Source organism: Lagenorhynchus albirostris, chromosome 13 (assembly GCF_949774975.1).
Source record: "Lagenorhynchus albirostris chromosome 13, mLagAlb1.1, whole genome shotgun sequence".
Classification (NCBI taxonomy): domain Eukaryota; kingdom Metazoa; phylum Chordata; class Mammalia; order Artiodactyla; family Delphinidae; genus Lagenorhynchus; species Lagenorhynchus albirostris.
Window position 1 is genome coordinate 31294271 of NC_083107.1, and position 60948 is coordinate 31355218.

Below are 60948 nucleotides of genomic sequence, written 5' to 3' on the forward strand. Positions count from 1 at the left end.
ACAGGACAAATGACCCTCAGCAACAATATTACCACCCATCTCATTGGGTTATGTGGGTTAAATAAAATCATGCTTGTAAAGTGTTTAATAGAGTCACAGAGACATTGATTGGCTAGAACTAATAGTATAGTATATTATTATTACTACTACTACTACTATATTCCATATCATAGTAGCCAAAAAGAACATTTAAGCAATTCTTACTCTTAAAAAGAAAAGCTTGCCTATGGTAAAGAGGATGCACCTTGAGGTCAGGTGAAAATTTTTCCTTGTATGTGTGGTTCAGATTACATTAGAATTGTTCAGATTCTGTTTTTATTAAAGTACTAATACGCTGGAGAATGTTGAAATCCAGTTCATGTAGTTTGACAATGTAACCTCCATTGAGAAGATGGGCATTGGAAGACAAAATGTAATCAGAGCTAGCTGATACTGAGCCCGTCTGGAGGCAAAGTTAAGTAGGAATAGACCTCCTTAAGGACTTAAATCAGTGACTTAAATCAGAGGGCAGTTTACGTTTACCTCACTTAGGAGAAGTGTAGAGATAGTCCAGTGTTGGAATGGACACCACAGAGTTACTATGGGCCCATTACCTTTTCAGCTCCTGGTCCACCATGCCTATAGTGCAAGCCTTATTTTCATTGCCCAAGATGGCTGCTGGAGCCATCACATCTCATTCTAAACAATAGAATTTTGAAAGGGAAAGAGGAAGACATTTTCCCCCTTTGTAGGGAAATAAGTTCTATACTTTCATATCTTTCCTTCTAGGTTTTACTGGTCACCCACTCATCCTTAACAGTGAGGGAGTCTGGGAAATAGAGTCTTTACTCTGAAATAAAAATTTGGTTCCCTTACTAAGGAAAAAGAAGATATTGGTGAGTTGAAGGAAGCTAAAATTTCCAGTCACACTAAATTCATTCTTCTTCTCTGAATATTCTCTATCTCTCTCCCTTTTCATTCCTGGTTTTTTCCTTTTTTTATTTCTCAACATTCATTCTACTTTTCTCTCTATATTCTGCACTTTCAACTTCATCCATTTCAAAGACTTCAACTGCAAGTTTGTGTGAGGCTAGGAAGGTGTTAAGCCAGCTGGTCTGTGGTCCATTTCTCTCCCTATTATCAGAAGGATGCTCCCAAGGTGCAAAGGCAGGTGGCCCAGTCTAACCTCCTTGTAAACCTGTTGATCACTGGATCTTCTGGAATCAATTAGTGATTTTATGTGAAAAGAGTCCTTATCAGTAAAATTCTCTTAGCAGGATATCACTGTTTCAGGATTACTTATGTTAAATAAAACTAGAGTCTGTGCATTTATGAGTCATGACCTCTAAAAAAGTCAGAAAATCTCTGTGATGATCTGTGTTTAAAAAAAAAAGAGTTATTTCAGAATTTAAATATCCCCCACCCAGTGAGGTGACCCACAAATCTCATTTAGAGACCTCATATTTTATTTGGGGGCAAAGACTAGGTCTGATATGGGAAGAAAGGACTTAGGTAGCCACCAAATTGTCCTAGAAAATCCCTCCTTTACCTAAGCCTCTGGATTTCTTGAGACTTGAGATTGTTAGTAAACCTTGATACTGAAAAAGAGCTCTAATTTGTGAGTCTAATTTGACAAACCGATCCTTTGTGATAGTTCAGTGTGAATGGTAGCCACATCTATCTAACTTCCGATTATCTCCTAAATTCCTCCCCAATATTCCTAACAGCTTGCTGGATATAGCTAAATATTTTATCAGTACCTCAAAATCAATATATCTAATTCTTGCTGGATATAGCTAAATATTTTATCAGTACCTCAAAATCAATATATCTAACTTCTTATCTGCCCCCTTAAATCAGTTCCTGCTCCTGAATTTCCAGGCACCCAACCTCAAAACATCAGTATCATCCCTTCCGGCTCCTCCTTCCTTGTCTCCAGTAACACTTTAAGACCTTCACTCCATCCATCTCTTCTTTTGTATTTTTACTCCCTTCTAATGATCTATCTTGTTCTAGTTCTTCTGAAAAAAATCCTTCCAACATATTAATCTTTCTATAGTACTCTTTGACACATACAAAGGACTTTTAGGGAAATATGGTAAAGGAGACATAGGATCATAAACCTAATGATATATATCACAACCTCATACATATATATGTATGTATATATATGTGTGTGTGTGTATATATATATATATATATATATATATATATATATATAGTGTATCCTTTAAAAGTGGTACCATGAACAAGGCGAGTAGATGAAATTTTGAAGAATCATACAAATATGCCCCACTGTGAAGGAAGCACATACTGGGTGTGGGAGGCAGACATCTTAGAGAAACAAACTAAAAATTCCTTTATGGGTTAAAAGCCTTTTCCCACTACTATGTATGATGACATAGCAGAAATGAGGAAAACTGCCAGGATTCACCATTTTGTTTTTCACCAACTGGGAAGAAGTCAGGAGAGGATTGCAGAATGATCACCCCAGGTTAATATATCCAAGAACAAAAAGTGACTTAGCAAAATGGAAAGAGAAAATTAAAAGTCAGACAAGAACTTGTTTTTGCCTCTTACGGGGTGGGTGATCCGTAGGAGATATGCACGATCCCCTTCTTCTACTAGAATTCATAGTGCTGTGGTTGATGCTCTATCAGCTAGGGAATTATCAGGAAGAAGGGGGTTGGGGAGGGGAGCTTGTCCTTAATAAAGCACAGGCTTGTAATGGTACAGACAGGGCTAAGAAGAACCAACCAGGGGTAGTGAGCTCCCTAAGGCCAGCAGCAAAGGCAGCCAGGGTCTCCCCTAGGCCTAAAGGAAAAGGGGAGGAGCAGTACCCAAGGGGACCAACAGCTATCAAGGTGGTCCCTGACATCTGGAAAGTTGGGAGTCAACTGAATAAATCCCCGTCTCCACTCTGTTTTATCCTCTGACCGTCTGTTTGTGCCTGCCATTGACAATCCAACAAGAAGCTAGGGAAAACACAGTATATGGTTTATCGATGGTCTAATCCAAAAGTCAGTCTCTTGGGTTCTAGAACAGGCTAGAGAGAGGAGTCAGAGAAGCAAAGAAGAAATATCCAGCAAGAAAGCCTTCAAGTTCTCTTGATTTTCCCACCGAATGACTGGGAGAGGAAGAAGAGAAGTAGATGGGGAAAAAAATCAGATGAAATTGGGAATAATTAATTTAGGGCAGATTATCATTGAAGAAAGTGAAGTTCAATAGCTCTCCCTGAGTTGAGGGAACAATCCAAAATCCAAGGGAAGGATGGGCACCTGTCTAGCAAGAGTGGATCCCAGGATAAGACTTTAAATAAAACAATAGAGGACCTCTCTTATGGCACAGTGGTTAAGAATCCACCTGCCAACGCAGGGGACATGGGTTCAATCTCTGGTCCAGGAAGATCCTACATGCCGTGGAGCAACTAAGCCCGTGCACCACAACCACTGAGCCTGCGCTCTAGAGCCTGCAAGCCACAACTACTGAGCCCAAGTGCCACAACTACTGAAGCCCATGTGCCTGGAGCCTGTGCTCCACAACAAGAGAAGCCACTGCAATGAGAAGCCCATGCACTGCAACGAAGAGTAGCCCCCACTCGCCACAACTAGAGAAAGCCCACACACAGCAATGAAGACCCAACACAGCCAAAAATAAATAAATAAATTTATTTTTAAAATAAATAAATTAATAAAATAAAATAATAGAAAAAAGAACCAGCCCACCAATCATGGCTACAAATAGTCCTTACTTTCCATCCTCAGCAAAGCAGAACATGGAGCACAAATGATCTAGTTGAAGCTCAGATGGAAGAAACTAACAGAGAGGGCATAGAATCAAGGGAAATTCACCCATATGGTATTCGGGCAGTAGGGCTGGTTCTGCCCAAGGTGAGTAAAATGAAAAGAAAAAACAGGACAACAGTGCACATTTATGCAAAAAACAAAGGACAAAAGAAAGGAAGAAAGAGGAAAAGAGAAGAAAAAGGAAGAGATCCTGCAAAAGAGAGATGAATAGTCTACTCTGGAAGAAATAAATATCACAGTAAACAAAAGGAAATAAAATACAACAAATGCTGGAAATCTTAAGTACATAAAGAGAATATGGAAACCCTGAACCAAGAAATACATTTGTCAAACATAATGAAATAAATAAAACAAAATATTTCAGAGCTAAAGATATTTTACACTTTCAACCAAGAGTAAAGCTCTACTCAGAAAAACTCACTCCCTTAATCACTTACAAGACACAAAAAAGAAAAAATAAAAGAAATGTATACTCAACTCAAGAAGATATGAAAGGGCCAACAATATTAAAATGAGGAGAGCAGAACCAAAATAATTAATATAAGAACAGAAAGTAACAAACAAGAAAAGAAGCAAAGCATTTGACTTGGTAAGTAAATTTGCCTTGTGATTTCCAGCAACCAAATGCCCAGTCTCCTTGAGACCAATCATTAAGGGACAAGAGTTGGAATTGTATCTTTTTTTTTTTTTTAATTTTTGACTGCATTGTATGTTCTTTGCTGTGTGCAGGCTTTCTCTAGTTGTGGTGAGTGGGGGTTACTCTTCGTTGCGGTGTGCAGACTTCTCATTGCAGTGGCTTCTCTTGTTGCAGAGCATGGGCTCCAGGTGCGCAGGCTTCAGTAGTCGTGGCGTGCGGGCTCAGTAGTTGTGGTGCACGGGCTTAGTTGCCCCGCGGCATGTGGGATCTTCCTGGACCAGGGCTCGAACCCGTGTCCCCTGCATTGGCAGGGGGATTCTTAACCACTGTGCCACCAGAGAAGCCCTGGAATTGTGTCTTATTCATTTTGTAACATCACAGTCTAAGACAATATATGATTATTAAATAATTGTGTGAAAGAGTCCTGAGTGTCCAGGTTATAAGGAGAGAGACAATCTCTGGCTTCTTGGATGAATTTTTGCCACATGGATGAGGGCTGGGGCCACTGAGAAGGCACAGGATAGAGAGTGTGTGAACCACAAGGCCTCCAGAGGTGTCTTTATAAGAAAAGTGCCCAACAAAGGCCTGTTGCTTTAATTCCATTCACATGTGTGCGACTCTTCCTTCCTGCCATCTCCATTTCTACCAGTGCCCACTCCAGGCTGTGCTTCTCTTCACCTCCCTCCAGGCAGGTGTTCTTAACCAGTTCAGGGGCCATAAACACGGATGGAAAAAAATGCATTGTTATTCTCACTAACCTGTAACTAAACTTTAGCATTTCCTGCTATTATGACATAGGTGACAAACCAGTCTAGTATTAGCAGTCCCTGAAACTGTCCCCAGGAGAAATGACAGATATTTTATACTACATTGTAGTTTGGGAAGAGATCTCAAAATGTCACTCACATTCATTACTACTTCAAAATTATGGTAGTTATTAGCCTTGATCTTAATCTTATAATTTAAGGCCTGAAATAAAGGTTTTACATAAAGAAATTTTTTTTTTTTTTTTTTTGAGGAACAAGAGCCTAGTTTTTTTATTTGATCATTTCTTGCATTTGAAGTACTCCTCGATGACATCCTTGGCCTGAGACTCTTTGCCATAGTCCTAAAAAAAAATATGTGATTTTACTAAAATTTAGAAACTCAACTAAATTGTTAGCACTAGTTATAATGAAGCTTTAAAAAAAATCAGCACGTCTCGTGAAAACGCTTCCCACCATTAAAATGTCTTGTAGCCATTTTCAGGGACCTTAAAGACTTCAATGTCTTTAAGGCTCGTAACACGGCTTTCCTATTGCCAGCATTTTCTAAATTTCTGCAGAAACACATTCAGATAAGCAGATTCATTGGCTGGCTTTACATAAAGAAATTTAATATAAATATTCATACAATCGTACTATAAACTTTTAAAATATTTTGATAAGCGTGTGTCCCTGTAATTGATTTCTTTGGCATCCCTATGTATTTTATTTAATACATTTGAAAACATTGTTTTTCATGAACATGAATTTCACTAGATGCCCATGACACTCAAAGGTTAAGGACTCTGCATCAGGGTCAACTGCTGAGGGTGAATAAAACTTCTCAGAGAAGGAAAAATAAAAGTGGGACTTGCGCCATTCTCAGGTTTTGAGAAAAATCTAATTAACTCAAGAGACGATTTATCACTTAATGACTGGACTGAAGGAGGCAGGCATTTATTTGATTTACTAGCAAGCACGTGGAAGACCTAGGAAAATCATTGAAAGGCTGCAGCGCAGAATGATCCCAAGCTTGAGCCCTAGAGTGGAACTTCTTCAGTTCAAATCTCAGCACACTGTTCATTCCTTGCATGACTTTGAGCAGCACTCTGAGCTGAGACTCGGTTTCCTCATCTGTAAAATGAGTCGTACGAGCCCCCACCCCTCCCCCTGCCTTGGAGGGCTTTTGTAAGGACTGTGCAAGACAATCTCTGTAACCTGATCAGCTCAGCCCACTACATATTGTGGAGGCCCCTCGCTGTTGGTATTAAAGTCAGCCAAATGTGTTTTCAACAACTTCCTCCTCCGCATCTTTTTTTAAATATTTTCCCCTAATGATGAGATGCGTTCCTCACCCCATCATACAGACCAGCTTCCCAAGACTACTTTCTGTCTCTCCTTCTCTCCTCCCCCTCCTTCCATCAGAACTCACTCTCAGATAAGGCTGCAATATTACTTACATCTCTGAGTGTTATTCAGTGTTTGGTTACCTCTTCCAGGGATGACAATCGTATCATTGGGTGAGAAGCCTTTTCCCCCCGGCAAAAATCCATTTTGGTTTCCCGAAGCAGGTAAAGGTAATATTTCTCTTCCCATGTGGAGCGCTTGCCCTCTGCTTCTCTAACCCCACTTGTCCTGTTCAAGTCCGACCTTGTTCGCAAAGCTCCTCACCTCTCACCTTCACTTCTGATGTCACTGAACTCTGAACACATACGCCTGCCCTCCATCTGGACACCCAGCCAAGTCTATTTTCTTTATCTCTCTCCTCTGCTTTTCTAGGGCAGGGCAGCTGTCCTCAGGGACAGGGGCCTGCTATCTTTTCTTTTATATTCCTAGGGACCCCCAACTAAGCATTTAAAGAAAGAGCAGCTGTAAACATTTTTTAGGAGTTCTTCCCTAAAACCTCCAGATCTCCATGTCTGTGCTACGAGTTCCCAGTGGTAGGATGAGTGAAACTTATCTTGCAAAGGAACCAGGACTGTTTCCGAAACTCTTTAAGGGTCTCCAGAGAAGGGTCAGACTGGAGATGAACAGTCATCTCAAGGATTCTTGGAAAGGGTCCTTCTCTTTCCAAGATTAATGCTCCTGCACCCACGTATGCTGTGGTAGAAAAACTCTGGACTGAGCCTTGGGGTATAACCCTGGCTCTTACAGTGACCAGATATGTGACCTTGAACTTCTCTTCCCCTCTCTGGGCTTCAGTTTCATTACCTGTAATATGAATGATTGGAATTTGATATTCTCACACTCTAGGAAGGAGAGCTGGACTCATTCTCTCGTGGACACATTCCAACATTTATCACAGTTTTCAAGAAACAGGACGCGTGTTCATAATTTTCTGTCAGTCTCACAAATCCTTCAGCATTCTTTTCCACAATGAGCGTGGAACTTGTTTCACACTTGAGGGCTTGCTGTGGTGATTGCCATTCCCATAATGTCTTTGATTTAAGAAATTATTTTTTAAACGTATACTCACTCATTAGGCAAAACCTCCCAAAGCTTTGTTCAAAACCTGCCCTTCTCTTTTACTTTAGTTCAGGAGATGGTTTGATTTTATAAAATAATGTTTTTATTCTTCTGTACTGGACAATGTGCATATCCCTTTGCATGCATTAGAGAACAGAAAAGAAATACATAAGCACAAGTGCCACCTTGTTGGGTTTTCCACCACTTTGGGGGGAAGCCATTGGCTGGCCAGTCCACCGCTCAAGTCAATGAATCAGCCACTAATCTGAAAGAGGCGTGGTACCCTAGGTTCATCTCCTGGCTCACTTTCCACGTGCAGACATTGAGCTTGCTCAAAGGTTTAGCTTTAGTTAATGTAACAGGCATAAAGCGGTCCTCAGATTTCCAGTCTTGGCACTCAAATGCTACGGTTTTACCAAAGCAGACTTATAGGAAGAAAATATAAATCACTTAAATCTCTTTAGGATGGAGAGAAGTTTGTAGGCAAGAAGAACGTGAAATATTATTCTCAGAATTCGTATGATCATGGAATCAGCATCTATTCAGTGCTCACTCAGAAAACCATCACACTGTAACTTGGAAAAGGATGGGGGAGAGCAGATATTACAGGAACACTATGGTCAATGATTATATAGAGAGATTGTTTTATTTCACTTGATAACAACACTTTCATTCACTGTACAATCACGAACAGACACAATATCTAGAAATATTATAGACAGGCAAACAAGTGAAAATTTGATATTTTAGGCTGAAAATCAGAAAGAGGTTTGGTTGTCACATGTAAAAAATTCCTATTTAATACAGTCAACTCACGTTTAGTATTCCTAATGGAAAAGATGAACATGACCACAAATTATATCATTTTATTATTGTTCAGTCCAAAAACTAACTTTCCTAATTTTAGAATGCAATCTGCGATTTTATTAAAAAAAAAAATAAGAAGAATTACCTTCCAAAGCACGTTGGCTTTAGGCTAATATTTTAATTAGTTTTTATCCTCTGAGAGTATTCCGGTTAAACCATAGGGTAAGTCTGCTGGATGATGAATAAGAAGAAATAAATAGGTTTTTGAAATGTGTCTTCCAGGGAAATAGAGTAACTATTAGAAAAATAAACTTTGTTGTCAATAAAGAGTTGACTATGTTTGGAGGGGGAAACACCATACACATGTCACTTAAATAGCATTATAGATGTACTGCTCTAGAATTATTTAAGAAGTAAAGGACGAATCTGCTCTATAGCTATACACACTCATGAAAATAAAACCAGACTATGAAACAAGTATCACATAGCCCAGATTCACACTGGTTAGGAACAGGCATGGTTGACACTTCCATGATCACAAAGATGCTCTGATTCTGAAGTTTCTAAAACCCTGAGCTCATCTTCTGCCTGGAGACCAAGCTACCATCTCCTTCTATAATTCTGCCACCAAATTTCACTACCTTGTTGTACCATCATGCTATTAGGCACATAATGCATACATAGCACTGCTGAGAGGAGCAAGGGAATATTCACACAAAGAATGATGAAAGGGGGAGATGGTGAGGTTTCTAGATACGTAAGCTAAGGTGACAAGTCTTCCTTCTCCTGGGCTCTACACACAGCTGTTAGTCCATTCTTTTGATTGCTTGCATGGTTGAAAGAGTTTTCCCATATATTATCTCATTGGCTCTTCACAACCACCCCATTGGTAGCCATCACAGGTATCATCTTTGTCCCCACCAAGAGGCTTTACCCAGGCCCACACAGGTGATGGAGCCAAGGCTGGATCAGATATTCTGATCCCAAATTTCCAAATTCAAAATTCAAAACACCAAACAAAGGAGGTGGATTAGAAAGAGGGACGAGCCCTCAGTAAGCCTGTAGAGTCACTGAATCTCATTGTTGGGTCCCCCCCACCAACCATTTGTATGTTCTTTTCTTTCCTGGGTGCCCAGGGTGAGAATCAGGACCAAGGATGAGAAGAGAAAGTTGCAGAAAGAGCCAGAAGCCTGCTTTGTGTTCTTGCCCCAGCCCTGCAAATGTTAGGAGTGAACTCAAGCCTAGGAACAATCCCAGAGATGGGCTACATCAGTGTCTGATGAGTAACTTAGATGGTCCAGAGAGACCCTCACCCTACAGACACATGTACCACAGTCTTAGATGCCTACTTAGGCTCCCTTCTGGAAACCCCATTATTCCAGGCTATCTCCCAACATTTTTCTTGGTTTTATCGTTACTTCTTTTTGCCTATTAAATATCATCAACATATATAGGTTTCACCAGTGCCTACTCTTTGCACAAACTAGATGTTCAATGAATGTCAGCCACTGGTGATGGTGTCTAATCACACCCGTTTTAGAGATTCTGAGCTCCCTGAACACAGCGTTGACATATTTGTCCATTTGCTTTGCCCTATGCAACACACCAAGTGTTCTTGGTTGATAGCGTGTACCTAAGCTCAGGGTCCCAAAGGTCCTGTCCTGGGGTTATTTCAGTATGATGCAGTCCACCTCTTCAGTGGCAGGCACGCCCGTGGTTTTGAGGTCAAGGTCCCCACTGGACTTACTCCCGCTGTAAGAAGCCTTCCAGTGGAGCAGCATGATCTTCTTGAAGTACTTGATGGTGTTGTTCTTGACGGTCACAAAGCACACGGTGTTGACCATGCTGTTGCTCATGGCGATGCACTCAACCACATAGAAGGCCGTGAGGTAGTGCTTCTCCTTCACAAACACGGTGGGGAAGAAGTCACGCACAATGGTAAAGCCGTAGAAGGGCGCCCAGCACAGCACGTAGGCGGTGAGGATGCACATGAGCACCAGGACCGTCTTCCGGCGGCAGCGCAGCCGCTTCCGGATCTGCTCAGTCTGGAAACCAGGGACAGCCTTGAACCAGAGTTCCCGGGAGATCCTGGCATAGCACAGGGTCATGGTGACCACCGGGCCCACGAATTCAATGCTGAAGATGAAGAGGAAGTATGACTTGTAGTAGATCTGCTGGTCCACTGGCCAGATCTGGCCGCAGAAGATCTTCTCCTGGCTCTTGACAACGAGGAGGACCGTTTCAGTGGTGAAGTAGGCTGACGGTATGGCAATGAGGATGGACACCATCCACACCAAGGCAATCAAGCCAGTGGCTGTTTGATACTTCATGCGGGGTCTCAGCGGGTGGACAATGGCCAGATATCTAGGACAAGGACACAAATGGGATCAACCACTGTGGTAAGGAAGTGCTGGAGGATGATGTTATTTTTGCAACATTGAGTCACAAATGGTAGGTGTGGAGGGAAAGAGCAGTGTTAATGTGGGCTTCCAGGAAAGGCAGACTTGAATGCCAGCTCCAGCTACACCTCTTACTAGCTGTGCAACCTCAGGCAAGTTTTTATTTATTTTTTAATTGAAGTATAGTTGATTTACAATGTTGTGTTAATTTCTGCTGCACAGCAAAGTGATTCAGTTTTATATATATATATATATATGTATATATGTATATATATATTCTTTTTCATATTCTTTACATTATGGTTTATTCCAGGATATTGAATATAGCTCCCTATGGTATACAGTAGGACCTTGTCGTTTATCCATTCTATATGTAAAAGCTTCCATCTGCTAACCCCAAACTCCCAATCCATCCTTTCCACACCCCGCCACCCACCCCTTGGCAGACACAAGTCTGTTGTCTATATCAGTGAGTCTCTTCTGTTTCTGTTTCATAGATAAGCTCATTTGTGTCATATTTTAGATTCTACATATAAGTGATATCATATGGTATTTGTCTTTCTCTTACATAGTCACTTTCTATGATAATCTCTAGGTCCATCCATGTTGCTGCAAATGGCATTATTTCATTTTTTATGGCTGAGTAATATTCCATTGTATATACAGACCACATCTTCTTTATCCATTCATCTGTCAATGGACATTTAGGTTGTTTCCATGTCTTGGCTATTGTGAATAGTGCTACTGTGAACACAGGGGTGCATGTATCTTTTCGAATTAGAGTTTTGTCTGGATATATGCCCAGGACAGGCAAGTTATGTTTAATCTCTCTGAATCTCAATTTCCTTATCTGCAAAAGTTTTTGTGTTTGTTTGTTTTTAAAGATTAAATGTGCCAATATAGACACAATTTCTGGCACAGTTTAAAACACGGTATATACTCAATAAATGGTAACTATTATTATTAAATGTAGTAATAACATCTCCTATCGGTTTCTAGCCTGGCACTGTTCCCAGGTCCTTCCTGTTTTCAGGGCCATTCATCCTAATTACCCCACAGCTTAGAGCTAAAAGGACCTGATAATTCCAGAGTTGTTGGGAGGATTTGCCCTCTCTGATAGAAATGCTTTGCCTTCATTCCACATTTTTAAAAACATTGCTCTGCATGCAAAGTTGGAGGAAAAGCATGTGACCATTTATCTTATTTTTCAGGTTGAAAAATGGAGCTTAGTGAGAGATGAGTGACTTTCTCAAGGTCAAATACCACAGGACTCTCGATAGAAAACATTTAACCCTATCTCACATGGTTGATGTGAAAATCAATTGAGAATATACACGAACTTGTTTTTTGAACCACAAAGCAACAGACAGTAAAAGATATTGCATTTGTTCTTTCCCTTAAAACCACACTGCTATTACCACAGTTGTCCAGAAAACAAGAGAGAGCATTTTCCGGGGGATGTGAGTCATTCGTGCAGTATGAAAGCCTCCTTCCCAGAGAGAGTGCACATACTTAGACAGAGAGCTCTGGTTTCCTGGAAGACGTTCTGTGTGTGGCAGGGGGTGGAAGCAGGAGAAGGAGAAAGATGGCAAGTGAAGTGGGAGGGAATGACTAATCAACGCTGGAAATAAACACATCCTCACGTGTCCACAGCTCATCCCTGGGAAAGCCAAGGGCAACCGTGACGGAGGCCTGAAGGAAAGCCAAACAATTCTGTTCCCTTCGCAGCCGATCCCTTTGAGGTCATCTTACTTGGGATTTTGACTGGAAGAGGAGGGTCATTCTTTTTTTTTTTTTTTTTTGTCATATTCCTGCTGTTTCTGTCCTTCCCACAACAGAGACAGCCAACCCCACTGAGTGTCATATGGAGAGTTCAGTGGCACAAGACTTCTGCTGTCTTGTAGCTACCAGCTGTTAGATGAAGTTGGATGGGTTGGGTCCACCCTCTGGTCGCCCATCTGGCTGCCTTTCATGCTCCACCACCAGCAACAATCCCTGGCACTCGCCAGTCTCCCAGGGTGGATGCTGAGGGTGAAATGGGAATGTCTGCAGGGTGTTGGCAATGCTTTTGTCCGTGCACATGAAGACCACACCACTCTTGCTGTATGGAGGGCACCAAACCTTCTCTGAACCATAACGAAAACTAAGAGTTTAGAGCTTTTGTTCTCACCAGCTCTCTCCCTCTCTATCTACCCCACCGTGTTCTGTTGATTACTCTCTCAAAGAATATTTCTGTATTCATAACTGCTTGCTATATGAACGTTCACTCTATGATTCTATTCCTTCTTTTCCCACGAGTAATTTCCCAAGTCTTTATGATATTTTCAAACTCAGAGTGTTTTTCCAATGAACACGTAGGGGAGAATGCTGATCTAGAAGACCAAGAATCTACTCCCAGCTTTGCCACAAACTTGCTATGCGAATTTTTCATTTCTTAGCCCTGAGGACTCAATTTCCTCATCTGTGACATGGGACTATCAAGTGCCTTACCAGGCTCAAAGAGATACTGTGAAGCTCCACTGAGACACTGCACATAAACAATAGGTTATTAATGTACAAGAAAAAACTCTTAGTATCCTAAAATGTATTTTTAGAGCTATTCTGTACAGCAAGCAATTTTCTTTCACCTGTTACTGGCAAATCCTGCATTTGCAAGTTCTATGCTACTTTCTATTTTATTGGACCTATTTTATTGGATTTACTAATCTTCACATCAAAATTAATCTGTGATTGCCCATCAGATAGTTAGCTCATCCTGACATCACCCCACCTCCATCCCCAAAGTTAGCACCAGATGCTGTGCAAGAGGTCTTCCAAATACATTAACCAATAGGCAAATTGCAGAAAACGGTTTCAAGGATTGCCACCAGCCTTGGGTATGCTAGGCTCAGAACTCCATTATTAGTAATAGTTGCTTGACTTTGTAAAGCAACTTAGAATTTACAGAGCGTTTTCAAATCCACATTCTCATTAGATAACCCCAACTCATTTGACTAGGTAAGGGAGCAAACATGCCCACCTTACAGAAGAGCAAACTGAGGTCTGAAGAAGTTAAATAACGTGTCAAAAGCCACGCAGCTAGTAATCGACAGAACCATGACGCAGACCCATCCGGATCTTGCTCCAAATCCAGTGGGCTCGCCAATACGCCAATTGTTCCTTCCTTTTCAAACCAGAGCAAGCAATATCCCTTCCTCCTGCCCTTCTGGCATCCTGGCAGCCCCTCCGTTCTTTTCATCATAGTCAGTTTCAACCTATTGACGTTCCAAAAAGGAGTCAGGCGATTGGCAACTACTTTCCTTAGGAGTATGCACTTGGCATTGTAGCGTGTCTACCACTACAGTGGTTCAGGTCCAGATCCACTTTAAGAGTCAGCATTTCCCAGAGAACAAAGAATGAAGGCTGCTGGACAAAGAAATGTCCAGCCACTAACTGCGTGATGTCAGTGGGCTGGGGGTGATTAAGCAAAGAGCATTTGAGCCCCCTCTCTGCCCCAGGACTCAGCCCCAGTTCTAATCACGGAAGTGGCGGTCACAGTAGCTACTAGGCGGCTCATGGGATGGGTAGCAAATGTACAACCTGCTTTTTGGGCCAACCAGCCCCAACCAATAAGCTCACCAGGAAGCATGAGGGCTTCCTAAGGCTGAGTGCTGTCCTTCATGCCTTAGCTGCCTCATCCAGACAGTACAAGAGAGCTGCCAACAGGCAGGCAGACTGGCCAGCTTCCCCTGGATTCCTCATAAAAAAAAGGAGGGACCCCAGTGCCCCACGTGCCTGAGATCCAAAAGATATACCCCGAGGGCAGTGCAGTTGTCTCCACATCAAAGAAGAAACCCAGACCTGAGGGGACAGAGTCCTCTGAGGATCTTTTGCAGTTCCCTGCTACCCTCAGGTCTGACTCCCTGTGCCTAGATTTTGTGATGTTCTAGAACAGGACCCTATTCTTTCTGATCTCTACTCTTTTACATTCCTTGCCCTGTCCCCCGTCCCCGCCCCCGCTCCCCGGACCTCACTCTCACCTCAAGCACTCTCACCTCTCGGCTTTTGCAAACACAGTTCTACCTACCCTCTTGGCAATCCTTTCTTCTCCTTGCTGATTGCCATTTGTTGAAAGCCAGTGAAAAGTCTGTCTCCTGCATGAAGCCTCCTCTGATTATTCTGTTACGCCACAATCTCCCCCTTCTCTAAATTTCATTTCAAACTGACCCTTTACTTATCCCCTAACTTTCCTGTGTTAGTTCTCACCCCTCCCCCCGCACTCTGGATGGTAAGCTTCCCAAGAGCAGGGATCATGCCTTACTTCTTTTTTTTTTTTTTTTTTTTTGCAGTACGTGGGCCTCTCACTGCTGTGGCCTCTCCCGTTGCGGAGCACAGGCTCCGGACGCACAGGCTCAGCAGCCATGGCTCACGGGCCCAGCCGCTCCGCGGCATGTGGGATCTTCCCGGACCGGGGCACAAACCCGCGTCCCCTGCATCGGCAGGCGGACTCTCAACCACTGCGCCACCAGGGAAGCCCCATGCCTTACTTCTTTTATAACCTTTTGCTGTCTGTGAATTCTGGGCACCTAGGATCTTAGTAAGACTTCACCTTCGGCAAGTACCTAGCACTGGATGAACAGAAATGTCATAAGCCATGGTGACAGTTCTCAAAAAGATCGCAACCGTTTTTGGAAAACAGGACATCAATGTGTTTACCCAGCATGAGATGGGCAGGTAGTCTGGAGCTTGATAATAAAATGGTGGAAAAGCAGATGAAAAGATTCCAGCCATATTTTGTATACAGTGGCGTCGTTAGAGGTCTTTTGAGCAGGAGAGGGGGGTGTGTATGAGGCAGAAGATTAATTTGGCTGCAGTCTTCCTTTCTTCCCCTGGGCCATGGGACCCTTCTTGCTATTCCTAGAACACTCAGGTTTGCTCCAGTCTCGAAACCTTTGCACTTAGAATTCTCTTTGTCTGGAATGCTCTTTCCCAGTCTTTACAAGGCCAGTTTTTTTCCCCCATCATTCAGAGGTCTGTTCAAATATCTTCTCAGAGACACTTTTCCTGATTCCCACTTAGAGCGTCTCCCACCCTTGGTCACTCTCAGTGTTTGCTTGCGTGTTTGTTTGTTTTATTGAAGAAGAGTTAATTTACAATGCTGTATTAGTTTCAGGTGTACAGCAAAGTGATTCAGTTATACATATATGTATTTGCTTTTCGGATTCTTTTCCATTATAGGTTATGTTTATTTGTTTTTGCTCAGAGTATTTCTCATGCTCTGAAATTACCTTCTTTGGTTGCTTGCCTGACTGTTCTCTCTCCATCAAGCTCCATCAGCACAAGGAGCTTTTTTGCTTATTCACCATCGTATCACCAGTGCTTGAAATAGTATTTGTAACTTTGTAGTCGCTCTATAAAAATGCATTGTGTGTTGGGGCTTCCCTGGTGGCGCAGTGGTTGAGAGTCCGCCTGCCGATGCAGGGGATGCGGGTTCGTGCCCCGGTCCGGGAAAATCCCACATGACACGGAGTGGCTGGGCCCGTGAGCCATGGCCGCTGAGCCTGCGCGTCCGGAGCCTGTGCTCCGCAACGGGAGAGGCCACAGCAGTGAGAGGCCCGCGTCCCGCAAAAAAAAAAAAAAAAAAAAAAAGCATTATGTGAATGAATGAATGCTTAGGATGGATTGTGAGGGAGTAGGGTTGGCAGAGGGGCGGAGCTGAGAGACACTGGCCGCAAGAAGACCAAGAGGAGACTGTGATAATTCAGCTCTGGGTGAGCAGTGGGGAGGTTGGGCCGGGTGTGGGAGGGGATTGTCAGGGCCTGGGAATTAAGTGAATGCTGGAGAAAGGGAGAGAGCAGCCAGGACAGAGGGAACTTTTGAGCTTAGATGCCTGGGAGAACCATAGAATCAATAGTAGAAACAGAGAACGGGTGGGAGATAAATAGTTCTGTTCTACTATATCTTGAGAGCTGTGTTTCTTAGAAACTTTGTATCATTATTTCTTTAATCACATCACAAAAACAATCACTGTCACGAAAGCAAAGAGGTTAGCCAATCGGAAATAGTCATTAGTTTATCTGGTTTTGTTGTTGTTGTTCCTTTAAGGGTTAATTTAAAAGCATAACATCTGCCGTTTATTAAGTGCTTACTCTGTTTTAAGCATTGTTCTAAACAATTCCATGTATTATTTCATTTCATCCTCAAAGCAACCCAATACATTAGGTTTTCTAATTATTCCCATTTTATACATGAGAAAATTGAGGCAGAGAAGGGTCAACTAACACACACAAGGCCCTGCAGCTAATAAGTGGGGCAGTAGGAATTTAAGCCCAGGCAGACCAACTGCTCACACTTTTCCTACAGAAATTTCATTAAACAAAAATAAAGATTTTTTATAACTGTGGCCATATTTTTAATATCAAGACAAAAATTAGTTGCCTAAAACTAACGAAGTCAAACCCAGTGTCTGGGGTCAAGTTTCCAATCACAGCCCCACTCTAAACCATAGCCGATGCAAAGCACGTTCCCGATTAACATACCCACCGTAAGAGAAATGCCTGCAATATTTCAGACAAGCTGAGTTTCATATGAAAGGCGAATATGAGTTTGAAAGAGTTCAGTGGATGGAGGTGGATTGATTGACATAGATATTACCTCTTACATGTTCAGAATAGCCCAATGCCCTGATTTTGTCCTGGCTCCCATTCCCCTTGAAGCCATTTCTTCCTGCAGTGTTACCTCTTTCTACGAGTAGCCCCCATCCATGGTAAAACGGGTCTCACCCAGGGAGCAGGGGCCCACCTACCTACCCCACTTTCAGTGGCTGAGAGCACCTTCTGTGAAAAACTGTCTTGCCAGCGTGAAACTTCAGGAAATAACCCCATATGTTTTGTCCTGTTCATGTGCTAAGAGGGATGGTGGCACTTTCAGAAAAGTTCAGAGACAAGGTCCTTGGAGATCTTCCTCGACAGCTGTGAAGGGAACTTGGGGGGCAGATACTCTGCTTAACTGTCCCTCCTGTTCCTTCTACAGATTCACCCAGGGTCCGTTCCTGGGTGGACAGAACACCATGGGGGCTTCGTGACTCATGTGGAAGAGCTTGGCCAAGCCTTGCGCAGGGATGACACCTCTGGACACCTTCTATGGGTGACAAACCGAGGGCTATTTAATGTGCTAATTCCAATATCCTCCTAGGTTTTAAGGCCAGGCTCCTTTTCAACCCTCTGCCCTTGGGAGTGGTCTATGTCTAGGTACTCTACCCCTGGTCATCCCACTGATGGCTTCAGAAATCGGGCTCTATTTGCTGTGTTCCTCCCGGGAACACTGTCCTGGGGTGTCCTGATTGAGGGGGGAGGGAGCTGAATGCCACCAGAGCCCTGAGGCCATGGGACACGGAGACCATCTGTGCTTCAGGCTCTCTGGGTTAAGAGAGAGAGACGGGCTGTGCAGATCCAAGTACACAGAGGCCCGATTAGACCCTCAGGGTAAACGTCTCTGGGCTGCAACAAGGTGTTTTGTAACAAGAGTCCAACTTTGGGCATAGAAGCCTGCACAATTGTTCCAAGGGAACAAAAACTACTCTGGCCCATTAGCACAGGAGATTATACTAAATGAAAAGCCTAAAGATAACATAGGAAAGATTTACATGGGCTGCTCTTACTGATTTTATTTTTCATCACTAGAAACAGCTCTTCTGTACTGTTGTACACTAATGTATGAAAAGCAGCCGGCTGATTACTACAACAACCAAAACAGAGTAAGTAAGCATAGGTCTCCTTTTTGTTTTGTTTTGTTTGTTTTTTACAACAAATCCCTCAACGTTATTTAACATCAACCGGTGTTAACATTGTTAATCAACTATACCCAATATAAAATAAAATTTTAAAAAATCATCATAACAATAAAAAAATCAACCGGTGTTTGTAGGGGCATCACGTTTCGGTAGAGGATGTCTTGATGAGATAGAAACCTCCCTCAAGATTTCCAAGTTGACTCAAGAGGTAACTGCCTGAAACTTAAACTTGTCCCTCCACACCTCCTGGGAGCTGCCTACCTCTAGACCTCGGACAGATACAACATCTAGGAGCATGTCCATAACAGAGGGATCAAAAGCCTTCCTGCTGCCCAGCTCTAGGGGGCTCCACTACCTCCTGCCTGCTTACCACTGGAAAACTAGAACTCTTTTCCCTGTTCAATAAATGGGTCACCTTTGGGCCCCCATACATCCACAGCTCTGGGGAATACAGATACCTCTCATCAATCACAACTGCCCCTTCCTTCATTGTCCCCACCCCTCACTCACCTGTCGATGGCAATGGCCAGCAGGGCGTTGGTGGAGACGTAGAGAGAGACAGTGCGCAGGTAGTTGACAGAGGCGCACAGCACGTGGCCGTGCTCCCAGGAGAGCTGGCGTACCACGTAGTAGTCCATCTCGAAGGGGCAGCAGACGACGGCCACCAAGAAATCAGAGATGGCCAGGTTGGCGATGAGCAGATTGGTGAGGTTGCGCAGCTTCTTGTAGCGGGCCAGGGCCGCGATGAAGATGAAGTTGCCAATACCACAAACCAGCATGATGCCCACCAGCGCCATGCCAATGACAATTTTGGCAGCAAAGAAGGTCCGGGAATTGGTCACATCCTCATCTTCGTCCAAGGGCATATCATAGTCGCCATAGCTGAAGTTGAATGGGAAGAAAGCAGCTTGGGTTCCGTGGGGGTCAAGCAGAGAAAAATAGTTGGTTGAGGTGTTTGTGGCATTCTCATCCATGACCCCCATGTCGACCCCCATCTGGCCAGGTGAAGCCTTGAGCAACACTCCTGGGAATTCCTCTGGGGAGATGTCGTTAGGCTGAGGTCTCCCCTTTCTGCTGGTACTCAGCTTTCCATTAATGAGTCAGATTGTCCCTGCAAGCGTCCTTGGGGTCCAGTATCCAAGCTCCATCCTAAGCCTTGGAAAGACATACAAACAATTGGCTACATATGTAAGTGAACCTGGCTAAATTTAAAACCATTCTATAAACTAAGCTGACCCATTAGCCACCTGCCCAGAGTGAACAGGTGATGGAGTGGGAATAAAGGAACCAGGGAAAGAAAACAAAGGAATCAAAACCACATACCCACTCATTCAGGGAAGGTTAGATTGCTACAGAGACAAACAAGCGCTAACTCAGTTTATTTCCGTTTCACTGAAGATTCTGAATGTTGCACTTTTTCTCAGGGACCAAAGTTAGGAGTGTGGGAGGCTGAAGAGAACCAAAGTGACCTGCTCCAAACCCCATTCCTTGTCCTGACAGCCTGAACTTTGTCCTTGTGGAATTGTCCCATTCTGTAGCTTAAAAAATTATTCTGGGGCTTCCCTGGTGGCGCAGTGGTTGAGAGTGCACCTGCCGATGCAGGAGACACGGGTTCGTGCCCCGGTCCGGGAGGATCCCACATGCCGCAGAGCGGCTGGGCCCGTGAGCCATGGCCGCTGAGCCTGCGCGTCCGGAGCCTGTGCTCCACAACGGGAGAGGCCACAACAGTGAGGGGCCCACGTACCGAAAAAAAAAAAAAAAATTCTGAATTCCACTGAAGAGGCAAGACTTTGAGACAGGCCTGACTGCTCTCCAAGCCTCTTTCCTTCTGGCAAAACACTGCTTTAAAATCAGAGCCTGTGTAGCAGCCACCTTCCCCTCTCCTCACTAGGTTTCCTGTTCCTACTTCCAAGTCTGATGTGACCCTAGAAGCCAGGCACAGCATTTACCAAGGCCTGTCCCCACACAGAGGCTGCAAGAGTGAAGTCCCAGCCTAATCACTGAGTGGCTTAGAAAGGGGACTCTGGAACAAAATCCTTCCTTGGCTGGTTGTGTGTCCTGAGATAAACAGCTTGAGCTCTCAGAGTTTCAACATCCTCCAGGCAAGAGATCAGTGATGTCTGTAAAGCATGGAGGTCCCTGGAGAGGGAGGGTGTTACATCCTAGGACTGCAAGGAATTACTAGTGAGGACCCAGGCCTCCTCGGTCAGCTTCGAGGAAGAGGAGGGCACTCCTGACCCAGATGATGGGGCTGGGGTACCAGGAGGGGGTTGTCAGCTGCACCGGTGGGGATGCAGAACCAAGAGGGAGCCAGACTCCCCATGTCCCCGTCCCTCTCCCTGCAGATCCAGTCCCTCCCAGAGCCTGCAAACATCAGGCCAGGTTGCTGGGATGTAAGAAGAGGGCTGGGGTCTGGAGAGCTCCACAGAGGGCAGGAAATTCAGAGAGGGAGGGGAAGTGTGGAAGCCTGAGGTTCCTGGGAAAGGGGGACACAAGAAAGACTCCTAGGACCCTCAGGAGAGCATGCTGCCCACATCCCTTAAAGGTGACATGTCTGGAGCCTGCCTTTGGGGGTAGAACTAAAGTCCCTCTGCACAGGGAGGCCCAGCCCCAGTCCCCCATCTTTCCCCCAACACTTCCCCTCCATTTTTCGCAGATTTTTTTCCTCCTCTGAGCATCGATCCTGCCCCTCTCAGGCCCTGCCCTTTGCTGCTATCGTGTGTGAAGCAGAACCCAAATCGGAAAGGTCAGAGAGGGCCAGGCTTGCCATCCAGGCAGGAAGGATGCAGTCCGCCGCGTGGGACAGTCCTCACCCCTCGCAGGCCCTGTGGGTCTCCGAGGCGCGCCACCTCTGGAGAGGGACCCTGCAAGCTCGCTACCTGGAAGACTCAAAGTCATGTTTTAAAAACAAAGAGCATAAAAACTTCTTGGGGAGAACGGGTGTTAGGAGATTTGGGATTTGGGGAGATATTGTCCAGCGATCTCTTTTTCTCCTTCATTCTCACCTCCCCAGAAGGAACCCCATTGTCACCCGGTGTCCTCTGGAGCCCCTGCGTTTAGGGATTGCCCCCTGGCCAGACCTTCCCATCTCTGGAAGCATCTCTTTGCAGCCTCTGCTGATAAGCCTGCTCCCAACTTTGTCCTCGGAGCCTCAGAGGCTACGCCTAAGGACAGAAGGAGGGGACAGACCGGGTCCCCTGCAGAAATGAGCACGAGTGCGAGTCTCTTGAAAAGCCCCCTCCCCACTCAAAAGCCCCCGCGCCCTGGCGGCCGCTGCCGCGTGGAGTCCTAGGAGCATCGCCCCGGAGGGCGCGCTCCGTACCTGCGGCATCCCGGCGCCGGGCGGACAAGGTCCTGAGCTCTTTATTCCGGGTCCGGGGACACGAGCCGCTTCTCCCAGAGGCCCATAGGAAGAGCACGGCTCCCTTCTCTCCCTCCTCTGCTCGAGGATCTTTCCCGGCTGGGCTCTGCGGGAGTTGCGCTCTCGCCGCCGCAGATCAGAGGACCGCGGCTCCTCGGCGTGGCCACCAACGCCCCCCCGCCCCCCTCGCTGTCCCCGCCCGGGTGACAGTGGGGCGCCCAGGGCCGGGGTGCCCGGCTCGGGGAGGCGTGCTCCGCCGGGTCCGGGAGACACAAGAGGGAGGGGCTCCGGGCTCCAGGCAGGGGCACGTCGGGTCGCCCAGGCACGCGCGCGGCTGGGGACCCCGGGAGTCCCCCCGGGGCCGGAGTGTCGGGGACGCAGAAGCGGCAGCTCGAGGCGAGGACACGCCGGAGGGAGCGCGCGTTCCCTGGGCTCAGGCTCCGGAACGGCCGCCTGGGGCGGGAACGAGGGCGGTGGAGCTCGGAGCCCGGCTCAGCGCGGACTCGGCGCCCGAGGCTCCCATCCCGCAGGGCTGCGCCCACCCCGGGGCTCGGGACCGCTCGGCCGCTCACCTGGCCAGCCCCGGGGCCACCGCCAGAGTAGGCGGTCGGGCCCGATGAGCTGGCGAGATTTCAGAGAACCGGGAGGAGCCTCCCCTCCTGCCCACACCGCCCTCGCAGGAGACGCTGGGAGCGACCCAAAGGTAGTTCCCTCAGACAAGCCCAACTGGACGCCGGGGTCAGCTTCATTTCAGCCGCCTGACCTCTGTGTTAGAGGCTCTGAGAACCGCTTTCCGGAAAGCAAGGAAGCGGGGGGAGGGCAGCGGTGTGGATGCGGGAGAGAGAGGTGGCCTCCCACCCACCCAGGGATATCTGTTCAAAAGGCTAGGATGACCAGAGCTAACTTACAGAGCACAGATTTCCAAAAGTCTACAGATTTCTCAAGAACTTAAATATCAAATTAGCTTTTGATCCAGCAATTCCACTTCCCAAAAAACCCTGAAAGCCGGGACTCAGATGCTTGTACATCAATGTTCATAGCAGCATTGTTCACAACAGGCCAAAGCGGGGAAACAACCCAAATGTTCATCGACTGATAAATGGATTTTTAAAATGTGGTGTACGCATACATTAGAATATTTCTTATCCTTGAAAAAAGGAATGAAGTATAAAAGTGTTGACGAGGATGTGGAGAAATTGGGACCCTTGTGTGCTGTTGGTGGGAATGTAAAGTGATGCGGTCACAGTGGAAAACAATATGGCAGGTCCTCAAAAGTTAAAAAAAAAAAAAAAGAATTACCATATGATCCAGTTCTTTCACCTCTGGGTACATCCCCAAAATTATTGAAAGCAGTGTCTGAAAGAGATATTTGTACACCCATATTCATAGCAGCATTATTCACAACAGCCAAAAGGTAGAACCAACCCAAACGTCTATCAACAAATGAATGGATCAATAAAATGTAGTAGGTACATACAACGGAGTATTTTTCAGCCTTTAAAAGGATGGAAGTTCTGACACATGATGGGATACGGATGAACCTTAAGGACATTATACTAAGTGAAACAAGCCAGTCGCAAAAAGACAAATACTGCCTAATTCCACTGATATGAGGTACCTAGATGCATCAAAATCATAGAGACCAAAAGTAGAAGAGCACTTGCCAAGGGCTGAGGGGATAAGGGAAGGGGAGCTCCTATTTAACGGGTACAGAGGTTTAATTTTGCAAGATGAAAAGAGTTAGGGTGATGGAGTGTGGTGATGGTTGCACGGCAATATGAATGGACTTAATTCACTTAACTGTACACTTAAAAATGGTTAAGATGGTAAATAGTATATGTATTTTACCACAATAGAAAAAATGGGGGGAAAAAGAAACGAAGTCTTGATACACGCTACAATACGGGTGAACCTTGAAAACATCATATTAAGTGAAAACATTCAGACACAACAGGATAAACGTATGACTCCACATATATGAGGTACCTAGATTAGGCAGATTCATAGAGCCAGAAAATAGAATGAAGAAGAGGAATGGTGAGTTATTGTTTAATGGATACAGAATTTGTTTGGGTTGATGACAAAGTTCTGGAAAATGGATAGTGGTAATGGTTGCACAACATTGTGAAAACAATGTCACTGAAGTGTACACTTAAAATTGTTAAAAAACAAAACAAAACAAACAGAAAACATAAGCCATGGGCTTCCCTGGTGGCGCAGTGGTTAAGAATCCACCTACCAATGCAGGGGACACGGGTTCGAGCCCTGGTCTGGGAAGATCCCACATGCTGCAGAGCAACGATGCCTGTGCGCCACAACTACTGAGCCTGTACTCTAGAGCCCGTGAGCCACAACTGCTGAAGCCTGCGTGCCTAGAGCCTGTGCTCCGCAACAAGAGAAGCCACCACAATGAGAAGCCCGCACACCACAACGCGCAGCAACGAAGACCCAACGTAGCCAAAATTAAATTAATTTATTAAAAAAAAAAAAGCCATGGAAGAGCTCAGATCTCCTTAGTAAGGCATCAAAGTTTGGCCTCCAGTTGTCCACAATGGAAATGGGGCTGCCAGGAGTCTGGACTTTTACTCCTCTTTGCCACTATCAAACGTCAGGCAAGTCACAGAACTTTTCTGAGACTCCCTTTCCTCATTCACTATATGAATGAGTTGAGCTTGCACTAGGAAACCACTGCCACGTTCCAGCACTTCATACAGTATCCTCCCCTGGCCCATATCCCTCCGTGGACACCTTCTTCTGTTATTTCCACAAAACTCCTGTCTTTTGCAAAAATGTCCCAGCCTTTCACATTTCTGAGGCTCATGTCCCCTAGGACGTGGAACACGATAGCAGTTAAAAGCATGGCAGATAGAGTCAGCTATCTCCTTTCTTTCTACCTAGTACTGCACACAGGAGCTGTGTGACCTTGGACAGTGTGCTAACCAAAGCCTAGCTTTCCCACTTGTAAAATGGGTGACAGTAGCTCCTACTGCACAGGACTGTTGTGAGGACTGGATAAGATGAGGCAGGTAAAGTGCTTGGTGCAATGCAGGCCCCTGATAAATGCCACCAGTTACTCTCACTCTGTGATTCTTTCCATATATTGCTCCCTGAGGTCCTAACCAACCCTTGAGATCTTACTCATGTGTCACTTCTTCCAGGAAGCATTCCTTGATTCCCCCAAGGCTATTCAAACCTTTCCTTGACACTTGGTGCCTCTCTTTAAATGTATTTCTGTGTACCAATTTGCTTTCCATCTTGCACAGTTTCCTGAAGAAGAGGTATGTCTCATTCACTTTTGAATACTCTTCTGTTTTGTTTCTCAAACTTTCCTGATGATAAGAATCATCTGGGGTGCTAGTTAAACATATGGATTCCTTGATCCTGCCCCAAACTCAGGGAAGATATAAGATAGACACATGTTGACCTGTCATTCCATATAGCATGTCTTCCTATTTACTCAGAAAACCAAAAACAAAGCACAGAGTGCATTAGTTATCTATTTCTGCATTCCAAATTACCCCAAAACTTCAGAGCTGAAAGCAACAAACATGTATTACCTCACTGAGTTTCTGAGGGTCAGGAATCTGAGAGTGGCATAGCTGGGTGGTTCCAGGTTCAAGGTCTGTCATGAGATTGATGTCAAATTGTCATCCAGGGCTGTACTCTCATCTGAAGTCTCAACTGGGGTGGGGTGCGGATCCACCTCCAAGTTCACTCACAAGGTTGTTGTCTAGTTTTCACTGGCTGTTGCTGGAGACTTCAGTTCCTTCTCATCATGTGGGGTTCTCTCTAGGCTGCCCGAGTGACCTCACTACGTGGCAGCTGACCTCCCCTCTTCTGCAATATGCTATTTTTCACACACTCACGCACACCCTGCCAGAGAGTGGGAGGGGACCACACAAGTGTGCGAATACCAAGAGGTGGATCATTGGGGACTGATTTGGAGGCCATCTTGGAGGCTGGGTACAATGCAAAACTTAGAATTTTCCTATTCCCCCTTCAAAAACCCGGCAATGAAGGGTTCTTGAAGCTAACAATAATGCTAGCCTCAATGAAGACATTTTTGACCTTCAGAGGAGTGAGGTACTGGGTGACTTGTGGAGTTGGAGTCATGAGGGCATAATTGGAAGAATTTATTGGCCAGGACCCCCATGGGGGAAATGGAAATATTAGAAGCAGATATAGTCTGGCAGGTTCTATGCACTGCAGCTCTTGGTGGGGACTCCTTTGAAGGGCTTAGTCCCTACATGTCAGTTTCTGCCAAAGGCTTCAGGGGAGCCTCCTCCATCTGTGAAGCAGACATCTATCTGGGGCCCAATTTTAATAATTCATCTCTGTGACAGAGTTAAACCTAGGCTTATGGCAAAATCTGTAAATAAATTTTTTTTTAAAAAAAATAAGGAAAGAAGAAGGAAAGGAAATGAGTTTAAAATTATCTGGAACTCCAATGATGTAATTTCTTTTTCAAATGTGTAGCCCCAAAGACACAAATGACCTGGAAATTTTTTCTGTGGTTAGAGTCTCCTGCTGCAAGGGGCACATTCCTTGCTTCATCCCACCTACAAAGCAAGTCACAATATCGGAGAACATTTCACCTCAGGGAGCCGTCACCCAACAAAACCAAAAGAAAGAACTCATTTGGAAAGCACTGTTTTTAGTGCTTTTAGGTATCCCTCACCCCTAAATAATGTTCTTGAGCTACCTTGGATTTTTTTCCTTTCTTATTCCACTGGCAGGAATCATCCCAAAGGTGCTTTGAAATTTCATTTCTTCATCACATCATTCTATAATTATGTCCTTTGGTTTAGACATGAAAGTTTAACATCTTGGGGCTTTTTTCAGCCATGCAACTCCTGTGTTGCTCTAGTAAATACCACTTAGAAACCCAGCTCAAGGAGAGCCTTAGAGGTCCTTCAGTGAGCACTCTTATAGCGAGAAAAGAGCAAACAGATGCTCAAGAGGAAAGGCCTTTAGCCCAAACGAACAGAGCAGCATGACTTCAGAGCTCAGACTGGAATCCAAGTCTCCTGAAATTTAGCTCAGCCCCGCCTCTCTGCTCAGCCACACCCACAGTGCACATTGCTACCTGTTTTCAATTTGCCCTTCTTTCCATGATCCTTGGCTCCAGGGTTCAGCCACAATTCCTCCTGTCTGACAAATTTTACTAAATCAGCTTATTTTCTGCTTTCATCAGATTTGTTCCCTGGGCACACTCTCTCATCCAGTGCCATGAAAAAAATCAAGAATTCCTGGAAGACACCCAGAGCTGGCTCAGAACTCATCCTGCCTCCTTTTTCAATGACCTCCCCTGTACTCGAGCCAGCAATGCTTGATCGGCTTCCCAAAGCCCACTCAGCAGGTTGTTTGGACTGCTCTCTGCCATTCCTCTCCAGCTCCCCAAATCCCTCTGGAGGAGATGTGAAAGGAGATTCAGCGAGGCACAGAGACATGCTGTCATTCCTGATGGAAACCCAAACATGCCAAAGATGTCAAACCTCTTGTTAATTTCATTGGTTTGATGCCATCCTTGACAACTTCTTAATGGTCGACAATACTATTCATATATTTATCTGGAGAAATAAACAGGTCATGGCTTATAAGAATGTTTTTTTTTTTGAAAAAGAAGAGAAGAGGATATTTTACCTATGAATATCAAAATATCATGAAGGCTCAAGAAGACAGCAGGTAATGAGTTTGAGCAGAAAGTGTGCTCACTGTTAAGATCTGGATACATCCCGGCATGAAGTCTAACTGTGGAATCATCAATCTGGAATATTTTACGTGGCACTGTAATGCAGCTGACACATGGTGTCTGCCTCAGATTCCAATCTTCCTAGCTAAGTCCCAGGTGAAAGGGCTACAGGCAGCAGGACTCTGGGAGACAAGACAAAACAGGGAGGGCTGTTTGGGGGCTCCTGGTACAGAGTGGCTAAGAAAGGCCTTTTCTCCTCATTTAAGAAACATTGCCTGGGGCTTCCCTGGTGGCGCAGTGGTTGAGAGTCCGCCTGCTGATGCAGGGGACACGGGTTCGTGCCCCGGTCCGGGAAGATCCCACATGCCGTGGAGCGGCTGGGCCCGTGAGCCATGGCCGCTGAGCCTGCGCATCCGGAGCCTGTGCTCCGCAACGGGAGAGGCCACACAGTGAGAGGCCCGCGTACCGCAGAAAAGTAAAAAAAGAAAGAAACATTGCCTGGTTCTAATGCAATGAGGACCACATGGAATGCCACAGTGCCCTGGCACCTTGCAGCTCAGCTTCTGAAGATGAGATGGGTCCTTCCACTGACTTAATGAACTCTCAAAGGGAGTAGCACAGTCAGGCCCCCAAAAGTCTTTATGGAGGATGTGTTGGGACATTGAGAAGAAGGTGCAAGGATTGTTCAAGAACTGGAATGATAACCACCACTGCCTCATGCCCCACCCCAGAGACTCCTAGAGATAAGGGGCTGGAATGTTCTGATTATGGAGGTGGTGGCAGAAGTGAGTTATATCTTTATGTGGGCCCACTGTACCCACAGTCTAGGGAATCCTGGTGAGACTGGAGTTACAGAGGAATTCATCACAAAGGAAGGAGCCCACATCACCTCTATCACCAAGTATAACACTTAGAGATAGAGTTGGTGAATCATAGCCATTGTCTTACTAAGTACTTTGTACTTACATTGTCTACTAGTATTCTTTGATTCAGATAGTTCATTCTTATAGTTTCTTTTAAGGAAAAAAATAAATATTCATAACACTATAAAATAATAAAATGTAAGAAAAACCCCAAAGTCATCAAAACTGGGTTATCAGTTTCCTAGGGCTGCCATGACAGAGTACCACAGACTAGGTGGCTTAAAGCAACAGGTATTTCTTCTCTCGTAGTTCTGGAAGTTAAGTCTGAAATCAAGGTGTTGGCAGGGCCATGGTCCCTCTGAGTCTCTAAGTAGAGTCCTTCCTTGCCTCTTCCTAGCTTCTGGTGGTGGCTGTCAATCCTTGGTGCTCCTTTGCTTACAGCAGCATCACTCCCATCTCCGCCTCCATGGTCACATAGCCTTCTTCTCTGTGTGTCTCTGTCTTTATATGGCATTTTCCTCTTATACAGACACTAGTCATATTGGATTAGAACTCACCCTGATGACTTCATCTTAACTTGATTATATCTGCAAAGACCCTATTTCCAAATAAGGTTACATTCGCAGGTACTGGAAGTTAGGATTTCAACATATCTTTGGGGAGGACACAATTTAACCCATAGCAAGTATACTGTGACACATTTATGTGTGATGGAATACAATGTAGCTATCAAAAATAGGACTATGAAATCAATCTATGCTGTTAGAAGTCAGGACAGAAGGACAATGGTTACCCTTGGGGAAGAGAGATCACAGGCAAGAACCATTTGGAGGGTTTGGGGGGGTGTTAGTAATATTCTTCTTCTTGATCTAGTAGCTGGTTACATGGATGTGTTCAGTTGGTAAAAATTCATCCAGCTGTATACTTATGAAATGTACACGTTTCTGAATGTACAATATATTTCAATGAAAAGTTAATTAGGACGTAGTGCTGTAAAAGTATATTGACTGACATGGAAAGATAGTCATGATACATTACTGAATGGAAAAACATCAGGTTACAAAACCATATTGCAATATGATTCCATTTGGAGGGGAAATGTACGCATCATCTAGAAAAGAAAATGTCTGGAAGGGCGGAGGAAATTGCTAACACTCAACTCAGAGTGGAAAGAAAATACAAGTGTTTTCCCCCTCATTTCCACTATTTGTATTTTCTGATTTTTTTTATTGCAGCTATATTATTTGTATAATCCTTTAAATTTCATACATGAGAAAAGGGTGAATTGATTACAACAAATAGGAGATTCACCTATTAGGGGAAATCATTAATTTAGATCTTTATTTTACACTATATTCCAAAATGCAATAAGGAAGGATTAAAGAGCTGAATTCAAAGAATTAAAAACTGAATGAAAACACTGATAAAAATTTATGAGATTCATGAGATCTCAGAGTGGTAAAGCCTTTACTAAGCAAAAAACAAAAAGGTAATAGATGAACCCCGGAGGCAATGGATAGATTTTTCTACATTAAAACATTTGAAAGTCAGAAAAACCATAAACAAAACTAAAAGATAAATGTCAAACTAGGAAAAATATTTATGGCAAATATTGCAGACAAAAGGTCAAGATCCTTCGTATATGAAGTACTGTTACTTTGTAATAAGGAAAAAGCTGGTACCTCGAAAGAATAATGAGCAAAATATACAAATAGGCAATTCACAGAAAGAAATGCAAATAACAATAAAATGTATTTTAAAGTGCTTACTCTCACCAGTAATCAAAGAAATTTCATCTAAATACAATGGCATAAAATTTTGCCTATCAAATTAGCCAAGATCACAAAATGCAAAAATGGAAATTGGATCAGTAGCTTAATTTAAGAATTCAAATCAACACTCTCCCTTCGGGAATGTCTTAAGCTTTCTCTGATTCTTCAGCCTTTATGCATTCTGCCCAGAGTTGCTTTGTAATAAATGTGAGTTGATTCAGTTGATTTCACACAACCATATTTCCCCCTTCTGATTTTTGACCTGCCTGACATTTGCTTGAGTTTCAGCCAGGAGAACAGCCACAGGCACACGGCCAAGAAGATGATGTCATTCTACAGAAAGTCAAGTGTCAGAGTTCTGAGCTCCTTGTATGTGTAGAGAAAGGCACAGGAGAAGGTTGAACTCAAATTACATGTAAAAATGTGTAATTAATCTTTTGCATGGTTTATTGAATAAGTTACAAAACTGTCTTAACATTCAGACCATTTTCAAGTTGTGTGTGTGTGTGTGGTGTGTGTGTGTGTAGACGGTTGTGCAGGGGCGTGGTGGGAGGTGGAAGACAAGTGATATGCACGGCAAACCCCTGGAAGCACTTTTATCACTGCCAAAAGCCAGACTATAGTGATATAGCTCATCTAATGAAACTGCTCTCAATGTTAATTGACCAAAAGGCGGGGGAGGGCTGAATGGAGTGAATATTGAGACAAAGGACCAGGACTTCCTGTAATTTAGGTAAAGTAGAGCAGAAGCCATCACTTGGAAGGAAGGGTCTGAGAAGAGTTCAAGCTGCCCAGACAGAAATGCCACTTTGTATGGCAGCACTTCACCTCCTCATCAGCTTTTTACCTGTTGATTATGTCACCTCATCCATGTTCAGGTGTCGCCAGACTCTACGCTCCCCTGCACCCGCTCGCGCTCTCTCTCTCCCCACATCAAATACTATTCTCGGGAATAAAGAATACATGTGTGTGTGTGTGTGTGTGTGTGTGTGTATGTGTGTGTGTGTGTGTGTGTGTGTGTGTGTGTGTGTGTGTGTGTGTGTGTGTGTGTGTGTGTGTGTGTGTGTGTGTGTGTGTGTAGTGGTTAATTAGGCATAGTATGTGAAGTATATATTTTCCATGTTTTTAAGTTTTGTCTGTGATCACAAAAGTAACATGTATTGTTGTTAAAAAAAAACCTCAAACCATACTAAGTATAGAAAATGAAAATTCTCACACTTACCTTTATCCCTAATCCCATTATTAGCAGTTTGGTGTGGGTATTTTCCTAAAAACAGAGTATCTTAAAACAACCTTATATAAAATTTATTAATGTGATACTAGCATATGTCAATGTATACTTTAAATATACAAATAGAGACAATCGACTATAAAGTCACAAATGTTCAAAATACCCACCTCAGGGGCTTCCCTGGTGGGGCAGTGGTTGAGAGTCCGCCTGCCGATGCAGGGGACGCGGGTTCGTGCCCCGGTCCGGGAAGATCCCTCATGCTGCGGAGTGGCTGGGCCCGTGAGCCATGGCTGCTGAGCCTGCGCGTCCGGAGCCTGTGCAAAAATAAAAATCCCCACCTGAGGACCAGAGCCTGTTACTGGTGTAACAGTCTACTGGTGGATGCAGTTCTTTAGGAGACTCTCTGTGTATGTATTAAAGACACCAGGCAGAATAGTCTGTGCTTTGGTAGAATTCCAAGCTCAGACTATTTCCGTGGGGAGATTGTCTCCTGGAACTCATGAGGAGAAGACAATAATGCAGCTACTCTGCATCTGAGTGATGCTCAGGCAGGAAATAGGTGAGCCTTGCCCTGCAAGAGGATGGAACTCCTTGGAGTAGGTGGCAGGAGGTGCGGAGAGGCCGTATGGAAGGCCCAGTGGTAGAAGCGAACTGCCCTGGTCTTAGAGAGACAAGATGGTTGTGCGGCCAGACCCTGCTTCTACTTTTCTGATTGACAATGGGGACAGCTGGGAGCAAAGGCTTGGCAGTGTGTTGCAGCCCCAGGTCCTAGGCAGCAGGCCTCAGTGCCACCTCTAGCCAGGAAAGCAACTAGAACTGGCCCTAAGCACCCAATAGAGGGGAGAGATGCATTCTGGTATTGGAGGCAACAGCGGGGAAGAGAGGCTTCTGGTTACAGTCTCTCAGTTTTGTGGTTTAAGCCGTGACAGTCACAGAACTCAGCTACACACCCTGGTGGAACCAGGTCAGGTAACGGTGTGAAGTCCTCCAGCCTCAAGGGGGCACACCTGAGTTCTGACCCCATTAGCTGGACAAGAGTACACAGAACTGGGCTATGGATACCAAAGAGTATCTAAAGCTCCCTGACTCCCTGCACTATCCTCCTACAACAAGGGCTTCCCTGTAACTTGTCCCTAATTCGCCAGGCTGCTGGATGAGACTGTCCAGGGTGTATCCTACACAAACTACCCAGACAAGAAGGCATGCAGAGGCCAAAGCCCTGCCCACACACCTCGTGCCAAGCTGATGGCCTTCCTGTGGCCTGAGTCCACCCAGAGGAAGGGGTGCCTTTAGACGAATGAAATGCTAGCAGTGGCCCAGAGTCTGTCTACTGGTCAACAATCAACACTTGGTCCTCAAAAGTCTTCGCTTTATCAATTCAGCATGTCAGTTGATCGTTTGCATCCAACTTTGTATTCCTCCATTCTACATTCTGTTGGGTAAAGAGGCTCCAGGACTAGGCTGGAAGGCTAACGTGCTGGGCTCAAATTTCTACCCTGCTCTTGTCTGTGTGCTGGTGTACAGCTTGCCTACCTTCTCTGGGATTCGGCTTTGCCATAATCTCTAAGAACCTCTAAGATCCCTTCAAGCTCTAAAATTACATGATTCCTTTGGGCATCAAGTTTGAGAGATTCCCACACTGTCAAATTTGCTCCAACTAGTCAAATGATCTCCTTGGGCTTTGAGATCACGGCCCCCACCCCTGAGTGGCTGCTGGGAGAAGCTGGAAAGCGCACCTTTGTTAAGCCGACCACACTCTCACTGAAGCCAGCCACCTTCACTTCCACACCCTTCAGACCCTGGTGCGTGTCCCTGAAGATGTCCTGTGGTTGCCATGAGATCCCATCCCACTCCATCTCCCAAAACTTCCAGTGGTAGCACTTAAGCTTCTTTTGTAGCTGGAAGAAGATTTGAGTAGATTTCTGGTTCTTCAAAGACCTGCTTGATGTGGGTGGCCTGCTGCTTGTCTGCACTGCTGGCAAGTTTCAACTAGTCATCAGCGTTGTCCTCTGGGATGTTTGTACAACCTCGATCTGTTATGTAAACTTCAGGGTCTTCTGGTGCAGGTGAGCGACAGCAGCCTTTGTGTGCTGAGCATCTCGTATTCCATCCATGGAATCCATTGGATGCTGCCATCAATGCGAGTGGAAGTCTGGGCAAGGCTACTTACTTCCAACTACTCCATTTATTCTTGGTTGAAATGCAGCAGCAACACAAGCTATTTCTGTCACAGTTAAGCTGCTAGAAGCATCAGTCATAGCTAGAGACTTGGGCTGGCCTGACTATAACAACTGCCATCTTCTGGCCAGATCTCCTATTCCTATTGATTTGGTGACGTCCCCTTGCGGTCTCTGGCTTGCCCCACCTACTATGAAAATTCATCTCTTCCTTTATCTTGGATGGCAGTTGGATCTGCTGTAGGACTCATTCAGAGCTGTGGGGTGGGTGGAGACACCATCAATCTTAGCACATGCGTTCTTGCTTTCCAGATCCATTTCAGGCTCGGGTCTACCCGAATTCGCCGCACATCGTGTGGAGACACAGATGACCTCCTGTGCTGGTGTTGAAAGAGATGCTTCAAGCCTTGGCCAGTCACATTATTGTTCTCCAAAGCATTATGGGTCATTTTAACAATGTATGTTCTGATTCTGTCTGCTTTCTGGCCTCTGCATCTGCAAAGTAGTAAATGTGGCATTTTTACTTTGACAATTTCTTGATGCTATTTTTCCTTTCTCTCTCTTCCTTCACTAAGGAAGGTTTGCAGCTAAGTCACCCTTCCCTGACCTGGGACACTGTACCAATGGTCCAGCCCCTCCACCCTGCCTCCCAAAACATGCCTTTTGGTTCTTTACAACACATTGTATCTTTGATGCTGACTGTCACCATGAAAGCTTTAACCTGACTCAATGAAACGACAAGTACTCTTTTGCTAATGACTTAGCTGCGTGATTGGGTGACTAGACTATACTTGGAGGCAGTAGCAGGAAATGACAAGCTACGCTAATTGCAAAATTCTTTGGATCTGTTTTTGATTCCGTGCAAGGGATGTGGTAAAGTAGCGGAAACTGAACTAAATATAGGTCCAGCTCTGGTTCTGCCACTAACAAGCTGTGTGGCCTTGAAAACGCTACTTTACCTTTCAGGTCTCAATTTCCTCACTTATTCAAAAATATCATTTGAGTATTCTTATGTGCCAGGTGCTGTGTTTATCACAGGTAAAGAGAACATGGTCCAGATCCCTTTGTTGGTGGGTAACACAAAGAAAGAAAGAAAGAAAAGTAAGAAAGATAAGAAAAGGAAGGAATGAAGAAAGAGAGGAAAAGATGGAAGAGAGGATGGGGTGCAGGGTGGAGAGATAAATTAGGAGTTTGGGACTAACATATACACACTACTATATATAAAATAGATAAACATCAAGGACCTACTGTATATCACAAGATATCCTGTACTATATATCTTGTGATAACCTATAATGGTAAAGAATCTGAAAAAGAATATATATTGTATATATTATTGTTGTGTACCTGAAACTAACACAACATTGTAAATTAACTAAACTTCAGGTTTTTTTAAAGGTCAAAAAAGGGAGCAAGTAAATAATCACAAATTATAATATAAAACTGAGTATTTTTCAGTTTTTTCTTTATCCATAGAACTATTTACTCAAAGAAAATCTACCAAGGCAGCCCATGAGCTGACCTGGTTGATCTCCACCTCTCTCACACATGGCACTCGGCCCTTGCTCAGCCCATGCCTGCCTTCTCATTCCTTCTGGATCAGGCTGAACTCTCTCCCACCTCAGGGTCTTGGCATTTGCTGCTCCTCTGCTTATAACACTGCCCCTACATTCTCAGATGGCCTGATCCTTCGTTTCCTTCATATCTTTGCCTAAATATCATGTCTGAGAAAAGACATCTCTGTTAAAACTATCTAAAATAATTCTGTGTTTTCCAGTGCCCTTCCTACCTTACCCTGCCTTGTTTTGCTTTTCTTTGTTTTTCTGGGTTTTTTTTACATTTAATTCTAGAAATTATATACTCATTCTTTGTCTCACAAATGTAAATTTCATGACAAGGAGTTTGTCTTATTAATTTCTAAGTTCTTAGCTACTAGTGCAAGGCCTGGGGCAGAGCAGGAGCTCAATTAATATTTGTTAAAAGAACATGGGGAGAAAAAATTAATGTGGAGTTGGTTTTGTTGAAACATTAGGGAAGACACTAAGTCCTACACCATCGTTTCCCTCCCGATATAGCCCGTGAGGACACTTTCAGGTCTAACACTGTAGGATTTCATGAATCCATTCATCAGGAAAGAGGTCTCATGTGTTAAACTTTATTCATTATTCTTTTTTTTAATTCCAAAATTTGTACTTTGTTCTAAGAATTATGCTAATAGTACAAATAGCATTATCTATTCTGTCTTGCAGTTCATGGTCTACCTATGAAAACAGATTAATCACAATTATGACAGATGAGCTGGGAAGACAGAGTAGCTTCATGCAGGACACCTCAAATTCCTCATCTATAAAAGGCATATTTACTTCTTGAGTTCAAATTCTGTTATAAGAATGAAATGAGAAAATGGATATGAAATTGCTTGAAATACTGCATAACATCTTCAAATGTCCAGTATTGGTATGGTTAGGACTTCAGCAAAATGGTAGAGTAAGGAACTCCAAAAAGTATGTCCCTCCATGAAAGCAATGAAAAAAATGTCAAAAACTGTAAGAATCAGTTTTGACAGGAATCTGGAAATTAACCAAAGGCTTGCAATAACACAGGGAGCACTTACTCAAGAAAAACAGCTAAATCTATGTTAGAATGGTTAGCTTAGTGGTGTTTTAACTTACCCTAGTCCAACCACCCACTCCCCAGCTCAGTAACAGCCTTGAAAATAATGGTCCACATTCTCAATACCAGAGAGAACAGAACAAACCCCATTCACAAAGAATTGTCATTATTTGACCTACTAGTGACTCTTTGGAAGACTGCTTGAAAGGCTATCTTCATCTCACTTGACTCAAAACTCAACTAGTACTAAAGCCACTACCCAGGAACATTTGTCAAAAACAATTACAAGGAAATATTTTAGCCACGGCTGCCTGAGGCAATGGATAACAGCTGGGCAAACAACAGACTAACCTGGAAGCTTGAAAAGAAAGAGTAAGGAATGAAGAACTTTGAAGAGCTCCTAAATATTTCCTGGAGTATAGAAGGCTATTTACATGCCCAGAGCTGTGTACCTGCTCGAGAAAGACCCAAGAAGCCCTACACTCTCATTACTGGCAGACCTTGAGACTCTGCATAAGGATAACATGAAGCTTAGGACAGAGCTGTAAACTTCCAGACTAGATGCTAAATGTATGCCTCAACACTCACAGAGAGACTGTTGGCAAAAGCTCTAAGAATTTTTGGTTCCAGGTGTTTAAGGAAATCTCTGTCCAAATCATTAGGTAACCAATAAATGAACGGACCAGAAACATCAGTAGCCATACATGGCAAAGAATACAAACTTTACAGAATTAGTTCAGGAAAGTCACTAAAAAACAAAGACCAAAAGTACAACAAGCAGCAACAACAACAAATCCTAGGGAGGGAGGAGAATCTGATTTCCAGAGTTGCCCACATAATATTCAAAAAGTGCAGTTTTCAACAAAATATTACAAAGGATATGAAGAAACAATACACAGTGAAATATAAAAGCAATCAATAGAAACTATACCTGAGGAAGTCCAGATGTTGGACTTAACTAGACAAAGATTTTAAATCAGCTGTTTAAAAATATGTTCAAAGGAAACCATAGAGAAAGAACTAAAGAAACTAAGAGAGGGTCTCATCAAATAGAGAATAGTCCAGATTTGAAAAGTACAATAACTGAAATGAAAAATTCAATAGAGTAGCTCAGCAGCAGATTCAAACAGGCATGAAAAGAATCATCAGACTTGAAGAAAGTTGATTGAAGTTATCCAGTTTGAGAAAAAAAGAGGAAAAAAAATGAACAGAGCCTAAGAGACCTGTGAAACACCATTAAGTATATCAACATATGTACAAATGGGACTCCCAGAGGACAGGAGTGAGAGAAAGGGAATGGAAGAACATTTAAAGAAATAATGGTAAAAATCTTCCTGAATTTGATTTTTCAAAATTAAAAAAAAATTAATCTACACATTCAAGAAACTCAAGAAACTCCAAGTGGAATCAATTCAAAGAGATTCACACAGAGTTGCATTACAATCAAACAGTTGAAAGTCAAAGAGACAATCTTGAAAACCGCAACAGAGAAGTGACCCATGTACAAGGAATAATCAATAATATTAACAGCTGATTTACCACCAGAAAATATGTAGGGATATCACATCCAAAGTGCTGAAAGAAAAAAATGAAGAAACATTAATACAACATATCCAGACTTATGGGATGCAGTAAAAGTACTGTAGAGAGGGAAATTTATAGCTATAAATACCTACTTCAAAAGTAATAAAATCAATATCCTAATTTTTCAAGTTAAGAGACTTGGAAAAAAAGAGCAAACTAACTCACAGCAACAAAAAGGAAAATATATTATAATAGAAATACACAAAATAGAGAATAGAAAAATACAGAGAATCAATGAAATGAAAAGTTGGTTATTTCAAAAGATCAGCAAAATTGAGAAAATTTTAGCTACACTAACCAAGAAAAAAAAGAGAGAAAAGTACTAAAATCATGAATGAAATGACTAAAATTAGTAAAAGCAGGAATGTAAAGTACTAAAAACCACAATTACCAAAACTGACACAAGAAGAAATAGAAAATCTGAATAGACCTAAAAGAAGTATAGAGATTGATTTAGTCATCAATAAGTTACAACAATGAAAAGCCCAGAACCAGATGGCTTCACCTGTGAATTCTATCAGATGTTTAAAGAAGAATGAACACAAATGCTTCTCAAACTCTTATAAAAAACAGAAGAGTAGTGAAAACTTCCTAACTCATTCTATAAGAACAGTATTACTCTGATATAAAAACCAAAGGTATCTTAAGAAAGGAAAATCATAGATCAATATCCCTTATGAATATAGACATGAAAATCCTCAACAAAATACAAGCAAACCAAATCCAGCAACATATAAAAAGGATTATACACCATGACCCAGTGGAATTTATCCCTGGAATACTGACTCAGTATATGAAAATCAACAAATAAAATAGACCATACTAATAGAATAAAAGGCAAAAACCACATGATAATCTCAACTGATACAGAAAAAAATCTGACAAAATCCAATGCTCTTTCAACATAAAAATGTTCAACAAACTAGGAATAGAGGCAACTTCCTCCACCTTATAAAGGACATCTATGAAAAACTAACATCACACTTAATGGTAAAAGACTAAAGCTTTCACTGTAAGATAAGGAACAAGACAGAGATGTCTATTCTCACACTTCTGTTCAACATTGTACCAGAAGTTTTAGCCAGGGCAATTAGTAAAGAAAAAAAAAAAGAAAGAAAAAAAATTCCAAAATAAAATTAAGAAAACAACTGTATTTACAATAGCATCAAAAAGATAAAGTCCTTAGGAGTAAATTTAATCAAGATAGTGAAATACTTACACGTTGAAAACTACAAAACATTGTTGAAAGAAATTAAAGAACACCTAAATAAGTGGAAAGATGTCCCATGTTAATAGATTGGAAGACAATATTATTAAGATGGCAATACTCCCCAAAGGTCTACAGATTCAATGCAATCCCTATCAAATTCCAAATGCCTTATTTTAGTAATGCACCATTATTGTAGCAAAGGCTAACTCAGACAACATATACCCAAGAGAAATGAAAATATATGTTCATTCATTAACTTGTACACAAATGTTCATAGCAGCATTATTCACTGTAACCAAAAACATACAAATTTTCATTAACTGATGAAAGTATAACAAACGATGTGGTATATCCTTACAATGGAATATTATTCTGCCATAAAAGGAAATGAAAGAATTTCTCTTGATGAAAGAGAAATACATGCTGCAACATGGGACATCTTAAAAACATTATGTTGAGTGAAAGAAGCCAGACACAAAAGACCACATATTCCATTTTTATGAAATATCCAAAAGAGGTATCCACAGGGACAGAAAGAAGAATGGTAGTGGGAAATGGGGAATGACTGCTTAATGGTTACAAGAGTTTCTTTTGAGATGCTGAAAATGTTTTAGAACTTATTACAATGGGTGGTTGCACAACTGCTGTGCAACATTGTATTGTTGCTGCCCCCAGCACTATACCCACCATCTTCATAGGTCTTCAGACTCCTGTTGCTCCTTTGAAAAAGAAGGGTTTCCATCTTTAGCTATATTTTAATTCCTATTCTAGTAACTGCCTCAGAGAAGATAGGATATGACTGTACTAAGGTCCTCTGGCTATGGGCCAAATTCCATTCGATTCAGTTCAAGCGTTTAAAGTACCTCTCTCCCCAGATAAAGCAGAAATTAACAAAATGTTAAACCATTGGTTATTCTATTTTCTGTAGCCTTACTGCTAGGAAAATGAACATTTAGGTTCTATCACACATGCCAAGTCCTGAACTGAGCCCAGGGTAAGGGTCTGTCACAGGGCGTGGCCAGTAGACCAGCATTTTCATGGGGCACAAAGGCCTGCTCTGTGGAACCTTTGCAAGAAGGACCGAGACCCAGTTCGAAAGTCAGTAATTTGAGTAATCAGCAGGCAAAAGCTTCAGCAAAAGTAGTTAGTAGATCTTTTTTTTTTATCCCTATAGTCCTTTATTGATTCAGTTTCATACTCCCTGCCCACTAGACTTTTCAGATTAAAAAATAAAAATAAATCAAAACAAACCAAAAAACAACAGCATTCACAGTCAATACTTTACCTATGCACAGTGTCTTCGCCTGAGATGCATTTCTGCAAATGGAGGAGACTAACTCCCAAGGGGAGAATCCAGGCTTTTCTACAGCATTCTTCTCTTCCCTCATGACCTGGTCACCCTTTGGGGCCAGATGCCATGCTTTCCCAAGGAAGGGAGCAAGTGTTCATTGAGCACCTATTATGTGCCAACACTGTATATACACTATTCACTTAATCCTCACAACAACTCTATGAGGTAGGTCCTATCATTAGTTCCTTTTCACACTGAAAAAGAAAAAAAAAAAAAAGAGGCCAATGCCCTAAAGTCACACAGGCAGTAAATGGCAGATCCAGAGTTCAACCTCATGTTTCCAGAACTTGAAATTTATGTCCTTTCCATTCTTGTGAGGCAAATGAAGTACTGATTTAGAGAAGAAGAGCACTGAACATGGCCTCCCAATTCTCAGGTTTTGGGGTGGGGGGGATTAAGAGGCTTCCTGAAGTTTCATTCTGTTACCTTATTAAACATGATTTTTAATATCTGTTGTGCATCAGAATCACTAGAGGAGCATTTTCACTATACACATGCTTGGAATTCACACACTGGAAGACCTGGTTAGCAAGAGAATAAAATGTGTTTAGATTTTCTTGCAATTTTTAGAAACGATACCAAATAAAAATAGTAAGAGAATGAATGAAGCTCAAAGGAAATGTACCAAATAAAAAAGACAGATTTTAATTAATTGGGGCTAAGTTATTGGCTCTTAAAGACATTAGAAAATTGCAGTAGGATGGCATTCTGGTTTTCTGGTTTGTAATCCTTGAATCAGACAAGGTTGTCTGGGTCTCCATCAACAGCTATATTCAAAGAGCTGTTCTTTTTCCTGTCCTCAATTCAATTCAGTCATTTTTTTTTGAATGCCTGTTCTTTGAAAGGCTACTTTTTTACAAGTCACATCAGGAAGAAAAGGTTAAATTCAACCATAAATTTAACAAGCATTTATTGACTGCTTGATGTATGCAAAGCTCCATGCCAGGCAATGCAGGTCTTGAAAGAAAGGAGAAAAGGGGAGACAGAGGTCGGGAGGGCATTTCAGGAAAATCGAACAAAGTGATGGTTTAGAGAACTTCTGCAGATTTTAATTAATACAAATATGTCTATATATATATATCTTATAAAACAAACAAACACACTTCTTCTAGGCCTTAGGGACTGTGCAGTAGACTGTATTATTTGTTAGTAATTATTTGTTCATACTTGTCTAGGTAGAGTACTTTGCTGACTCCACTAGCCACTAGCCCCACCCCTCCTCAGCTGACTTTGGGCTTGGTCTTAGGACTTGCTTTGGCCAATGGCATGTGAGTGGACATACTCAGTATATCCACTTGCATGTTTTGACTCAACCTTCTGAACTCGTACTGTCCACCTGCAAACAACAGTGGCTGCTCCTTCAGTCTTGTCCCCAAAACGAGAAGACAGAGAGACCTGGATCTTTCCCACATGCTCTCAAGTCTAGCACACCCCAGCAGCATCGAGCAGCTCCACAACCACAGACCCACAAGTGAAAAATAAGTGTTTGGAATTTAAGCTACTAAGCTTCGAGGTACTTAGTAATGCACCATTATTGCTGCAAAGGCTGACCAATACATCCTGTAATGGTTTACAAAGACGAGCAGCATGAAATGTTCTAGAGATACTCCCCTAGAGCCCATCTAGTATTCGTTTTCTACAACTCCTGTAACAAAGCACCATGAACTGAATGGCTTACAAAACAGAAATTGATTGTCTTGCAGTTCTGGAAGCTCAAGGTCTGAGATCAAGGTGTAGTTAAAATTGGTCCCTGCTGAGAGCTGTGAGGAAGATTCTGTTCTGTGTCTCTCTCTACTTCTGGTGGTTTGCTGGCAATCTGTGACATTGTAGAAGCATCACCCCACTTTTTCTCTTCATCCTCACATGCGTTCTCTCTGTGCCCAGATGTTTTCATAAGCATGAAATCTTTTAATAAGGACACCAGTCATATTCGATTAGGGGCCCACTCTACTGCAGTATAATTTCATCTTAACTAATTGCGTCTGCAAAGACCCTATTTCCAATTCTGTTGCATTCTGTGGTCCTGGGAATTAGAACTTCAACATATGAATGGGGGAAGTGGGGGTGGGCACAGTTCAATTCATAACAGTGCTTTTTTATACTTACGTTCCTTAAACCAGGGGAAGACCAGAGACCAAACATCATTATGGCTTACACTCCCCTACCTTGGGCCACTGGCCCTTATTGTAATCATTCTCACTTTGAGAGGAGTGGGTTGTTGATGACATGGTATGTGTTGAGCCTTAGGCTTACAAAGCTTGTAAGTTCTGGAACCAGGCTGAGAATCCAGGTGTCTGGATATTAGAACATCTTTCCTATTCTATTCTGCCTTTTTAGTGGTCAGTGATTCAGGGAGGCAGCTAAAGTAAACAAAATAAAGAAATTAACAGGAAAGCAAAAAACAACAATCACATACATTCAAATCACCTATAAACCTCATTTACCATTAGCACGACAAAGTTTCAAAGGCATGAAATCTCTGAAGAAAATAAACAGATCAGTGGTAGAGGATAGCTTTAGCAATCAAAAGAGGAAGTAAATATGGTTGTACAGGATTTTTTAAAATATGAAAGTAACATTTTATAAACTTGATGAAATGAATCATTTTTTGGAAATTACAGAAATTGACTCGAGAGGTAGAAATCACAGTAATTATAGATAGATGAAAAAGTAGTTAAAGTCTCCTCCTATAAAAGGTAACAAAGCCAGATTTATGCAAAAAGTCTACTGAACTTTGAGGAACAAATGACGGAAATCTCCCCCAAATATTGGGTTGGCCAAAAACCCGAACAAACATTTTGGCCAGCCCAAATATTTACCCATCACCCTTATGAATACACATCAAAAACTTTTAGTAAATATTAGCAAAACTGGATACAGCAGAAGAATCATGACCAGGATTTATTCCATGAATACAAGCATGGTTCAACATTAAATATCTATTATGTAATTTATTACATGAAAAGGTGAATTGTGACGAAATATACTTACCAGAGGCTAAAGAATTTAATAAATTCAAAATAATTTTTTCTTCTTAAAATTCTTTATAAGCTATGAATAAAAGTAAACTTAACTAGAAACCTATTGTGTGAGAAAAAACCCCAAAAAACAGACCCACTATCAATAAAACTACATGTCACATATTCTAAATGTTAACCTCTCAGCAAAGAATTACTTAATATTTGACTCCTCTGCACCAACTTTGTGATCTTTTTATAGGTCTTCAGTGTTTTACTCTCCTGGAAAAGATGCCATGGTACCTTTCCAAATACTCTCCTGGATAATTACTATGTGTGTTATCAGTGCTTTCTTTATACAGACCTTGAAGTTTCTAAATTATGACACAAGTGCCACTTTCATCTGCCTTTTTGAGTATCTTGGGTCTTATCTCCCCCACTTGATGTCATGAGACCCCCTTCTTCCTTGCTTACCATAAGGCAATTCTTGAAGAGCTGTTAGGTTATGCTTAGGTTATAAAAAAAAGACCCTGTGATTATTTTTATGTGTAAAAGACTGAATTATTGTGTTTGTTTCCCTCATTTCTTCCTCTAGACAATTATTTAGACAGAGAACAAAAGGTTTGCTTGTAAAATTCTAACTCTATGATCTTTTTTATCTATAACGGCACCAAGTCCCATACCTCATGGTAAAACCTTAGAAGCAATCCCATTAAAATCAGGAACAAGGTAAGGAATCTGGCTATAAGTTCCCATTATTCAACACTTAATGGAACAAGAAAAATAGGTGAAGTGCAAACACTGGAAAAGAATAAACAAAGCTACCCTAGTTCACAGATAGTATCACTGTCTAACGAGAAAATATCTCAGAATGTGTTATAATAAATACTGAAACTATTAAGACTGTTCATTAAGTTGGTCTGATAAAAGATCAACACAGGAAACTTGGGTTGTTTTCTTATTCATAGCAATAGCCGTAACCAATTAGAAAATGCAGAGGAAAAATATACTCCATTCAGAAAGGCAAAAATAATTATGAAGTACTCAGAAATAAAAGTGGCAAGAAATACGCAAGGCATTATTTTAAAGACTGTAATACTAAAGATATAGAAGAAGAACCGAAGAGATGGAAGGGCTGGTATATTCCTGGATGAGATTGAATTTTCTAAATATGCACCCTCCAATTAAATTATAGATTTTGTGCATTCCCATTAAAAATTAGAATAGAATTTCTTTTTGAATTTGACAAACTGATTCTAAAGTTCATCTGCAAGAATAGCCATGACAGTTTTCAAAAAGAACAAGGAGGGTTGTGGTAGGCAGCTTCTAAAGTGACCCCCAATGACCCTTACTTCCTAATGTTCATGACATATGTAATCCCTTCTGCTTGAGCATGGGCTAGTTCTAATGTCTCACATCTAATAAATATAACATGGCAAAAGTGATGATGTCACTTCTGAGATTAGGTTAAAAAAGGCTGTGATTCCATATTAGGCACATTCTGTTGCTCTCTCATGTGATCTAGAGCCAGGAAGCTGCCATGTTGTGAGCTGCCCTTTGGGGTAGAGGCTCGTGGGGCAAGGAACTGATGTCTCTGGCCAATAAGCCAGTGAGGACCTAAGGCCTGCCACCCCACATGAGTGAGTTTGGAAGTGGATTCTCCCAGTTGAGCTTTGCGATAAACACAGCCCCTATGCCACTTTGATTGCAGTCTTGTGAGAGATCCTAACCCGGAGGCTCACAGCTAAGCCACGCCCAGATTTCTGACCCATAGAAATGGAGAGATAATAAGTGTTTGTTGTTTTGGGTAATTTTTATACAATAATCAATAATTAACACACCCATAAATATTCAATTCCTTTAACCACAACTGCCTCAATCTCATTCAGCTTCCATTAAAACTTAAAACAGAGAACAGATGAGTCACGGAGTTCTGCAGATTCAGGGTCCCATGAGAGTTAGGCTCCTTGGAACTCTTACTCTTACTCCCATGTTGAGGAGTTTTGTGTGGAAAAGCAGGTGCATTCACCGAAGGAATGGTCTGAAGGCTGTCATACCTTCCCAGGGCAATCTTTTTTTTAGAAACTGCAATTAATTTATTTTTATTTATTTTTTTAACATCTTTATTGGAGTATAATTGCTTTACAATGGTGTCTTAGGTTCTGCTTTATATCAAAGTGAATCAGTTATACATATACTATATCCCCATATATCTCTTCCCTCTTGCGTCTCACTCCCTCCCACCCTCCCTACCCCACCCCTCTAGGTCATCACAAAGCACCGAGCTGATCTCCCTGTGCTATGCAGCTGCTTCCCACTAGCTATCTATTTTACATTTGGTAGTGTAGATATGTCAATGCCACTCTCTCACTTTGTCCCAGCTTACCCTTCCCCCTCCCTGTATCCTCAAGTCCATTCTCTAGTAGGTCTGCACCTTTATTCCTGTCTTGCCCCTAGGTTCTTCATAACCATTTTTTTTCTTTTTTAGATTCCATATATATGTGTTAGCATACAGTATTTGTTTTTCTCTTTCTGACTTACTTCACTCTGTATAACAGACTCTAGATCCATCCATCTCACTACAAATAACTCAATTTCGTTTCTTTTTATGGCTGAGTAATATTCCATTGTATATATGTGTCACATCTTTATCCATTCATCTGTCGATGGACACCTAGGTTGCTTCCATGTCCTGGCTATTGTAAATAGAGCTGCAATGAACATTTTGGTACATGACTCTTTTTGAATTATGGTTTTCTCAGGGTATATGCCCAGTAGTGGGCTTGCTGGGTTGTATGGTAATTCTATTTTTAGCTTTTTAAAGAACCTCCATACTGTTCTCCATAGTGGCTGTATCAATTTACAACCCCACCAACAGTGCAAGAGGGTTCCCTTTTCTCCACACCTTCTCCAGCATTTGTTGTTTCTAGATTTTTTAATGATGGCCATTCTGACTGGTGTGAGATGATATCGCATTGTAGTTTTGATTTGCATTTCTCTGATGATTAATGATGTTGAGCATTCTTTCATGTGTTTGTTGGCAATCTGTATATCTTCTTTGGAGAAATGTCTATTTAGGTCTTCTGCCCATTTTTGGATTGGGTTGCTTGTTTTTTTGATATTGAGCTGCATGAGCTGCTTGTATATTTTGAAGATTAATCCTTTGTCAGTTGCTTCATTTGAAAATATTTTCTCCCATTCTGAGGGTTGTCTTTTCGTCTTGTTTATGGTTTCCTTTGCTATGCAAAAGCTTTTACGTTTCATTAGGTCCCATTTGTTTTTGTTTTTATTTCCATTTCTCTAGGAGGTGTGCCCAAAAGGATCTTGCTGTGATTTATGTCATAGAGTGTTCTGCCTATGTTTTCCTCTAAGAGTTTTATAGTGTCTGGTCTTACATTTAGGTCTTTAATCCATTTTGAGTTTATTTTTGTGTACGGTGTTAGGGAGTGTTCTAATTTCATGCTTTTACATTTAGCTGTCCAGTTTTCCCAGCACCACTTATTGAAGAGGCTGTCTTTTCTCCACTGTATATTCTTGCCTCCTTTATCAAAGATAAGGTGACCATATATGTGTGGGTTTATCTCTGGGCTTTCTATCCTGTTCCATTGATCTATATTTCTGTTTTTGTGCCAGTACCATACTGTCTTGATTACTGTAGCTTTGTAGTATAGTCTGAAGTCTGGGAGCCTGATTCCTCCAGCTCCGTTTTTCTTTCTCAAGATTGCTTTGGCTATTCAGGGTCTTTTGTGTTTCCATACAAATTGTGAAATTTTTTGTTCTAGTTCTGTGAAAAATGCCAGTGGTAGTTTGATAGGGATTGCATTGAATCTGTAGAGTGCTTTGGGTAGTATAGTCATTTTCACAATGTTGATTCTTCCAGTCCAAGAACATGGTACATCTCTCCCCTCCCAGGACAATCTTTAACTTCCTATGTTCACAACCACTCAGCTATGGTCCTCAACCTTGTGGGCTCAGCAACCTGATTTTGTGGCCAAACAATGTCTAATTCATCCCTTAAGAGTGGACTCGTATTAGCCAAGCATGTGAGACTGAGAATTTCCATTTACAAATTTAAAAAGAAAATTCTAACTCACATGGGATCCTGAATACACTGTTCTCCATGAATCATCTCTTCTCTCTGGGTAAGTTTCTTAGGCAGCAATGGAAGATGAATAAGTTCAGGAAGTTGGTTAAAGGAATCAAATTAAACATTAATTATATTAATTATCGATTGCTACATAAAAATTACCGAAACCAAGCAGCTTAAAACAACCACTTTGAAACTTTGAAGTGCTTCAGAACCTGAAATGCTTTCTGCAAGACCTGGCAGCTCTCAACAAACAGGGGTTATTATGGTCATCCATCTCCTGTGTTCTCACCAGTGCTTAGGTACAAGAGGGGCAGCATGGAGTCTTGGACAGAACATGGGCCTTGATATCAGATAAATCGAGGTCCAAGTTCCTGTGCTGCCATTTATCACCTGTACTTTCTACTTCGACTGCAGGAAAGGGAGCAGCAGTTTGCTTCTGTCAGAAGTCCTTGAGAAAGTAAGTAGATGCGTAGTAGAGGTATTTGAGACCATCTAGATACAACAAATAATAAATAAGCCTTAGAGATACAACGAACAATATTGTGTAACATATTGCATTATAATTACCAAACTTGCTAAGAGACTATAACTTAACTATTCCAACTCCAAAAAAGAAAGGATAATTATGTAATGTGATAAAGTTGCTCACTTTCACTACAATGGCAATCATATCACAGTATGTAAATGTATCCAATTAACATGTGACCCAAGTCAAGTATATTTCAATAATAAAAACTAAATTAAAGAAATAAAAATAAGACTAGATAACATATTGCCACAAAAAAAGAAAGCAAATAAAAAATCATCTAGAGAAATCCAAGGATTATAAACAAAAATATACCTTAACAAGGCTGAATGGCAAAAACATTTTAGAATCAGGGGTTACAAACTCAAACGTCTGCTCAGAAGGCAATGTAAGTAGATGAAGCCTCTAGGGACAGGTAAAGCCAGGTTTGAGGGTCATCTAACTCTTTCAGGTCTTCACCAATTCTGTTCCTGCTGGCTCCTTGGGAAACCAGCCAGCTGTGCCACGGCCCATGTGCTGTGGCTTGCAAGATGCTCCAAGCTTCCCTGCCACCAGCTGTAAGGGCCCCTGGCAAACATGGGAAATGATAGGACAGGTGTGTGGGAACAGAGGCTGAGTTGTCCTGCCTTGGAGTTTATAGAGAGTAGTCAGTGCTTGTGCTACAGCAGTTTCATCATTTTTGGTATGGTGTAAATCTAGATCTATATATTTATTTTAGTGTTTGTGTGTTGTAAGGAATACCTCTATTACTTAAAATGGTTTTTTTGGTTGATCAGCCTCGTACAGACACAGAATAACACCATAGAGAGGCACATGAAAGTGAAAGAGATTTACTGTACTCACAGGTCCCAGAAGAGGTAAACCCAGCACTACATGCAGGCGACAGCATGGGAGGAGGGCCAAGGGAGTAGACTCAACCAAGCAGGTGGGCAGCCAAGAGAGAATGAGGACCTGTGGACAAGTGCCTGTATTGGGGGTCAGAGTGAAGCACATAAGCAAAAAGTGTGAGGGGATTTCATTGGTGTGATTGAATGCCACTAGGTCAGAGGGAGGGCAAGAAGGGGAACTTGCAGTGGGGACCAGCCTTATCACACTGGTGCACCTGGTCACCTGGGCAGCGTGCTCACAGCCTATTTATGGGGATGTTCAGGAATCAGAAAAATATGAAGTTTAAAAATTTTACAATATGGTTTGGTAGTGCTTTCTAAAATTTATTTTGCAATAAAAACCTCTTGGTAGCAATGAACTTACAGAAAGAAGAGTACTAATTATCATTTTTTAAGGGAAGTTGGTGATAAATGTTCACTATTCTTCCTTTATCAAAAATAAGGTGACCATATGTGCGTGGGTTTATCTCTGGTCTTTCTATCCTGTTTCACTGATCTATATTTCTTTTTTTGTGCCAGTACCATACTGTCTTGATTACTGTAGCTTTGTAGTATACTGGGAGGGAGGGAGGTGCAAGAGGGAAGACATATGGGGATATATGTATATGTATAGCTGATTCACTTTGTTATAAAGCAGAAACTAACACACCATTGTAAAGCAATTATACTCCAATAAAGATGTTAAAAAAAAAGAAAATAGGGAAGAGAGAAGATAAATATGTAAGATAAAAAATATATATAGCTGATAATTGTTAAAAGAGGTTCAAAAAATAAATTAAATAATAAATAATAACAAAAAAAGAAAGATACTGTGAATAACAGTAAAAGTACCTCTGAAAATATTTTGATTGACATATTGTTCCATTTCAATACAAAACAAAATAGATTTGGAAATAGTCTCCATTTAGCATAATTGACTCTAAGTTTACTGGGTACCTCAGCATGTATAGATAGAATATTTTCCTCATTAACAATATTATATTCTATGGAGAAGAGACAGATGAAAGTATAAACAATTTCAAATTGATTAACCATAACAGCAATATTGAAGAAAATTACAGGAGATTTTATTAAAAAAAAAAAGTAAAAATAAGGCTGTATTGAAAAAACTACATTCTTCAGCAAAATACTAGTGTCATATAATAAGACAAAGATATGGCCCTGAAATTGATTAAAGTTCAAGAATATTTATCTAAAATAAATATACTGCTTATGCTATTTTTTAATATTAAAGAAAACCTATAAGGGAATTTTAAATTTTGATCTATTATCATTTATGTATTCAAGTTTTTTAAAAGATTTTTAGTTTTGAAAAACAGTTCTGAATAAACTCTTTCGCACGTCTGCCAATACAATAAAACCAATATTTTGTTAAATAAATAAATATTTTAAAAATCACTTAATTCTAACAATTTTAGTGTCCCCTTTCACTTTCAAAAATGTCCCAGTGGGGTGGTATATTATGTGGTCACTTTGGCTTTACATAACATGTCTGGACATCCTGCTACCCCACTACAGGCCTCTGAAGTTTATGGGTTTGTCTTTACTTGTCCTTAGACTCAGTTTGGATGAGTTCTTAGAGATGGAGTCCACCCTCTCATTTACAGATGAGGTTGCCTCCTAGAGCTAGCTTAGTTCTTGGAGGTGGCATCTTCCACTGTCAGGAGAGGACAGGAAAAATTCCAGGGTAGGTACTTACCAGACAAAGAAAGGATCCCAGGATGTTCTGGAATAGCCAAGCCAATGCTGATAAAGGGGGTAGGGGGGTTTTCCTCTCAAGAAATTGATTCTCTTTGAAGGATCTGAGAAAAGTGCACAGAAAAAAAAAGGAAGGGGGGCAACCTGTAAAGCCCACACAGCTGGAGAACTAAAGATCATAAAGAAGCCTTTGGATATGTAAGAAAATAGCAGCAGTTACATGCATCAAGCACCTACCACGGCATGTGTCAAGCACTTGCTGGGCACATTACATACATGGTCATGTCTCATCCTTTCAACACACCTACGAGATGGGTATTAGATCCATTTTACTGTTGAAATCCTGAAGCTCACTCAAGCCTGAGGGCTCTTTACTGCTGCACCACCAGGTCTTCCCCAGTAGAGGGGAATGGAGAGCAATAGGGAAACAAAGAAAGAAGGAAAGAACAGAAGATGAAGACAGGTAAGAAAATCAAGGTTACAACTTGAGAAAACTATTCGTTCATATAAACCAGCCTGAACAAAGACCTTAGCAAAATATGAAAAATCTAGAGGTTCAAAATATATAGGTTTAGGAGGCTCTTGAGAGCAGTGGTCAGCTAGAGACTTTATTCATCCAATCAGAAACAAACATGCCCTCTTTTGGGTGATGAGTGTGCAGAGAGCCAAAGCTCAGAATTAATTACAGAGTGGCTACAATACCAGCCATCCTCTGGAAGTCTGCTGTGAAGTGGAATGTAGAAATAGGACGGGTAATCAGATCCACGGGTTGCTGGGGACGATGCACATTATTCTCCCCAAATTAAAGCACTCTACTCATGTCCAGAGCTTGAAAATTCATTTCTCAGTAAAGGTCAAGAAAAGCAAACACTGCTTGAATTCAATTATTAAGCCAGCTGTCAGTCACTGGCAGTGACAGAGACAGGAAGACATACTGAGGCAGGAAATTGGCTGAAATTAGCATGACAGGGTCCTTGCATCTTTAGTCAGAAACGCCTCTTTTAGAAATACTTTATCGCTGAAAGAATGATGCCAAGTTGGCATCTATTATATTCCCTTATAGCTTTATCTCATTTTTTAAGTAGCAAATCTAGCAAGACCTTAGTTCACTAAGAGGATGGATTTCAGAAGGGCTGATAATCATATTATTCTGTCATTAACTGTCCACATTCAAAGTAGTGCCCTGAAGCAAGATCAAGGCATGAGATAAAAATCTGACCTCCTGGCACTTTGTTTTGTTTATAAGATTAGGTGTGAGAGAGTTGGTTCAGGCATCAGGTGAACCGATTTTATCCCTGAACCCGCCACTACTAACTAGAGGCAGCTTCAGAAGGTAGAAAGGACCCAGTAGGCTGGAAGGGAGTACTTGAACTACTGATGTACAGTGAATGAGAAAAAGGCCTAAAGCATCTGCCATCCCCTCCTAGAACCAACCCTGCTACTAATTTTTCCTCTATAACTTTGGAGGATTCACTTAACATCTCTTAATTTACATATTGTTTGATTTTTACACATCAATATTATTAATATTTCCTTAAGCTTAAGTTACTGCCTCGCTACTGATAAATATTCTTCTGTATTTTTTTTGTTTTTGTTTTTTTTGCAGTACACGGGCCTCTCACTGCTGTGGCCTCTCCCACTGCGGAGCACAGGCTCCGGACGCACAGGCTCAGCGGCCATGGCTCATGGGCCCAGCCGCTCCGTGGCATGTGGGATCTTCCCGGACCGGGGCACGAACCCGTGTCCCCTGCATCGGCAGGAGGACCCTCAACCACTGCGCCACCAGGGAAGCCCTCTGTGTTTTTTGATGGTTCTTTATACACAGGGTCATAACAGAGGAAGCAATCCCATCATTGTCTCAAATGATAATGAACAGTCTTCCACAGTTGACCTTGCTTCTCAGTAAACTCTAAAGCTTCTTTCAGCAGTAAAATTAAATGATGATGATACCTTTACTACTTTCAACCAATACATATTCTCCAGTCCTTATGATGAGACAGAAATGCTTTCCTAGGCTAATGTCTGACAAGGAGTTAATGAGTTCTATAGAAAAGTTCAGGAATATTCGCTAGCCTGTCATCAATTCGAGAAACTACTTAAAGGGCATGACTAGTCACATTTTCAATAGTTTCTCATTTTTTTCAGCATAATGATGGCCACAGAGAAGAAATGACATTTTTGAGTTAGATGGAATTAGATAAAAATGATATAACCGTAAAAAGGAAAAGTTTCAAATACACACCTAACACCAAATAAGGTTTTATTTTTAAGTTTAGTATCTCTTACACATATGTATAATTAACACATATTTCATTAATATGCATACAAGGTCCTCATTATTTTCATTTGAAGTTTTTTAACTTTTAATATTTCGGGTGTTATTGATGGTTATAGAAATGTTTCTAAGGTTTCTTGTGTTATGGATTTCTCTTTCAGCTGATACGTATTTGGATTCTGTTGGCTATAGTGTAAGCCAGTTTCTCTTCTAGAGCATTCATCTTCTCAAAGCCACAAGATCTAGATTCAATTCACTGGGAAAAAACCTGAAAATCAGCTACGTATACAGCACAGGGCTAAGAACTGCGTGAGAAAAAGAGAACACAGGCCTCACCCTCAAGGAAACTGGACCCACATGACCCTCCTAGGATGACCGCCCAGGGGCTTCAGTTAAAAATAACGAAACCCCAAAGGGTTCTGAACGCCCTGGTAACGCTTCCTCTCCCCTTCCTCAGGACATCACAAGCCTCAGCTGCCCATATGCCATGCCCTGTAACTGGAGGCTGCAATTAGCTGCAATTGTCTTCCATCAGATGCATCTCACCATGCCTCGCACCCGTTTGCCTCGGTCAAGTCTAAGATCATTCCTCACCTAGTATCTTATACCTATGTGTTCAATACATATACAAACTTGACTTGGTTTCTTACTCCTTCCCAACCCCCAAACTTACCCTCTGTAATTCACACTCTGTCACCTCCCAAGTCTGCTAGATGCTCACCTCTTCTCTGAACATCCCCATGAGCTGGCCCTCCGTGGTCTGGCTCCTGCCTCCCTCTACGAAAGGGAGAAGTCTCTTATCCCTCCTGACCGCCGACTCCTCTTCTCAGCATTTCTCGTTCTACCCTAAGCACTCAGGTTTTCTTGATGTTGCTGGAACTCTCTAAGCTCCTTCCTGCCTCATGGCCTTTGTACTTGTTACCTCTGTTGGGAATACTCTTCTCCTAGATCTGCATGTGGCCACTGCCTTGCTTCACTCGTGTCTCTACTCAAATATCACTCCTCAGGGACACCTTTTCCTACCACTGATCTAAATTAGCCACCATCCCTCACACCCACCACAAGTCCCCACCTCACCACTCCCTATCTCTTTTTTTTATTTTTATAGCACTTATTACATTGCTATCATCATCTCCGTTTTGCTGGCTTATTTGCCATTATCCTGCTAGAGAATAAGCTACGTTTGGGAAAGAACATTGTGCCGAGAACAATGTCTGCCTCAGTTATAGTTACTCAATAAGTATTTGTTGAATGAAGGAGTGAATGAATATTCGAGAATTTCTAGAATGCTCCAGAAAAAAAGTCATGGTTACATAGGTTTCATAAACAGTAAATACTATAAACACAATTTTGAAGATTCACAGAACAAATTTCCTTATGCAAGGCTATGACATGTCTCAGAGTGAGAGACCCTTTTAATCCAGCATTTCACAAACTTACTTCATCACTGTATTCCTTTCTGAGCTTCACCTATAAACACCCTATAGAATCAGAGCTCCACTTGGGAAAGGCTGTCGTTGGCTATGGAAATCCATTGAGGATATTTTAGAAGGGGAATGACATCTTCTGACCTTCAAGTAATCCCCTTCCTTCCAGCTCCAATTTTCTAATTTCTTTCCTAGACCAGGAACAGAACCTCAGTCTCAGTAGTCCAGGCTCTTGCAATCTGGGACTCACATGAGAGAACAAAGAGTCTATCTGCTGGTGGCCACTTGGGAGATTTTGTTACCTAAAGAGCCACATGGAGACAAGCAGTGTGACACCCAAGCTTGTCTCACACAGGTCACAGGAACCTTCCGTACGGCAGCATCCAATCTTGCCCAATTCCTGCTTCCTCCCAACACTGAACCACTCTCCTCGTTGGTAAGATGTGTGGGTTGAGTGACATTGTTAGGAGAATGAAGATAAATCTACTTGCCATTGCAACTTGCTACTTTCCCCCAGAAGATCATTGTATTGTCTTCCCATGAGCCTTAGTTCCAGGAAGTACTGCAGTCAGAGCCTTCGGGAGCCTTCCATAGGAAATATCTGGATCATGTTACATGCCCCCAAATTTCCATGGGGGCAAAGCGAGTGGCTGAAGACAGAGAAACACAGTCTAGAATGCTCTCTTCAACTTAATTCTAACTTCTGATGCTTAAGTGAGAGCCCACCCCCAAAAAACCCTCCCAATCTTGATTGAAGCCCCCTAACAAATTCTTCCTAATTGATTACTCTTCTTACTTTCTCTCTGCTCCACAACCAGGTTATTCTATCTGCGTTGGTAGCAGTTTAAAAGTTCACCTGGAAATATGAGAAATTTTAAGCATGAAAGTGGTCTCCAAATGTTTTTGATTGCACACTGCATGAACAAGAAATTTGGAGCATGTATATATTTTTTTATAAATTTTGAGCAAGTATTCATATAAATACTGGACGTAAAGTATTTATATGCACCACCATATTAATATATGCACTACAAAACACACAAAAAAATTTTAATTTTAAAGGATGAGGTCAAATTGAAATAATATTTTTAACAGGATTCTTTTGTCTTCAACTTAACTAGTATAGAGCTATGCATCACTTTCTTTTGTATTTAAGAAATCACCCCCATGTTTTAATTTTCTTATTTTCTTTGTTCTAAGACTTTTAAAGAAAGTTTTTTCAGACACACAGAAGTTAAAATAATAGTATAATGAACATCTGGATACTTACCACCTAAATTCAACATTAACATTTTTGCCACATTATCCGTGTGTGTATATGTGTATAATGGAACCATTTGAAAATAAGCTAAATATATTATGCCACTTCAGCCATAAATATCTCAGCTTGTTATCTCCTACAATTAAGAACATTCTTCTTCAGCATCAAAATGTTATTATTGCAGCCAAAGGAATTAACAATAATTTCCTAATATCATCTAATATTCGGTTCATATTCAAATTTCTTTGACAGTCCTAAAAATATCATTTATAGCTATTTTTTCCAAAGAAAGATCAAATCAAGATTTACGTATTGCGTGTGGTGGTTATAATTTTTTATTCTCTTTAAGTCCAGACTGGTCCCCCTACAATCTTTTTAGAACATTGTCTTTTTTTAAGAGATCAGGTAGAACATCCCACATTTTGTTTATCTGATTATTTTATTGTGGTGTCATTTACCATGTTCCTCTGCCCACTATATTTCCTGTACCCTGAGAGTTAGGTTCAAAGGCTTAATTAGATTCAATAAAATATTGTGGTCAAGAACATCACTTCAGGAAGCACATAAGGTCATACTGGTGGGTGACAACTTCTCTCTCCATTGTAAAGCTACATTTTCTCATCTATAAATTATCTGCAGGATGACACTTTTCAGGATGTGTTGATGGCCCTGGTCTGAATTCATGGGTACATTGCAGGGTTAGAAAATGGTGATTTCCTCGTTCTCTCATTTCTCCTCCTTTTATTAGCTGGCATTCTACTGTGAAAAAGAGATTTCTCTCATCTACAGGGGATGAAATACAGTTTTTCCCCAAAGGCAGGATAAATGTTTCTTCAAATTTGCAGAGTAAGAAGTTAATGAGTTTTTTCCTTCTTTTACTTTGTAAGAAGTATTATTAATAGTAGTAACAATAGTATCTCTATATACTCACAAATTTGTATTTATTTAATATTTTGTTATGAATTAGAGTCACTAGTTTTTTGTTTCACTTCCAACTTTGGTAGTTTAAAGCTATACTTAAATCTCTAATCAGCTAAATAAATGCTGGTGCACTGGGATCTGAAGATCTGCAAGATTTTTTTTCCTTTAAGAAGACCCTGTACATATTTGAGCTTAAGAAGCATTGAAATAGTACCTGTATAAAAGAATAAACTTTGAGACTCATTACTTGACAAAATGCCAAGAAGTTCACCTGAAAGCGTTATATCAAATGTTTTAAAAGACAAACAGTATCTTTTCAACATTTCTACCTCAGTCTGCTTCCTTAAGTACTGACTTTTGGAGAAAACAGGAAAGGAAAGATCGTAACAAATATTGATGGCTAAAATTCCCTTAATTAATAAAAATTCCCTTAATTGAAAACTATAGTGTTGATTATATAGCTTAATCATAGTGTACACTTTAGTGTAATAACTAAAAGGGGTTTTGTTTTTTCCTTTTTGCCGGATGCAGCAGACATCAACTTTGGCTAGCTTAGGGAAAATAAAAAAGACCCTGTGGCACTTCAGACAAAGGTCTGGGGACACGCTCTCTGGATGGCCACAGTGCAATTGCCCCAGCTCCAACTCCTCCCTTCTGTTCTTATCCAGGACAAATTCTCTGGAAGGAACACCTGATGGGCCTGTGGGGTCTGGGCTCACCCTGCATCAGTGGCTGAGGTCAGAGAGGTAGGATCCTGAAGCTGGGACGTGGTCCCCAGAGCCACTCTTGGGCATGTTCTCAGAGACAGCAGATCATCACCAGCGGGTAGCCTCTACTAAGGAAACTTCAGTTCTTCTTTACAATGAACTGAGAGTGGCTGTCATTGGTGAGATGGTGTGTTGAGTGAAGACATGGGAATTTCATTAACTTTGTCATTCTGATTGTGTTGATAGCTCTGTTTTGTTAAAACAAAACAACTTAGGTGATTGTGATTTTTACCGTTTAGAGGGACTATAGGTAGGGTGCCAGCTTGGAAAACAAAGTTTGGGGGAACAAACATGTATCCTTGATTAGGAAAATTTTACCTGAATATCCAGCCTGCTACTTCCAGACATTTGTTTATTTCACAGACCAGTAAACCTGCTAAGTCATAAAAGTGTCATCTCTTTATCAGGTGGCATGGTTAATATTTAGGCATAGATGATTTGTGCCATCTTGAGATGGCAACCATTAATCAGAAATAACAAGTGCTATATCTAAGAAGAAAACAAGAGGCAGATTGATCTGTGGCTATTAATTAGACATACTAAGCAACGTGATTTTATCTCTTGTCAGTTAGCACTTAAGATAGCACTGTCCAAAGAATGTAAATCCCTCCAGCATGTAATCAAGGGTGTTGGAAACACAGTTTGCTTAATCTCAGTTTTGGAAGAACAAATTTCTCTTTCAAAAAAGAAGGGATGAATTCAATTACATGCTGTCATTAAGCTAGCATTAACACAATTAGGGGATATTCTGGACTTCTCATGTGAGCACTGGGATGGGGTGGGGGTTGTTTGGAGTCTTAATTAGCTCACATTCTTCAACCTGCATTTTCTTATCCAGTGGTACCAGTAGGTGAAACCCCCCCTGGCTTTTCACCTTGCCCTGTTATAATACACAGAATAACAACGATCATGGGTGGGTGCTTGCTGACCTAATGATGCTGACACAGTGGAGGAGTCCAAGCATCAAGACATCTAGGAGAACCCGGTCAGTATTTATGACAGATGTTAAACACCATGGAATGTCAAGAGATTTCCAGGAGGAGGGGTGAAGACTCCTTCCAGAATAAAGGATGAGGATGCAGCACTAAGTGGGTTCATCCTGTTTTACCTTATGATGCTCCTTCTCCAGCTTCCCCGAACTCCTCACCCAGGAGTTATATTGATAAGTGCTTGGAATTTGGAGGGAACTGGGGAAATTTAGCTTAATTTTTTTTTCTAAAATCTATCAGATTTTCTAAAATCTATCAGATTTGGCATGGGGGAATGCCTTGAATCCATAAAATCTCTTACATTTCTACTAAATTGTTTTTGTTTGAATTTATGTTTTGGCAAAACCCCAGAAGCCATGGGCATAGGGAGATTCATCCTGGTCACTAAAATAGTTTTCACTGACAGAAATGTTATTGACAGCAGCAGAAATAATGCATGTGTCTGAGGGCTTTATCTTGAGACTGTACTGCTTATCTCTATCACTGCCAGCCTCGATTGGGATCCTTAGCAATGATTTTTTTTGGACACAAGTGGTACTTGAATATGTTCTTGTTATAATATAATAATGTATTCTGGGAATACATTAGTACATGGGCTGAATTTGACAGTCCACCCTTACTCCCCTCCCCCTCCCACATCCATTCCCATTCTCACAGGTAAGTATTATTAACAGTTACCTATACCCTGCTTTTTTTCTATTCAAATGTAAATAAATATACACAGGTACTTCTTCTTTGCATAAATGCAGTCATACTGGTCTAATTATTCAATGACTTCTTTTTTTTTTACAAACAGCATTTCTTGGAGAGTTCTTCATATTTGTACATAAGTCAAACACATTCTTCTTAATGGCTGCATAATACTCCACAATATGGCAGCTTCATAATTTATTCAACAATTTCCCTATTGATAGATGGAAATTTAGGTTCTTTCCTTTTCTTTTTTGTTTTTCTTTCTTATTAGAGACAAGGCTACAATGGACTTTTTGGAATATTCATCTTTACACTTGGACACAAAGTTTTTTGTAGGACTGTTTCCTCAAATAGGAACCTGAGTCAAAGGACTTGCACTTTAAATATTTGTAACTATGGCAAAATTGTCTTCCAGAAAGGCTTGACCATTGAACACTTCCTTGTTATCACTGAAAGTTGTCAATATTTGAGATTAAAACTTGGCAGTCAAGAACTCTTTCATCATGTTAATTTGTACCCATGTACAGTGAGGCTGAATGCATTTTCACATACACGCTGGCAAATTGCTTATCTTCTATGAATCACCTGTTCATGTCTCTTGTCCATTTTTCTTTTACATTGTTCATAGATTTTTATGTGTATACATTGCATATACTGCAAATATTTTCCCTCAGTCTGTTGCTCTATTAAAACAAAATTTATTTTTGAGTGACACGTGTCGTGTTTTTTCTTTATAGATTCTGAAGCGTGGGTTTTGCTTAGAGGGGCTTTCCTTAACACTAGGTTAGGGAACTATTTTACATTTCCTTCCAATATTTTATTTCCCCCATGTTTTTTCTTTAATCCATCTGAATTTTATTTTTCAGAATCTGAGGCGAGTATAATTTCATTATTTTTCAACTTGGCCCAATTGGCTTAAAATTGCACTTTTATCGTAAGTTAAATTCCTATTTACACATGGGTCTGTTTCTAGAATCTCTATGCTGTTTCATTCATCTGTTTGTCTCTTCCTGTATTGATAAAAATTTTTTAAAAGCACATATACCTCTATTGTTTAGATATAGACAATTTGACTAGGTGGTTGAGTCTTCTCATTGTTCTTGTTCAAAAATTATTGATTTTATGAAGTATATTTTTCTTCAAAATGAACTTTAAAATTGCAAACTTGTCAAAACTTTAGGTTGTAAAACTCTATAAAAAATACATTCAGGGCTTCCCTGGTGGCGCAGTGGTTGAGAGTCCGCCTGCCAATGCAGGGGACATGGGTTCGTGCCCCAGTCCAGGAAGATCCCACATGCCGCGAAGCGGTTGGGCCCGTGAGCCATGGCCGCTGAGCCTGTGCGTCCAGAGCCTGTGCTCCGCAACGGGAGAGGCCATAACAGTGAGAGGCCCGCGTACCGCAAAAAAAAAAAAAAAAAAATTCAAACTTTTACTTGAGATTTCATTGAATTTACTGATTAGAGAGATTTATATATTTTTCCACTTCATTGAGGTATGATAAATAAAAATTGTATATAAGGTATACAACGTGATGTTTTGTCATAATATATATTGTGAAATGATTACCACATCAAATTAATTAAGGTGTCTTTCAACATTGCATTTTTAATCTAGAAATATAGTGTGCATTTCCATCTATGTCAGTCTCTCATGTCCTATAAAGTTTTAATATCTAATTCTATAGGTCTTACACATTTGTGTTAGGTTTATTACTAGGCATTTTTGACTTTGTTGCTCTTCTGAATAAGATACTCATTCATTACATTTTCTAACTTGTTCCTGCAGATGTATAGGGAAGCTGTTAATTTTTGGTGATCTTGTATCTAGCCAATTTAAAAAATATCCTTGTTAGTTTTAATAATTTTTCAGTTCATGTGTTTCCTAAGTAGCCAAACATGTTGCAGATAGTAACAGGTTTTGTTGGGGTTTTTTTCCTATCCAATATGGAAAACTCTTATTTCTCTTCATTTCTATTACCTGGGGAGGAAGACTCAG

At 41.6% G+C, this 60948-nt stretch overlaps 1 protein-coding gene, 1 long non-coding RNA gene, 1 other non-coding gene and 1 pseudogene across 3 annotated transcripts; all 4 read right to left on the reverse strand.

The window, feature by feature from the left end:
- Positions 1-5652: 5652 nt before the first annotated feature.
- LOC132531997 (small nucleolar RNA SNORA33) lies at positions 5653-5782 on the reverse strand. The gene has a single exon (XR_009544260.1). It is a non-coding gene; the product is annotated as a small nucleolar RNA SNORA33 (small nucleolar RNA).
- A 2529-nt stretch (positions 5783-8311) lies between these two features.
- On the reverse strand, positions 8312-19639 carry PROKR1 (prokineticin receptor 1). The gene is made up of 2 exons (XM_060168659.1): positions 19119-19639; positions 8312-10802 (listed from the first exon to the last, which is right to left on the reverse strand). The coding sequence occupies exons 1-2, from the start codon at positions 19601-19603 to the stop codon at positions 10106-10108; spliced, it is 1182 nt and encodes a 393-aa protein (XP_060024642.1). The 5' UTR covers positions 19604-19639; the 3' UTR covers positions 8312-10105.
- A 13019-nt stretch (positions 19640-32658) lies between these two features.
- Positions 32659-35254, reverse strand: LOC132531257 (transmembrane and coiled-coil domains protein 1-like; annotated as a pseudogene).
- Positions 35255-41087: 5833 nt separating this feature from the next.
- LOC132531684 (uncharacterized) lies at positions 41088-48959 on the reverse strand. The gene is made up of 3 exons (XR_009544186.1): positions 48351-48959; positions 47799-48001; positions 41088-42822 (listed from the first exon to the last, which is right to left on the reverse strand). It is a non-coding gene; the product is annotated as an uncharacterized LOC132531684 (long non-coding RNA).
- Positions 48960-60948: the final 11989 nt, after the last annotated feature.

Excerpts from the sequence above, each read along its gene's own strand:
- PROKR1 (XM_060168659.1), bottom strand. The coding sequence starts at position 19,603 with ATGGGGGTCGACATGGGGGTCATGGATGAGAATGCCACAAACACCTCA. Across the intron at positions 10,803-19,118 it reads CTGGCCATTGCCATCGACAG|ATATCTGGCCATTGTCCACC; the intron begins GTGAGTGAGGGG and ends TCCTTGTCCTAG.